Source organism: Spinacia oleracea, chromosome 2 (genome assembly GCF_020520425.1).
Source record: "Spinacia oleracea cultivar Varoflay chromosome 2, BTI_SOV_V1, whole genome shotgun sequence".
NCBI classification, from domain to species: Eukaryota; Viridiplantae; Streptophyta; class Magnoliopsida; order Caryophyllales; family Amaranthaceae; genus Spinacia; species Spinacia oleracea.
In genome coordinates this window covers 86961801-87033889 of record NC_079488.1, presented here as the reverse complement: position 1 = coordinate 87033889, position 72089 = coordinate 86961801, and the positions used below count along the sequence as shown (strand labels likewise).

Genomic DNA, 72089 nt, shown 5'->3' with positions numbered 1-72089 from the left:
GCCAAGTCATTCGCAGAGTAGGGGTTCTATGTTGCAAATTTTGTAAAGGATGGCATCTTTTAATGTAATGTTCTGTGTGTGTCTTTAAATTATCGAAGTTTCTTTTTTAAGTTATCCTAAAAAATTTAAACCCTCCCATTTCAAGAAACACTCTATCAGAACACTTTCTCTTACTTTCTTCTCTCTCTATCCACCACCAAATTTAGTTATTGATTTTTTATATCTATCCTTGATATTTGTCCAACGCCTAAATTTTATAAGTTTTTGGCAGAGAGAGCAGTATAGATTTCCCAAATTTCAGATTAGTAGATCCATTTTTCAAATCATTATTGCATTGTCTTTGAATATTTTACTTATACCCCCTTCTAAGTTTCTCTTCTTTGACTTTGCTCGTCATTATGCCTGGTGAATAAAGTCAATTATTACAAGATACTCTCATCCTTTTCATGCTGTCTGTCTTCTCTGGTCATTCAAACAATTTATCTAGCATCAGCGCCATAATCTAATTTCGCTCAGTTCTGAATTCCTACATAATGCCTAAAACGTATTATTGGTGATGTTGAGGACTAACTAGAAATTGGTCCTCATTCATCAAGGTTTATCATGGCAGACATTGTGGTGCTTGTTGAGTGGTGAAACGCACTATACAGCTTGTTACCACAGTACGCATCTACTTTTCCACGATTAGATCTTTAATGTGGACAGTTACGAACTCCATAGGAAGACAAAGGAGAGAGAGGAAGAGGAGAAAGAAGGATAGAGAGGTAGAGGAAAAGGAGGGATGGAATGATAGAGTAGCCCAAGGGAGGAGGGAGTTACTGGGAGGGAAGACGAGAGTTCCTGTTTCCGAATTTAGGGTAAGTTTGGTTTTACTTGTTTTAACTTGAGTTCATATAAATTAGATAATTTCAGACAAGTTAAAAAAAATACAAAATTAAGTTTAGCAAACATGGTTTATTTTGTGACAAAGTTCGGAAAGAATAAGTCCAAATAATATAATTTCAGATGAGTTCAAACAGAGCCTTAATGGTGCATTGTCATTGCTTCTTTTTTCCAAAATTATTTTAATGGTAATGTAATGATGCTTCATAGTTTTGACATTGTTGCCTTTTCTTCTTTCATATCAATTTGTTAGTCTTGTGCTACATGTAAAACTACTCAGACTGTTCATTATTCTACTTGCATATTTTTTATATTTGCTGACATTCTATTAGTAAGCAAAGAGATTGTCCCTTTTCTTTAGGTAAAAAGCATTGTTTTGACGGAAGTGATAAATTCTCTGAACCATAGGATAAACCATGTGTCTTACAGACTTACAGCTGTGGACTATATTATGCGTCTTTTACATTTCCTCAATTTTTTTCATTTGTTTATTAATATTAATTTTTTTGTGTGGATGTGGCCTTCATTCTTCTGTATGGTTTATTTCTTTCTTATACATATATGAATATATTGTTCTTACTTCTTACTCAAAGTAGGGATGACCTCTTTTTGGCTACATTGAAATTGTGTCCAAGTAATTTTGTCAATTAATAGAATACATTTGTCCCTGAGCTCTTCACTAGATGTTATAGTTAGCATTCCTTTAATTTTGATATCATGAAAGGGTATGCCGAGTGCTGGTCATTGTCAATACCAACAAGTAATTGCTTAGTGAAACATAAATGACTGCCGGTGATAAATGGCATCTAATTCTCTGCCATGCTACCGTTTTGAGCTTGTAGCCTTGTATTGTTCCTCGCAGGCTTGTTGGCTTCTTTTTTTCTCTTCTTTGTCTGAATGATTTCTGATAAATGTTTGCTTACCCTAATGCATTACTAACTCTAATAACACGTATCCTCATTTGAAGTGCAAATGTGGGGTTGGCTGAGATCAGCATACACTTTTCACTTTTTCAGTTACATATTTTAGTATCCACTACTCTGCCATTTCTTACAGTTCTCAAGGTACCTTGTAGTTTTTGACTTGATATAAATCTTTTATGCTAATTGTAATTGTTCTAGCTGATTACATGTGAACTGTAAAAGTAGTTCTAACTGTAATAATATCCGAAGCAAGGAAGTCATATAATGTAATAAAAGTTTAAACCAAAGTAGAAACAAAAACCTAATTTGCTGTTAATAGTTATTCTTACTGTTATGAACTATACTAATACCTGTTTCATTTTCTACTAGTAAATGTTTGTAGTATAGCTTGTTGAATATTTGTTGCTTCCCTCATCAGCTCACTAGCTTGATTTGCTTCAACTGGGAACAAAATCTTCTTACCTTATTTGCCTAAATGTCCTCTATTCAATGGAACATAAATACTAGCATGATAGGGAAGGTTTATTTGCCAAATACTACCATAAAGGCTATCTAAGCGAGGATATATCTTCCTTCAAGAAAATATTAAGACTCCTTTTTGTATTTGTTGATGAAGACTGAACGCGGAGTTGAATAGTGTTTCATTTATATTTTAGTATGTACAGTTAGTAGTGATTGCTAAATTGACGTCCCTATGATATCATTTGCTTAAATAGTTTCTTCAGACACTAGTTCCTAAAATCCACAGACCTTTTAAGATTAATATCAAAAAATTTAAATAATTTTTTCAGACACTAGTTCCTAAAATGTCTCTGTTTTTTCTCTTTATACACAATATGGTCATGGATATCTTAGTTGATCAAGGTTTATGGAGTCAATGAAATTATCCCTATTCAATTCCTTGCCTGAGGCTGAAGTTGTGCAACTTCTCTGGGTTACTTATTGGCTGTTATGGGTGGTTCATTAGTTAGTTAGTTATTCAACTATTGAGATTTGAGATTCATAAAGGATTCATTTTTTTGTGTCATTCAGTTCAATTCAGTTTTGTATTTTCCTTTTTGTTTCTTTTTCCTGATGTTAACCTTTTAGTAAAAGTGAAAAAAACAATGTTTGTCCCACATTTACATAGGTTGGTATGGGTTGTTCTCAATATGTAAACTTTATATTATCTAGCTTGATTTACATCTGATTATCCTAATTTTCGTGTTCTTCCTTCATGTGCAGGCTTTAGCTTTCTGATTTGTTATTTGGCTAAGGCGGTGGTGTAACGGATGTGATTATGGCACACCGACACATATACAATACATCGTCGCAGATATTTGAGGCTGAGGCCGACCAACACTGGAATCTTGTGCATAGCGAAGATCCTTACATGCACTTTGGTATTAATTTTTGTATATATATATGCAAATTATATTTGTAACAGTAATGTGATACGAAATTAAGAGTCTTATTTGCATTTTGTTTTGTTGGTTTGTAATTTACCAGTTAGAAATTTAGGATCGCTATTGTTGAGAATTTCTGGCTTGGTAATAGATCTCCTGTCTGTGCAACTTACATAGGCCTAAAGGCAAGTTGTTCCATTACTTGTCTAATGCATTTATTATGTTCACTGCCCATAGTTTGGAGATTGTTCTTACCTTTTGGTCTTACTTCAGAGTGATGATTGTGTCTTTGGATTCTTAATTATTATACACACTTATGCTGGGGTTAGTATGCTAATTACTTCACGATAAATGAAATTGGGGTGGCTGTAGGTGTCGTATGTTATTTGTGTCTGTTCATGTTTTCTGCCTTGTTCTCACCATGTGCAGAATTGCATGATTTATTGTACATCAACTAATAACAATCACATTGAATTGCAGCAAGAACTAGTTCTGCAGAAAATGCCCCAAATTTTCATCCTGTGGAGAACGGACCAGTAGATCGAGTTCATTATGGTTCTCCATGGAATGCTGCTACAAGATTAGGTGGATACTCTTCGTCAAGCCAGATGGTGAATGCACCCCATTATCAACCTGATTCTTCTGATCCTTCTCGTGATTCTATGCATCCATCTGCTGCTGGAAATGTTTTTATGGCCCCAGACAATCATGTTCACCATGCATCTTCCTCGAATTACGCAGTTGAAAACAACTTTTTTGATCTTTCAATGGGCAATGGAAGGGGTCCATACAAAAGGAAAAGCCCTGGGATCCCTGCTATTTCTGAAAGGGGCAGCACAAGTAGGTACTATTGTGCTGGAAGTTCATCAGATGTATCTTCGTCATCAGAATTGCGACAGGAAAAATCAACTGTGGATGCTCAACATAATCATTGGGAATCACTGTCTGTTCCTTCTAGTTACAGAACCAATCAACTTTCAATTGGAGGTGAAACTTCTTTGAGGAACGTGAGAAGCCGATCCACATTAGAACTGGAGTCAGATGTTTTTAGGACCCATCTCCCAGCTAATTATCCTCACCATCCTAGTTCGAGTAGGTTTCCAATTGATCATCCTGGTACAGTTGATCCTAGTCAAAACCCAAGTGTTCCTTTGCCGGAATGGACTCCTATTCATGTATCTGGTGCTCCTCATGGAAGGACTATAGTCTCAAGTAACTTGGGTCATGAGAGTAATCACTTCTTTGCTGGAAGCAGCATTGCGAATACTTCTGGGGAAATGGCTGGCTATCATCATGAGCACATTGCCAGCAGAAATTCTCTTTCCCAAAGTTTGCATCCTACTCCATCTCATACAAGGGGAGTTCGTAGTTATTCTCACAGATCCACTCCTAATAGGACTGTTTCAATGGGCAATATACGTATGAGCCATGTGGCTCCTTCTGATGAAAGTCTTCAGTTGCTGGGAGAGACTCATTCGACAAGACATCCAAGATCGTTTGGCCCTGTAGGATGGCGCAATGGGGACAGGAATGGTAGATCTAGGTTGTCTTCTGAGAGATACCGTTTGCTTTCTGAGGATGCTGGCATCCACGATCACCTTACACCTGAGGTAGATAAACTTTTGAGCTGTACTTCTGGTTTTACAAGTTGCCATTTCACCTTGCATTGTTATAAAAATAAGGGTGATTTTACTGGTGTATGGATGGGCGTGGGGTAATCTGATAGAGGTATTGTATTTATCGTGTACGTTTTAAGATTTATGTTATGTTCTATTCAACTTATTGTGACTTATTTTAAAGAAAATAAGTTCAGATAAACATTTTCACACACATTTAAGTTTATTTCAGATAAAATAAGATAAGTTAAGATAAGATCAGATAATGTAAGTCCAGACAAAATAAGTCGAATAGAACGACCCTTAGATGATGACCTTTAAGGTAGGAAAGTATATAGGATTTCTTTGAATTTATTGGCTTCGGATTAGTGTAGGAGATGGCATATTTCTTATTTGTGACCTAGATCTTGTTGGTCTATGTCTGGGATGAAATATTGCCATCTTTAGGGGCCGTTTGGTTCAAACACTCAAGGTAAGCTTAGAAAAGAAGACATTTTCACACACAATTAAGTTTATTTTAGACAACATAAGCTTTTCTCGGATAACACAAGATAAGTTCAAATATGAATAAGTCGAATAGAACGGAGCCTTAGATGATGACCTTTAAGGTAGGAAAGTAAATAGGATTTCATTGTATTTATTGGCTTCGGATTAGTGTAGGAGATAGCATTTTTCTTATTTGTGACCTAGACCTTTGTTGGTCTATGTCTGGGATGAAATATTGCCGTCTTTAGGGCCGTTTAGTTCAAGCACTTAAGGTAAGCTCAAAAAAGAACACATTTTCACACACAGTTAAGTTTATTTCAAACAAAATAAGTTTTCTCGGATAAAATAAGATAAGATCAGATAATATAAGTCCAATAAGTCAGCATTTTTTGTAAACCAAGCCTTCCTGAAAAGGATGAAGATATGTCTGAAATTAAATCTGATGTCAGTGGAATTTAGATTGATGTCGTTGCACTATTTGAGACGCGGTTTTTTGTTCTTAGCATTTTTTTTGTTGGTTATAATTTTTGGTCGTTCCTTAGGCCAGTTGAGATCATAACCTACTAATCCCATACCAAAATCCCAGTAGGATCAAGTGCCTCACATTAGCCAGCCTAAACTCAAGCCCAAACCTGTTGTACACCCCCTTACTTTATTGGCTAGCTGCTAGAAAGTGCCTCTGGGTCTCTTTTATGAACATTGTGCTTAACGTGTCACTTGATTTTGTATTTTGATGGTAGTTATTATAACGTATAAGGGGAAGCCAACTGCTGCTGCTCAGTTAAAGCATTATGTGCCTGGTTTTTAAACCTTCCTATATTTCTGAAGTAAATCTTTGACCATTCCTTAAGAACAAATCAAGTTGTAAAAAATGACCACAGCCTTTCCCCCCTTCCCCATCAGTGGTCAAGCAACGGTGCAACCTGCTTACAGCAACTGTCTCCGCAAAGAAGTGTCTGCTGAAGTTACCCATGACCTCTGCCAATGATTCCCCTAGGGTCCTTGGAGCATATTTCTTGGCCATTTTGTGCATGTCTGGATGAATTTGCTGTGCACCCTGTGTCTTATTCATCTTTTCCTGGTGTTCCCTTCTCCTTGATATTAGTAGAACATGCTCAATTTAGCATCCTCTTGAGGTGGTTCACTATGCTGAAAATTTAAGAGTGTCTCTACTGGGTGTGGGTGTGCAACCAAAATGATAGGCCATGATGTGAGAAATTAAAGGTAGGCCCACGAGTGTGATGAAGTTGGCAGGGGGGAAATGGGGAGTAGAATTTCAGTATGATGTACAGTTATTTGCTTAGGAATTAATCTTAGGAGATAGAGAAAACTCAATTGAATTTTGTTAGGCGGTTAGGCCTGTGAGACAATCATTTGCTCTATGGTATGGCAGGTAGTTAAGACTTCCAGTAGGCTGATAACTGTTGGAGTTGGCAAGGTGGTTCACTATGCTGAAAATTCAAGGGTGTCTTTACTGTTGAGCATCCTCTTGAGGTGGTTCACAGACTTTGTATGGAAAAATGCCCTGATTATCAAGCTATTTTATAAGAAACAGACTTGAGGTGCGACCATAATTTGTGTGCTCTGCGGGGAGGGGGGCTGAAGTGAAAATATTCGTTGTTGATTTATTGTGAATAAGCTGTGCGTGGGATATAGAGAACTTCTATCATGTAAACCAAGCGTTTAATTTCTCTGCACTCTGGAGCCTTTTTTTTTTCTTTCGGAGGGCGTGAGGGATTGAAAGAGGGGGTTGGGGTTTCCAAAGTCTGTGATTCTGTATCATAAGGTTATAGTAATGTTTTGAAGTGAATTTTTGTGTGTGCCTTAAGTTTCTTACTTACCCTGCTCTTTTGGATTTGATTTTTACTTGCAGGGTCTGATGGTTGTTGACCGTTCTTCCCTGTATGGTTCAAGAAATTTTATGGATCAACATCGTGACATGAGACTAGACGTAGACAGCATGAGCTATGAGGTTAGTGTATCTGAGTTTGACGTATGTATATCGCTGTGCTTTCAGATAATGTTTGAATCTAACTTTTTGCATGAGCAGGAATTACTTGCTCTTGGAGAGAGGATTGGAAGTGTCAACACTGGGTTGCGTGATGATCAATTGCACAAGTGTTTGACAGAGACCGTGTACTGTTCATCAGATCAGGTGCAGGAAGAAGGAAGATGTGTAATATGCCTGGTACTGTTCTATTCCACAAACCCTTAGCTTGTTGTAGAATTTTGACATTTTCCCATTGAGTACTATTACTGGGGGATGCAATGATAGTGATCACTAGACTGAAAAAATGATGTTTTTGTTCAGTTAAGCTAGATATAGATGGATGATTATTGCTTATAATCTAATGTTCTAATCTCGGTTCTTTCTTGTTCACTGTATTTACGCATCATGTACAGACCTTAGTCATTCACTGTCACAGTTTAGTGTGTGGGAACTTTTTGGTATGCTAGGTCGTTGGAAATTATTTTTTTTAAGGGAAACAAAAATATCCTGAAAGTGAACTTTTGTAAACTACCTATATGGCTATTTGAAAAACAGTTAGAAAGGTTGATGATCAGGCTTAACCACTTATCCCCGTAAGAAAATACTAGGGAACACGTTCTGTTGCTCTTTAGGAGAGAGATAGCAAAAGCAAACATGAGTAGATGCTTAGATATCAAAGTTTGGAGATATGAAACAAAGTTACAGATGGATTCATATTAGTTGTTATTGTTCAAACTGTTGGTTTTGTTACTGAAGCGGTTAACTTGTTTTGGCAGGAGGAGTACAAGCACATGGACGATGTTGGAAACCTTAAATCTTGCGGCCATGATTATCATGTCAGTTGTATCAAGAAATGGCTATCTATGAAGAACGCATGTCCGATCTGCAAGGGCCCAGCTTTACCTGAAAATACAAAGGATAAATAAGTTGCATGGATGCGTTTGGCGTTACTCCATTCTTTGTAAATATGTTACACATGTAACAGTGGTAACTTTCCTCAAATGAAGGAATTTCATGTAGGAGTTATTAAGCTTTATGCTTAGTGGATTGATCAAGGACAGCAGAAAGTTGGTTTATTCAAGTGTTTTTGTGTTCATCATTTATGTTGGGAATAATAATAGTCATTCTGTTCAAATCAGTGATAGCATTCTCGGGCTGCTTTTCCATTTTCCCTCCGCCATGCATATAATGAGAGGAATCGCTTTGGAGAAAGTATGTCCGATTTAAATTAAAGTCAGCTAGAAACCTGCCAGAATAATTTAGGACGTTGGTGGTGCTTTGGGTTCAAGATGGTATCTGCTTTGACGATGTTTAATACAAAATACCTTAATGGCCTGTTAGGATTGGAATTGGTCTAAATACCTTGTTTGGTAATTAAAAGGAATTTGGATTTGGCGCAAATTTAACCCTAGAAAAATTAAGTCCAATCTATGAAATTTGAAATCACCTCTCAAACGCGTCAATCTTGATTTGCTCCTTCCTCTAATACTCTATCAATCCTCTTTCCTCTTGATTGTCTACTCAACTACCCCTTTCCCTCGCAACTTCTTTGCCGCCTCACAGCTTCTTTATCACCATCGTTGCCATTGACTGTTCAAAGACATTCGGCTCCACATTTCTATCCAACTCAAGACGATTCACAGGCACCTTGATGAGATGATAATGAACACAATGAGATTCAAAGATTTAGGGTTTGATTTACCCCAAATTTCAATGTTGTTAACATGATGATTTTTATTTTATATAGTGTTTGTTGATTAATAAAATGATTCATGAATTAGCCTATTTTGTTTTTGGTTAATGAGCACATTTTTTCGATTTTAATTCAAGCCATTGAATTAGCTCTTTTTTACTGATTGAATTATCGTGTTTATTTGCTCTTTTTTCTTTCAAAAAACCATTAACACATTTTTTTTTCAATTTTAATTCGTACAAGTGCACTGATTACTCAATGATTAGAGTGATTAAATTGTTGAAAGTGAAAAAAAAAACAAAAATTAGCTGACATATTTTGCTTTGATTCAGAACTAAGGGCTTGTTCGGTACCGATCTCATTTTTTTTTTTGCTTTTCTAAAAACTAAAAACTGATTTTGAGATTTGTTTTTTTATTTTATCAAAACCATTAAAAACCACAACATTGAAGAAGTATCAACCAAACCACGTTGCATATTATGTATCTCAAAACCACCATTCGTCAGTTCATGGTCCATTGTTTTTGACAAGTGTGAAAAGAGATTAATCCATCAGCTTTCTTAAGCTTACTCTATCATCCTTTTCTTCCGAATAAGGTAGGTGAGAACAATGCTAGAGACACAATGGTTGCCCTGTATAGAGCAAAAAGGCCACTCACCGAAATCCTACAACCTGTATTTGGCTTGCAATCCTTACAGATTATCGTTCTCGGCGGAGATATCTATGTGTCTCCATCTCCTCTCTTTGAGAGCTTCAAGACATATATCCATGGCTTCCAAGGTCGGGTGCATCCTACTGGTACTACAAATTTTGTTTCCTCCCTTTGCAATTATTGCGCAATTGTCTTGAGCTTTCCAGGCTATACCACCGTATGAAATCTTTATCCCGAATTTCGACAGTCTTGAATTTGAAGATCCTAATTATTGTATATTTTTTGTTATCCCCAGTAGAGGTGATTTTATCCCCCTTCCCCCTTTTAAAAAAGGCCGATAAAGATCGATGCGAGAAATTGTAGGCCTTTGGGTTTCCGTTTCGGATGCGATAGTTCGCCGGAGATTTCTCGGGATTCATATTTTCCGAACACAAAAGGTGCAGGATTAATTGTAGGTTGTCTATATGTGGTATTTCATGAGGTTGAAGAATGGGATAAAAAATGGAGAAAGGATTTAATTTTCTAATCTTGTTATAAGGAGAAAAACGAAAAAGGAAAAACCACAAAAAGTGGTTTGGACTTTTTCAGTTTTGTTTTCGAGAAAATAGAGTAAAGTTAAAAGTAAACTTAAGTTTCTTGTTGCGAGGGTTCGAAGAGGAAACCTCTCTTTCCTCCTCCATCGCCATGGCGAACACGCGTAAGCAAGCAAAGAAGAACAACAATGGTGGAAATAAGACAAAGACTAAGACACCACAAGCGGCCTCGAAAGCGGCACCGAAAGTGCGAACTGATCTTAGGCACGATGCAGGTCTAGCAATGGAGGATTGCGACGATGTTTCTGAACATTCAACAAACCCAGAAAATCAATTGGATGATTTGAACCAGATTTTGACACCGAAAAAAATGGAAAAAAAGTAAAAAAAAACGGCCGCTGCTGCCCGTATATAAAAAATGCACACGCTGGAAAATTCAAATGCAACGAATGCACGGGCTAGAAAATTCTGGCGCGTAATTATTCTCATTCAGAAAACTGTCGGGCCACCTCACCCTTCGTATAATGCAAATAACCGCCAGCTTTAGTCTATTTTCCTCCCACAGAAAGAGTAACAGTTTTTTAAATTATTATTTCCTATAATAATGAGTTATTCCGTTGGCCCACCGACAGGCACGACACATCGGAAAATAGTTGTGACCCATTTTAGGTAATAGTTTTCTAAAACATACTCCTCATTTTCAAGTTCAAGTTAGAAGTCGTGATATTCTCCAAAAATTAAAGGTCCTGATCCTCAGAAATTAAAGGTCCCGATCCTCATAAATTAAAGGACCCGATCCTCAGAAATTAGAAATCCAGATTTTCTCCTCACTTAAGGATGACCAGAAGTCCCAGACCGAGGTACTAGACGCCTCATTTTCACTTAAGGGTGACCAGAAGTCCCAGACCGAGATACTAGACGCCTCATTTTCACTTAAGGACGACCAGAAGTTCCAGACTGAGGTACTAGACGCCTCATTTTCATTTAAGGATGACCAGAAGTCCCAGATCAAGGTTGCCAGACGCCTCACTTAAGGATGACCAGAAGTCCCAGACGCCTCATTTTCACTTAAGGATGACCAGAAGTCCCAGATCGAGGTTACCAAACCCCTCATTTTCACTTAAGGATGACCAGAAGTTCTAGACCGAGGTTACCAGACGCCTCATTTTCATTTAAGGATAACTAGAGTCCCAGTTAGAGGTCACCAGATTCCTCATTTCCAGTTTAAAAAGTTTACCCGTTACCCGTCTTCATTTCTGATCTTTTACTTTATATCCCGTCATCCCAAGTCAAAGTTAAGAATCTGTTTTCGAAAAGCTCCAATTACCAGTTAAACGTCTTCGATGACTCTGTGAGAAGTCGGATCAAGTCAGTAGATTCTCAATGATTCGTGAGGGAGCTATTGACATTCCCAGTGATGACCCTTCAGTCAAATGTTATTACTCGGGGGATCGCGAGACCCTCGTTCGGACATGGTTTTAACCAAGCTAGGTCCCAGACGCACTCCGTTTACCAATACTTTGATTGTCGTCTTGCTCAGACTCAATCAAAGTGGGGGCTAACTATAGACGCCTGCATTTGTCCCTAGGCCCGGCACGGTGTGTTCGATGATGAAACCAAACACCGCTTGACTAAGCTTTCCTAAATATGCTGCGAACGATCCATGACTGACTGATATCCCGTAAACCATATTTCCAATTTAGAAACTACTATTTATAGTAACTTCTATCCCTGAACGCTGTCCAGAGTAACAACCATATAAGATAAAATATCTAAGTGTTTATATCACATTACGATTTATCGTTGGATAAGGGCTAAGAGTTGCATCCCAACTCATATTCCTAAGGATAAACAACATGAGTAAGGTTCGGTAAAGAACCGATAAGACTGGAAAAGTGAACTAAAACACCAGCGCTAGAAAATTCTAGCGATGGCATTCTAAGCGTTATTATTTTCCAGTGCACAAATCCTAAGCGCTGTTATATTCCAGCGTTGCAGTTTGTTCCTTACACAAATCACGCAAAGATAGAATTGATCCAGCTGTCACCAGAATAATCCTGGCGCACAAATTTTAAGCGCTAGGAATAACCAGCGCTCTTGATCCAAGCGTTGGAATTTTCTAGCGCTGCACATATCTTAGTTGAAAAATTCTCATTTCAAAGATTTATCTTATTCTGGCCTATTTTATTATAAAAAAGGCCTCTGAAAATCGGAAAATAACACATTCCTAACCCTAAACCTTTAAGCTTGAGTATTGACCGAAGCTTTTCTATGTCCTGTATTCGTGTGTCTGCCGCATTTAACACATTGATAAGCAGACCCTGCCCGCACGACCGCCTGATAGCCTGAATACCGTCGAAGTGCTGCTGAAACCTAAACACAATCCCTAAGCCTAAAATACTCAAAACTCTGGAAGAATCTCGTCCCATAGTTAGTCAGTCATCGGAAAGTTATAAAGCCAAACGGAAAGCTAGCAAAGTCAAGTGGTAGGTGTTTCTGAGAACCGCAGTAAAGCCTACGCTTTGCTGTAACTTGAATCTATATTTATATTGCTTTCCATACCATATAAATCTGATATATTGCTCTCGCCTAAATCAGATAATACTTGGACAAACCAGTTTATTGTTAAGCACCTTAAATCAATCTAAATCAGCTTTTGACATCTGTTTAGTAATATATGTGCATTAAAATAAATCAAGAGTAGTAATGTAGCATAACGCATGTCCCATCATCGTCACAATTGAACTAGTAAGGACCGCGCCGCGTGGGCTAATGTTGGGCACTCCCTGTATTAGTTAACGTCCCCCGAACTCTCAATCTCTACTCCGCTGGATGTACGTTGAGCGATCTCCACATCAGGGATCACAAGGGGACCTATGGCCGTTGTGAGTTAAATATGTTTTCACTCCAGGCATATCACGATAACCGGGTTTTGTCAATTTTCTTAAACTGAATGGCGACTCCTATAGGCTAGTAAAAAGAGGCTAACGCCCACAGTTAGTTCCTATTTACTTAATATTCTTGCCACATCCAGAGGGGAAAAGTCGTGCGGGCCGTATACTCTTTTAGAGGCGCCCCGTCGTATTTTTCGATCCCCTCACAACACCGCAATCTCTTGGGAAAATAGACTCTAACATCCACCTCATCAAATCAAGCTGAACTAATTGCACCGTACGAAGTTGGAAGAGAATGTATATGGTTGAGATCATTATTGATCCATCATGTAATCAAGGAAAGTGGTATGAAATCAACCGAAGAAGACCCAACAGTTCATATATGAAGATAAAACTGCTTGTATTGCACAGATCGAAGAAGGCAATTCAAAGGTGATAGGACGAAACACACTGATCCTAAATTCTTCTCCACTCGTGACTTAGAGAAAGAAGGAAAGATCGATGTCAAACAAGTCCAGTCATGCGACAACCTAGCTGACCTATTCACGAAGGCTCTACCGCCCAAGAAATTTCAAGAGCTTGTGCGCATGACTGGCATGCGTCGTCTTCGATACATACACTAAATTGAGGGGGAGCCTTATTTCTTTGTACTCGTTTTCCTTCCTCTATGTTTTTTTTTATCCCAATGGGTTTTTCTTGGCAAGGTTTTAACGAGGCAGAAACATCAGGACAATAAACAAAATTGTACTTTTTCTTTTATGTTTGTAGTCCCTCATATTAAAATCCGTTCAAAGGGGAGTGTCGTAATACGCTTCACAAAGTGTAATGAACGGATTAAATACGCTAAAGTAAATTAATTAGGAGACACAACCGCCCAAACCCATTTGCTCGATTGGACATCACCCTGAACCACTGAATTACCCTCCTGGATTTGATAATAATTCACCCGGTATTATAAATTCATGTTTCCGGTGAAATGAAAATGCGCAACTGAGCTCCACTTGACGGTAAAATGCTCTAATATCTTCCTTAAATAATTATATACTCCGTACTCCGTAGTAGTGTAGTACAAGTGTACAACAACTCAACAACAATTAGCTAGAAATTCTCAAATTCCTAATTACTCCCATAAATCCCTGTTTTTCATTAAACCTCATTAATCAGAAGTGTTTTCCATTTCCTCCCCTTCGCAACTATAAATCCAAACTCTCTCCTTTCACTTCCACACGGCCACGCTCTCTCTCTCCTGGAAATCGTTCAAAATCCCATTCTTTTGATCAATTTCAATTGATTTTTGTAGTATTCTACAGTTTAATTTTGGCCGAGGAATTATGGCTAGAAGGGGAAGACCTAGCAGCAGCAGGGTACACTGTTTTCCTAAATTACTTCTATTTCAACCATTTCTTGTAAAATTCAACTGGCCGACTGGGTTTAACTCCGTTTTGGGTATTTTGATGTTTTTTGTATGAATTCTTGCCATTTTCTAGGTGGGTCTGAGACGTATTGACGCTGCCTTAGATGCTTTGACTGAAATGGGCTTCTCCCCTGAATTAATTCGCAGGAGTGTTAATGCATTGCTCAAAGTAAGTCTTCTTTCATGTGTATTTAAACTCAAATTCTGATGTTTTTTGCAGGAGTGCATTACAATTTTATGTCAGTTTTGATGAAATAATTTGTGGGGGGTTTGTTTTTTGTGTGATTGTAGGCGTATGGTGGTGAAGAAGGATGGAAATTTATTGAGGAAGGCTACTACAAGGAACTGATCGATTTCATACTGGGGGAGCAGGAAGTTCCCCGTGACCAAGAGGAACCAAGGGTACCCATTTTCTTGTATTTTATGCCCTTGATTTCTTTTAGAGTATGGTAGTTTTATTGTTTTTATAATCGTGTCAATTTGTCAATTACTCGATGTTACACCCTAACTACTACTGCTGCTGCTGCTGCTCCTGTTGTAATGACAATTTTATTGATTGTTTTTCGGGTTTGGGGTTCTGTAATGGAAATGGGTTACTAGGTTTCTTGAAGTGACCAAGTATGTAAAGCAAGCGTCTTTTCTTGGGTATTTAATTTATTTTTTATTTTTTATAATCGTTGAGAAGCTATTTCTGTTGAAACATTGTTTCGAGTTGGAGATAACTATTTTAGTAATATGGTTTATTCATATGAGTTGAAGGATTTTCCAGACGAAGATAATCATGGAGGTGGGGAGGATGAGCCATCAGAGGCTGGACCATCTAGTGAAGCTAGTGAGCCTTTATGCTCTAGCCAAATTACTCTGTCGGCAACTCCTGTAATTGATTCTCCTTTGGCAAACCCGTTACCTCTTGTTCCTTTGGCTAGCCCTGTACCTCTTCTAGGTAAGAGGATCTCTTGCTGTGTTGTCTTCAGACTATCTTACCTTTGCTTCTGAAAATGAGAACATTGTGATATTTCAATATATATATACTCTAGTTAACTCTTTATAGCTTTGATATATTTCAGTCCCTGCTAACACAAGTAGTAAGCTGCCCTTTTGATTATTTTATCTCTTCTGTAGAAATATTGAAATATGTTGCTCAGAACATGTAACAGTAGCATCTTAATGATTCTGCTAGACGTCCTAGAGTTCAACTGTAATGAATCAACAAATTCATTAAATATGTTCCAACATCTGTGTATGTAGTTACATTTCTTAATGTCAAGATCAAAACATGTGCAAATCACCTGTTAAGTGATGTGCAGATTGTGCACTGTAGTTTCCACTGGAAATGATAGTTAAACAAGCGGGGAGGTTGATTTATTGCAAACATATAGAAGGGCCATTTTTTCTCTTTACTGTCGTTGATCGGACACCCGGGTGGCTGTCCTATATATTCTTTTAGTATCCTGTAAAAATAGGCAAACATTCTTATACTATATATTATCCTGTTAAAAAGAAAACAAAATTATAGGATAAATCATTAAGGCCTCAACTTTGTGGAGTTGTGTTGTTAGGGAAGTTGGTAAAAGAATTGGTCGGCCATGATCTCAATGGAGCCTTACGAACCACAAACTGTTCTTTTTCTTAATCTCTTCATTGGGGTCTTTTACCTTTTTGTTATAAATGTGACTAAAAAGAGTCATAATCTGATACTTCACCTATTAGTAGCATATCCCAATTAGAAGGTGGTCAAGATTGTAAAATTATCCTTATCATACAATGATGATGTTGTATCTGAATCTGTAATCCTATTGGCCAATCAATGAATAAACCTTTAATGATGTGAAAGTGATGCAGTGCAGAAGCTTCTGGCATTATTAAATGAGACTTCTTGTTGTTTTTATCCTAGTATATACTTCCTCCGGTTCATTTTTACTCGCAACGTTTGTCACTTTTACACATGCCAATGCACAACTTTGATCATTAATATCTTTAATTATCTTTAAGCAAAAATTATATAAAGTTAAAATTTTGAAAATACACATTAAGACAAATCTAACAAGATCCCACATGACTATGTTTTATCTTACGTATAAATCACCAACAATGATCAAAGTTTAATATGTGAATAGTGTAGAAATCACAAACCTTTGCGAGTATTAAAAATCGGAGGAAGTATTTTGTTTGATTATTATTGTGAATAGTTAGGCAAGTTGACATTCAGAATTATTTGTGTCATCTCTCTGACTTTTGTACCACAGTTAATCATGCTCTTATATGACTGAAACACCTCGATGCAACAATGCATAAATAAACTGTATATATATCATCTTCTCTTACGCAAGCCTGGCACGTGAATATGTTTTGTGGTTAACCATTAATGAATTTACTTAATCTTTTCAGAGTATAAATGGACTCCTAAAGTTAGCTTGTCCTTGTGGTAAGTATAGTCTAAGCCTTAGGGTTGGTCAAGTTGTGTATTAAACGGAGCCTAAGTCATCCCTGTGTTCTTGCACATTGTTGATTCTCTGCTACATGTATGTTGCTGCATAAAGTACCTTTTTGTTCTCTCTCCTTCACTTTATCACTAGAGAGTCGAGACTGGATCTTATTTTTAAGTGATATGGGGGAAATAGGGATGTTAGTAACAACAGAAATTTGGACATGGTTCCTTGAACAAGCTTAAATCCAATATCTTCTATTGCTAAATTGTTAGTCCAAGGGGATCTGTGTGTATATACAACATACTCTTGTAGTGGAAATAAGTTGTTAGTCTTGTTACTCCATATAAGTGTAAGCATTGATTTTCTCTTTCCTTAATTCAGACTGTTATTTAGTTTGAGTTTATCAAGGTTTTTAGGAGTGGTGAAGAATCAGATGAACATTTGATTAGTTGGGGTTTCGGCAATATCATAGTTGCGTCTAGTGAGAGGCCACTGTGGGAGTCTTGCGGTTTAAGAGTTTAGCATCATGGAACAATTCCTTGGTGATAAGTTGCTTCGAAGTTTTGTACTTGGGATGCCTTTGAAGTGCTTTGAGGAACTAAGTATGTATCTGATCCCTTGAAGATTCATTAGCCAGATTCTTTCTCATCTTTCTCTAGTATGTGCAAGTTGGTAATATACTAAAAGTAATCTTTTGGGAGAACTCTTGGGAGGGGACCTTCTACTTTCCAGTTTCTTACCTTGCTTTACTTATTTACATTGTTTTTATGTGGGAAAATAAGATCTTTTTAGTTGATTTTTTCTTCTGTAGAAATCTCGTTGATCAGTGATTGGACAAATTTATTGGGATTTATGGAACCCATTAATTACTTATGGACCAGATTTAAGACTTGTTGACTATTGTTTCTTCTTGCGCACCTGAAGCCAAGCACCATCCAAGTCATATGGGGGACCTTCCACTTTTTTGCCTTGCCTTTTAGCCTTCACATAACTTATTACACTGTTTTTACGTTGGAGAGTATGAATTTTCTATTTTTTATTCTGCAGTGGAAATTCTCTTTATCGAGAGTCCAATGATTGGACAAACTCATTGGAACATTTGACACCCCCACCCCCCGGCCCCGGTTATTTATGGGCAATAGACCTAATTTTAGACTTTTTGACGACTGTTTCTTCTTGTGTGTTCTGTCCTAATTAATTTATGAGCACCTTGAAATTAAGCACCATATCCAAGTCTCTCTTCAGTATCCCATGTGATTTGGAAACCCATGTGGCTTTTGTTTGATTCACTGCCTTGAATAAATTTAACACAAATTGCTCATTTAGCTGCTATAAAAGACAATATCTCCTAATATTTGCAGTTTGCTCAGATTCCATAGGGGAAAAGCTTGAATAAACTATTTTCTTTGTTTAGTGGTTCTATTTGTTGGGCAGAGCTTTTGTTGTCAACAAAAAATATTTTGGGAGTGTCAGTATGTGGTTCTGCGGGCCAGAAACGGATAAAGAAGTATTGGGGTCCATAACATTTCCTGCAAAATTCTAGTTTACAACTTCCCACCTAGTGTGATAGTGCCATAGTGTTTGAATTACTTGAATTAATGTTTCTCCATGACCTGTCTAGTGGGAAGTGTTCTTATAAAAAGAGTCTAAGTGGTGGAATCTAGAGTGGCTTCCCTACTGAGTTCTGTTTTACTTATATTCATTCAAAATGGTGTCTTTCTTGTACCCAAAAAACAAATGGTATCTTTTCTGCCTCCGTGCCTTCGCCAACCAAGCTTTTGACTCTATTCTTTGATAGAATTGTTTAAGGTAACTGAAATCCCAGCTTGCATTTGTATGTTTCGGAGTATCAGGTAGAATTTTAATAGATAAGAATAGAGAATTCTTTGGCTCATTGCTGCCCTTACCATTCTGTGCCACCATACATTGAGTAAAATTTCTCTTTTTTTTTTGTTGCTGCCCATAGTAGATGGATGGTGCTGCTGAACTATACCTTGTTATGCTTTTATTTATTCCGATGTCAGTGGTTAAGGACCTAAGTATATTAATGTAATCATAGTTGTACCTGTGGTGATTGGATAGTATGGCCTTTCCATTTTGAATAACACCTCAACATATTGAAGTACACATCTGCCATGATTTGTTTAAAGAAATATTGTTGTTTCATACAGATTTGCCAGCAATCTTTCTGCTTACATGTCTGCTTCAGTTTCATGCTACTTTGTCAATAGTGTGCTTGAAGTTAATGTGCTTTACAGTCTATAATCTCACTTCTAAATGCAAAGATTTCGCACTAAAATCTTACTTTGTCAATAGATAGCTCTTTATAAAATAAAGTTCACTGTAAAAAACAGTTCATCTTTTGCGCTAGGAGTGAACTACTTTGTTGGGTTCCCGCTTAGCCTTTTTAACTTGTGTTTACTGCAGACAATGTACAAAGCATGATCCCTATGTCAAATGAAATTAATCGGCCTAATGATATACTCATAGGCCAGGAGGAAAAGATTGCTGGTTTCAGCTCAATTTATACGTTTCCGAGTCCACCAGGATTTGAACATATTGTTAAGGAAAGGATTACAGCCCGTAAACGCAAACCTTGCTTTGGTTGGATGGGTCCTGAGGATGATGAAGATTTTGTGTTTTTGACGCCTTCACCTGTTTGGGGTAGGACGACTGGAGAGAAGCAGAGGAAGCGGAAATCTAGGTGGGATGTTGGGCCTGTTGTCCCTTATGATGTTGTATGAGATGTCTTTCCTGTGCTACTTGTACATAACTGATCATTCTTCTGTAAACTTGTTGCATTGATAGTTTGAGATATTGTAGTTGTCAGCACGAAAATAACGCTGTACGGGTTGTTCTGCACCGAATCTTTTGATAGTCGAAACAATCTCTTATGAGTTATGGCTCGACTCAGGTTTGAATGGAATGATTTTGTACTGTTTACTTTAGGCTTACCTTGGGAACATTATGAAGTGGGAATTGTTAAGCAATATCCTCGGTTGCTCCTGCATGGAAATAACAGTAGCAGCACAAAACACAAGCTACCAAGATTCATCTTTTACTTGAGTATTGTGCCTCGCGTGTATTGTGGTCTGCAACTGTCTACTACGGATATTCAGCATCCATACCCAGAAAGATTGCAGACATTAGGTTCTTTCACCAGTTCTTAGATATTAGGGATTTATTTCTTTTCATTATATACTTTGTTAGATAATAATTCCTCCGTTCTTATTTACATGACATAATTGGGTATTGGACGTTATTGGAGTCAACTAATCCTTCAGTAGAGTCATCAGTGACAATTTGTTTTCAGTTGTGGCTCTTGCACCTAGATTTCATTGTAAATTGTCAACCTGGGTTATGTAGCATCTCGGACTAGATTATTAAAATGTTTCCTTTGTACCAAAATTTTCTTCTGACAATTGGCTTGCTGCATCTTCTGACCATAGTGTGCAATTTAGTGGCTGGTAAATTTGATGTATAATATGTTTATATACCTTGTCGTTCATCGCCATTGAATAGAGAATGAGGCTCATGCTAACCATCATTGATCACAATTCACAAGGACTCAAGGTTAGTTCCCGAAGCCTTGCAATGCCGGGACCAAATACTAGTTTATTCACAAAATACAAGTAGCTGTAGTTTGATTCAAACAAAATTTGTACATGTATAAATTTGTTGATACCAGTGAGCCTTCTATTTATACAAGGCTATCACTTTTCTATGACATGCGACTCTAAAATGACATCACCAAAACTACCATCTTGAAGACAATCTGCAATGATATCCTTCTGTCCATGTCTAGACCCTGGACCTTGACGTCTGACTCCTTGTGTAAGATGATGATGGCAACTGTAACAATAGAATTTATCAGAATGTTGTTAATCACAAGAGGTTACCGACCAGATAGTGTCTTAATCAATCAAGACTAGGTCAATGGCAACCAGTAACATGTCAGACATAAGGTAGAGAAGATGATCAACTAACTCAAACCACTAACATTCCAGTGATTGCAAGATAGTCACCATATTAAGGCAGTGGTAAGCAACAGATCAAAGATTGTGTATCATCAAAATATATTCAACACACAACTGGGGGAACATTGTGATTCACTCATTTGTGGAATATTGAATAATTCTTGCCTATAGGCTTAGTAATGATGATCTTGAAAAGAATGAATTAATTTGAGAATCACAAGCATATATATGCAGGCACCATTCAAGTAATGTATATGTACCTGATATGTTCTGGGTCCCTTTTTAATTAGAAAACCAACACTATTCAAATTATCAACAAATACATCGATATCTGGAACTCTGAGACCAATCTTATCTGCCAAACCATATATTTCCTGAAAACATATAAAAATACGCATAGCACCTGGATCAGTTCGCCACAAAACAAGCAAAGGAAGGAAGAACTAGAAACAAATATGCATACAGATATTGAAAAACAATCTTTCTGGTTCAACTCTGATTGCTTATTGAGAGCACTTAACAATCGCTTTGCCTCCTTCTGTTGACTCATGCCTCCACTACGCGCAAAATCAATAACTCCATGCTCATCAACATACTTATCATACAGGGATTCTTTCATGATTTCAACAGCATCCTGCAATTAATTATTTTGATAAGGGTTAAGCATCTTTCTTTTCAGAAAAGTGTAAAATATTTTGGGAAAACAGAGAATACAAGGTCGTAGATGCACACACGCACACACATTTGACAGTGTCGTTGACCAGAGTTGGAATACAAGTCAAGTCATGAATTGCTAACTATAGTCGGGCTTTTAATCTTAAAATAATTAAGGTCACTGAAGACTGAAGTAAATCTTACAAAATAAAAATAACACAATCTGTCAGCAACAAAATCTGCAAATTCAAGAGGTGCCTCTAATATGATTCATTTTAGCATTCCATACCTTAAATACTTTTACATTTATACTACAGAAAACTAATACAAGGAGTCCAGATCCAAGCAAGAACACAGAGAGAGAATTCCTGGAAAGCATTTTATTAAATTAAGACCTAAGATCTATTTACATGGTTTTATACTCAGTTTCTTTTTACTTGCAACACTTTCACTTTCATGCTTGCCAATGCATAATTTTAACAATTAATATCTATAATTATCAATAAGTACAAATTATAAAAAGTTGATATTCGGCAAATATACATTAAGACGAATCTAACAAGATCCCACGTGAATATGTGTTTCCTTAAGCATATATCATCAAAAATAAACAAAGTAGAAGATGTGAATAGCGCAACAAACAAAGTGTTGCAAGTAAAAAGAAAAGGAGGAAGTATACGTTAACTATCAAATTGTCTCCAAATTTACCCAGTAGTGTTTCGCTACTTCAATGTTTTTTCTTGATAGTTTAAGGGAAAATAAGCCATATTTTATCATAAATTTTGTCTTCCCGATCTCTACTTACCAAAGCATCTTGATCAGTTATTTCATCCCTTAAGTCTACCCTAGCACGAGCCTCTGCCAGCCTTACTAGACTTTCTAGCTGCCTTGCAGTTATGGGGGTACCATCAGCTGAAGTGTTACGATCTCTCAACCGCAAATAGAAATTCTGCAGGATATCTGCTGCGGACCTGGACATCCTGATCAAAACAGGTTCACGCACAGAATTAGAAATAAAGCTGTTGAAACCTTATGTTGTCCACATGTGAGTTGTCCCATTGGAGAAAGAGGAGAGAAATACCAACTTATAAGCTTATGGAGTTGCTCCCACTATGCCAATTGGTTTTAGTGTAATAGTGTGGAACCTCCATTGGGCATATAAGTGGACTGAACTCTTCTCCTCCTTATTGGGTTGCTCGGGCCCATATTTCTCTGGAATTTAACATGGTATCAAACCCAGTTTGTTGGGCCTTTCATAACTGGGCATTTCTAAGCCACTGGTTAAGGGACCTCTATTGGATGTTCATTCCCAATGAGGGCTATAATACCTTCTGGTGTACTCTAAATTCTAAGGACACTCATATGTGAGGGGGAGAGTTGAAACCCTGTGTTGTCCACATGTGAGTTGTCCTATTGGAGAAAGAGGAGAGCTATACCAACTTATAAGCTTGTGGAGTTACTCTTTGAATTGGTTTTAGCGTGGAACTCCCATTGGACTTATAAGTGGAGCGAATTCTCCTCCTCCTTATTGGGTTACCCAGGCCCATTTCTTATTTCTCTGAAATTTAACAAAAGCTCATGAGTAGAAGTAACCAGTCGGGCCAATTGACTCACTTTGGAAAGACAAAAGCTCTTGCATAAGCAATATATTTTCGTATAAGAGGAGCAGGTAGTGGGACAAATTCACTATCCTTCCTAGCATCGAGTCTCAGCCTTGATACCAAGGACTCACTTGTTGCACTAACATCAGTTCGTCCAATATTCTGTGGTGCTGCAGTGGAGGAACAGTTGTTAGTAACAAATTTTGAGTCCAGAACAATCAAGTATTAAACTATTAACTAATAATGGGAGCATCACCTCTACAAAGTTTCTTGACTGTGGAGGAACTATCTCCATACCCAGAATGAAGCTGCAAGAGACAACTGCATTTTATTACGCTCTTGTATTTGAAAAGCTGTTATACACTATTTAAAGACAAAACTGATGGAAATATCCTTTTTTAGAAAGGGGGATTCAGACTAATTTCTGGCGAATAGCTTCGTCATTAGTAATTAAGTGATTATTCTATACCATATATGAACCAGCATATCACTTCAATGTAGCATGAAAATTGTACATACAGCCATACAGTACATAAAAGTACCTACCTTCTTCGTTAATGCACCTGCAATCTGATGCGTACTCAAGCATGGACTTTCTCCTAGATTTTATCTAAACTATTAGATCTGGCTCATAAGATTTTGGTCTCACTTGGGAGTTTTTCTCATTTTAGGTGCTTATGTTAATTTTCTGCATTATACATTTGAAGTTTTAAGCTTCCCTAGTTTGAATAGAATTTAGTTTCCTAGTTTAAATTGGATTCCCTTGTAAGGGGTCAAATCTGATTTATGTTAGGCGTGTGGTTTTAGGGTTTCCTAATCTCTTTAGGATTCCTACTTTTGGTGAGTTTGTACATTCATCAATAAAATTCAGAATAGTTGTGTCAGATTCGCTTTAGGCGAGTTTGCTTTCGAGCACATGAATTGTTTAATTCAAAACCATTAACCCTAGAATTTGTGTTGAATCTTAACAGTGCGGGGGTTACAATGACGTCATGACTATGGGGCCCTGTGCAGGTTTTCTCAATGACGCCCAGGAATTGAACTTAGGACCTTGGGTATTATGGTAAGGCCTTAACCACTACTCCAACTTTTGTTTTTGTTTACATTAAGGAAACTAATTATATTATACTAGATTTTAGCCCGTGCGATGCACGAATTCTATTAAATTCTTAAGTTAAAATCAAACTCTTATATATACCAATTTTATTTATTAGATTAGAATAATTTTTTATTTTGGATTGTTTTTCATTTTATATTTATTTTTTAATTATGAGAATGTTTGATTTTGGATGAAATTGTATATGCGTAATATTAATAATTAATTAATAAAAATATCTACGTGGCACACTCGAATTTTTTTAATTCAAAATTAATTTTGAAATCTTATTTTTCATTGACTGAAACCATTGTATTTCCTACGTGGCGCTCTAATGTTAGATTAATGTTTGATTTTGGATTGAAATTTATTTTATTTTATTTTAGATTAGTGTTTGATTTTGGATGAATTTTATTTTAGATTTAGTTTTTTATTAGAGTGTTTGATTTTAGATGGAGTTGTATGTATTAGTAATTACTTAATTAAAATATCTACGTGGCACCTATTTAATTATCTACGTGGCACTCGATTTTTTTAATTCAAAAATAAATTAGAAATCTTATTTTTCATTGGCCGAAACCATTAGTAATCCTAGGTGGCGCTCTAATATTTCAGCAAATATGCCTCCTTTATATATATATATATATATATATATATATATATATATATATATATATATATATATATATATATATATATTTAGGTTCACATGAGAACCATCTTAAGGTGAGAACCTCTCTTATGGTGAGAACTATCATCCTCACCATTCATTATTTTGATCTCAAATCGTTAATTATTTTTTTGATCTCCCTGACAATAAACAATCACAAGATTAACAATATATACTACCCAACCGTGGTCCGTGACAACCCTAATCCCTTGACCAAATGACTGCAACGAATTGAACAAACTGGAACTCCGCGGGAATAGTAACTCAAAATCAAATTGAAATTGCAGGTGGCTACATTGGAACGAAAAGCATATAGGCATACATCCCAATATCCCATGTCCAGAACATTGAAAACTTAAATCTCCATGAACACAGTGTTTCAGATTACCCCAAATTTTGTTATAAATATAACTTCCAAATTTTGGTATTATGCCACACTAGTAAGTCAATCGAACACAAACACCATCAAAACTCATCCGCCGTTTAATCAACCCGATTTCTATCTCCTCTCTCCACCATCTCCAAAGTCCTCGAAGAACTCAGTTTTTCATGGCGTGATGCTCGCTATCACTCTCCTCCCGCAGCTAGGACTATCTTATGAATGAGTTTTATTAACAAGCTAGCTATCCAATTATTTTGAATACAATCAGATACTTAAAAAGAGAACAAAAAAACACTCGCGATATGTGCATTATTTTTTAACCGAATACGCATATTTTTTGAACTATATGTGCATATTATTTTACTCAAATATAATGGGGTGTTTCAGGGATCAAAATTATATTCACATTAAAAAAATGTAAATTTAGCTTAAAAATATACACATATAGTTCAAAAAAAAAATGCACATACAGTTCAAAACATATGCATATATAGTTCAAAAAATACGCATAAAGGTTCTCACGGTAAACAAAGTTCTCACCTTAAGGTGGTTCTCACAGGAACTTCACCCTATATATATATATATATGTATATATATATATATATATATATATTAGATTTTTAACATTTGGGGGTCTTGTTCCGTCGCTCACCTCGCACACCCTCAAAACTGCCCCTGAATCTTAAGCCTTAGACCTTAAGAGATCCTCTTTGAACCTAAATTCAAGAGCCTACCTGGTTACTTTTCACGAAATCCCTATCACCTTCAAACTCTATTCCATAAAAATCAGATAACACTCTTTAAATTCACATCACTATCTCAGGAACATAAATATACAGAAAAAGGTTATATCCTTTGGTATCAGTTAAGTTGATTAATTCCTTCCTCCTTATTGCTTGCAGCATTTGATCAAAGATGCATAGCAAGAACAGAGTCTAAATGAGGCAGGAAAACCCTCGTCCCTTAGGAAACGAAATTAAATTGACGATTTTACCTTTGTTAATTTTATAGTTATGTTAACTAATACTTAAACATAATTGATTGTTTAATCTAGACCAACCTACTATCACTTTAGATTAAAAGTTTTAATCCCACAGTAGAAGAGTTGTAAGAGAAATTACTTGATGGTATGAATGTTAAAAGCATGCAAACAGTATGGGTTAAAATGGGAAAAACTAACAAACCTATCTGGTATGGGCAAAGGGGGTACATACAAGAGCATTACTCCGTACATGATAACAAAATTTTCAAGTGCTTGCAAATCTATTGATAATCTTTTGATGAATATAGTTTTAAGGATAAAATTCAGTTTTGGGGCATAAAATAAGCAACAGTAACTCTCAGTTACAACATGGCCCTTCTAGCCTATAAAAAGCTATTGAACTCAACGCAGTCAAAAAAATATTGAATAAATAGACTACGGATCTAGCCTTTTCAGGTAGCAGGAGGTCACATAACATATACCAATTCTCTTTTATGTATTGATGAATGCAACTGATGTTCTTTTCTTGAAGGAGAATGCAACTGATGTCTAAGTATATTAAGCCTGAATTAAGATAGCAAGATCATTTAGAAAAAGCAAGGATTTGAATGTTTTGGCGTGATGATTGACACACAAATGCAAATTTGAGTTACCCTTACTGCCTGTGACTCAATAATTTGAAATTATTACCTGTGACAGAAAATATTATCTTTTAACTAGTATTGTGTGGTTTTTGGAGACACTCAAGAGTCATGACACCAAGAAAATGACGTCCGACATCAACATGAATCACTCAGAAAACCTTAGCATATTAATCAGGCAAATGGTGTTACTGAAGGGAAATGCTTTGAAGACATTGGTGTGTTTGTGTAGGAAGCAAGGTTTCTAAATCGGTAACCTGCAAGTACATCTCTTCGGATATTATGATAAAGGTTATGGGGCTTAGGATTTAGCATGAAAAACATTGTATTAGTTGACATTTTCAGCCTCCCTATATGTCCCTGGAGGGGTCCAAAGGGACCCCCATTATTTGGAAAAAAAATCTGTTAAATTAATATTGAGGTAATTAATTGCACTTGAATATTTAATGCAGTACATTATTAATTAACTTGTAATGTAGACCAGTGAAATGTACTTGTAGCTTAGTGGTTCCTTGATTTTTATGCTTCTTGGATCACCTGGGTTCGAATCCTAGTAAGAGTGAACATATTTTTTTTTTCGCTTTTTGCCTTTACTTGTCCTTCTATTAATCTTCTAAATTTTTCATCTTTTTTTTCACCATTTTGTTGGTCGTTTTTTCTTTATTCATTTTTTTATATGATTCATGATTTTTCTTTTACAAAAATACAAAATATTAGTAGTGTTACTTTTTTCTTCAAAATAATTTTGTAATTGGCATAGTATATATAAGTAATTTATTTTATACTCTATTTTTATATACTTATAGTTGCATGTTTTTTGAACTTGTAAGAGGCCTAATTATATAATAGTGTAATTCCCCCATACCTTGAAAATGATATTCCTATTTTTTTGTTGGTGTCGTTTTGTGCAATTTTCAACGACAATTGTAATAAAAAAAATATACTTCAAAGTATGAAAATTTGTCGTATACACTCTTTTTTTCCCATTTTATTTGAAATCGCGTCAAGTTAACCCTGTAATTTGGATTAGGTGTTGATTTATATTATTATGAAACCCCAAAATTAAACTTCCTAAATCATCCACATATTTTATTATAGCGCTTATAATATTTTAACTACAAACTTTCAACTTTAAGTGCCTAAATGAGCATATACGAGAATTATAAAGCAAATTATAAATTTTTTTGGACCCCCATTTGTAAATTCCTGCATCCGCCCCTGCTCCCTAAGTCAAAGTGACTCTATCTTCAGATAAATGACCTTCCAAAAGAGAATCAAGAATGTCAGGAGAGCCAAGGATGAAAACACCTTGACCATCAGGCTGTTTACGCTTTACATAAACCACAAGTCTGATAAATATAACATTAATAGTGCATAAGTAAAAAAGGACTGCTCAGGTGTAAAGTTACTCACAGCCATAATGTGCTCAGAAAGCCGTTTATCCATATGTTCATCGGGTCTATCCAGCAATATGAAAACCAAATCAAACCGTGAAAGCAGGGGGGAACTCATCTTCAAGTTTTCGTTCACTGTTTTAGCGCGGCTGGGAAAACCACATTTCAGATAGGTGTTAGAAAAACAAACATTTTGCGATGACTTATAAATTATATCTAAACATGTAGCTTGCATAAACTCTACTTCTATTTTGTTGTACAAGTACCAAGAGACTCAGTAACCCAGATATTTTCTTTATATTGAAATTGACTTAGGCATTTAGGCTAATGCAAAAATAAGATGCGGAAAATAAAATATGTAGTAGTCATTATCACAGCTGCAGAAACATATTCATGCCTTCCCATAATATATTTTGATTTCCCAATCGTTTACAATCCTAAATTTCAAAGAGGCCATATGACTTGAAAGGCTCGTGATTAGGTTGCATCATCCATATGCTTCAAAGTAAGTAATGACTAATGAACAAACATAATTAAAGATATACTTGTAATGGCCACCAACAGGGTTTGCTGCAGCTAAAATAGAAGTGCGTGCTGACAGACTCGCCACAAGTCCCGCTTTCGCAACAGAGACACACTGTTGCTCCATTGCTTCTAAGAGAGCCTAGTACACAGACCATAGAACAGTCACATAAAGCTAACATGGATCACCATACAATCTGAAATGGGAAAAAAGTGACTGGGGGACCAAAGATTCAACTGTAGAGCTAACACTCAGGGAACCTGATGTTCTGCAGACATCTTGTCAAATTCATCAATGCAACACAGGCCGCGGTCTGCCAGGACAACAGCGCCTACAACAATTAGACAGTCACTTTCAGTTTCAGCACAAGCATACTTCATATACACAATGCAAATGAAACAATTTAAAACATATAATGAGAGTCAAGTAGGTACAGTAAAATTATTCATCCCCTGTATACGGAATTGTATGTAAAACTTGCAGTAATTTTTTATACACATTTTTGCGGGGAAGTCTCTAAAAGTCCTGCTTAAGGACGGGCAGGCAGCGAAGCTGGTCTTGGGTTGGAGAGGAGAAGTATCCAATCCCATATACTAACTGAATGATGACTGATTGAGAAACTTGCCGACAATCATTCAAAAGGTAACAGGTCGGCAAATGATTACATTGTAGATTGTGTCAATTTTGGTGGCTAGAATGGAGCACATTTAGACTTTGTGAAATAAACAAGTCGAACTTGAGCAAAACTCCTTTCAAGCAGCTATCAGGGAATTTATTCTCTAGAGGGAGAGTATTGGTCAATTATTTTGAATTGTTTTTTCTTTATTCTGTTTCTTAAGACAGGAAATTTTGCAAGTCAAATAATCAAGATCAAATCAGAGCATTATTAATGACAGTCTGACAAGATGAGGATGTCGTACAGAATATGCTACAATAATAGGAGAAAGCTAACAACATGGTGATCTGCAATAAGAAGTGTTGCTGTATTGAAAATAAGAAGAAATTGAGGGCTAGATATCTTAAACACCTAGACAGAACACAGAAGGGACCCATATATGGATATGTTAAAAAAATCAAATAAAGGGGCGGCAAGGGAAGGTGCAAAACTAAGAAGAATAGGAGAGAAGTGGGCATCCTGATACATCCTTATAGAGGTCATGGTCCAGATAGGAGGTGTGCCTCCCCTTTTCCCCTTTCCCACACCCACTTATCTACAGCTAACCCTCCAACGCTACATGTTTACTATCGATTTTACTATTGTAGAATATCCTCCACTAATTTCAAGAACGTTTTTTCTAGGGACTGGTTCTTTTGAAAACAGCCTCCCACTAGTATTGGCTGCTTAACTATATGAAAAACTAGGCATTAGGAAGTCTGTCGCTTGACCTCCCAAAAGCTTCCATTGTCGTTTAATAAACAATTGTTGGATCAGAGAAAACTGAGTTCAACAGTAAGTTTTCATCACCATGAAAATCACTGTTTACACCCATTCAGATTTGTTCTTTCACAACCTTCTGTAATTTGCAGATCACCACAATTCACAAACATTAGTATTGGACTTATACAAGTATCCGTCCATCCAATGTTAATTGGCATCAAGAAAACTGACATTCAAAATGCATCTCAAGCTGAAGTTCTCCTTTAACCCTTCTAGGGTAAGACACAGCATGTTGACTTCTAACGGATGAAGAAGAATGTTACGACAATTTCATCGCACACCTTATTTTGGTATTTCTTAGGGTTCTATAATGAGAACTATGAGTTTCCAGTGTCTCCCACCAAAAAACATAAATTCGTCAAGTCCAGCATTCCATTGCACGTAAAGGGATGAGATACCAATGGAATAAAGGATATATACCACTCATAAGAAAAAGGCTAAAGAGTTAGTACCAGCCTCAAAAGCATAGTCACTTGTCATGCGGTCCTTTACAACAGCTACAGTAAGGCCAGCATTAGTGGTAGCATTTCCACACACATAAATACCACGTGGAGAAACAGCAGCTGCAGCTTGAAGTAATTGGCTCTTTCCCAATCCAGGATCACCTGAGTATACAAAATTTAGTTTAACTCCTACATAGTAATCTAAAGTTTCAAATTCAAGGTTAAAATAAAAAATGCATTAAGAGATTATACTCAACTATCATTTCAGAAATATGGATAAGAGACTGTGCATACCAACTATAATCACATGAATATCTCCTCTGACAGGTACCTTATTCTGATCCATGGAATGTTTGCGCACCCCACCAAAGAGAGCCAAAGTTATTCCCGCTGTACATAGAACAGCCAAGGATTGTAACTTAAAACCTTCAGAGCAATTAAAGATTGATGCAAGTACTTTATGCAGGACTATCTTTCCGTTGAGGGATGATACATCATGCACAGAAAGTGACTTTGGAGTCAATACCCAGGGGCTTTTTCTAATGTTAATGTCATGTGTAGGGGTAAACTGGAGAAAATGCTACTAAAGAGTCAATATGGCAGATACAAGATAAAACAAGCACATAATAGGCCAATACAGATTTACAACCGATTTGACAAATACGAAATCAAAACACATCAATCACGACTCTTAATGCGACATCACAATAAAGTACGATTTTGGTCTTAATTGATGCAATTATAATAGATCTATATGCACGCGATGCGTGCTTTAAATTTCAAAACACATGTACAAAAACCATTTTAAAAGAGTACATAAAAAGTAAGGGCGTTTTAGGTATTTTAGATGGACACAAATAACCACCAATTTCAAAGATAGGGGTGGGGTGGGTGGGGTGGGGGAGGGTTAGTTTGGCATATGCCACCTTCATACTATTAAGGGTTAACAGACTCTTCACTCGACTTTGAGATCACAGTTTTCCAACTTAGGCCATTGTTTTTTCTCACTACTTATTGTGAGTAATACATAAATTTTATCTTGCCAAGTTACCTACCTGAGGTAGAGCTAGCAAGAAAACATTCACAATGAAAACTATTAGATATATAACAAACTAATGGTTAAAGCTAACAAAGATTGACCTTAAAGCCAAATACGAAACGTTGTTCTGGAGATAGGGTGTATGATTCTTATGGAGCATCATACAATATCATGTCATCTATTTTACAAAAGGCATTTTCTTAATATGACTCTAACATGCAACATCTCCCTTAGGGGAAATATGTGTTGAAATAAAAATATAAGAGAAGAGAGGGGAGAAAGAATAGCAAAAATCAGAAATTAATTGCTCTATTCAACTCACATATGAAAAGAAAACAAATCTATTTCAATAACCTAAGCAACAATTAAACGTCCTAATATGTTGCAACTAATTCCCATCATCGTGGGATAACTCCCCACTAACTTATTTGACTATTTAACAACCCACTACTTTGAAGGAATCTCAAGAATATGGCACTACATCATATAATTGTATGGATATACTCCCTAAAACTCAAGCACATAATAATTATAAGTTTAGTGATAAATAAATTAAAAAGTGCGAGAGGTTATTGGAGCTTTGATGAAGCTCCTAAAAGTTGATTTTGCTTCTTCAAATGTTTGGGAGCAAGAATTAATGCATTGGCAAGCACATCGTTCTCGACAAGATCCAAATAAAAAATATGATGAAGCTAATAGAAGCAACTGACGGTGGAATTTGGCTTCATGAAAAGTCAAACAAGTGGTGGACCTAGATGCTTTGGCGATAAAAATACCGTGTCCAAAAGGTACTTAGTAAGGAGACAACTTTTTGTATATTTCCCTCATCCACTTAAATAATCTTCTTGTATTCCTTTTTGAGATGTCTACAAAAAAAAATCTTATTACCTCCGTTGTATAATGTTCTTTACATTGTGCTTTATACTCTTTTTTGACATGAAACTTTATTATTCTACCCTTCTTACCCCACAACATTTACAAATTTCCACTCGATTTCTCTTACTTTATTCATTTTTTGTCTTACACCCACCCACCTTTTTACAAATATATCTTACTTTATCCATATTTCATTATATTTACCCACCTTTTTACACACTTCCTCTTTTATCTTAATATTTGTGCAAATAGTAACTATAAAGATCATTTTGAAACGGAGTAGTATTACTTTAAATAGAATTTTCACCCACTCAACCCATGTGATGTGGTCCCATGGAATTAAAACTCGGTCGTTCCGTTACATCGGCCGTTTTGTAACGTGTGTTGGATTTTTAATTCCGTGGAACCCCGTTACGTAATGATGCACAAAAAACATGTTTTTCTCCCCGCGGTCGTCCGTTACGTTATGGTGACTCGGCGCGTACGACGATTTTTGCCCGTTAGGCCGCTACACCGTTCTTTTACACAAATTGGCCAAAAATATTTTAGTACTCCATCAGTTTCTAAATAAGTGTCCTATTTGGAATAATGCGCCGGGATTAAGAAAATTGAGAAGTGTGTAAGACAAATGATTGGGAGTATTTTTTTGGCGAAAGGATAAGTAGATAATTGTTTATTGATAAAGTACAAATAAAAGTGGATGTGGGGATGGAAATGGGAAAAGTGTTGAATATGTAAGAAAAAACAATCATGATTTATGGAAAAGTGGGAAAAATATATATCCAAAAATGGAAAGTGAACACTTATTAGGGAACGCCATAAATATAAATAGGACACTTATTTAGGAACAGAGGGAGTAATTAGTTATGTACTTTATGAAACATGATATTTCGAGTGGTTATTTGTTCATAAAATATAATACACACTCATATTACCATAGATTTGGTTATACTGGGTTGATATAATACTTTTTAAACTTAAAATGTAAAATAAGGCTTAGACATGCTAATGTGAATTTGTCGCGATCCGTTCTATTCATCCGTTACAAGCAGTTTCCGCGACAATGTGACCGTTACCGCGAACACGACCACATCCACGGTTTTTTTCTATGTGTGGTCCCCTCCACTAACATTCTTTCTCTCACAATCTCACTCCATATTATATGTCTTATGAGTCCTCTTACCCCAAACTACTTTTTGACCAATTCATTTATTTTTATTTCACATTATCTACCAAAAAATTCCACCCACCCTACTAAATTCCTTAATTTGCATGTCCAAACCTAACATGAAGATGGTTTATAAACGGAGGGAATATATATGTGGATGATAGGTGTATTATGGGCAAGTTCATCAAGATGTGAAGCGAAGTGTGCATTTGTGTAGAGTGTACAAAACAGATAAGTGTGAGGGAGCAAGTGTAAGTGAGGTGAACAAAATATAAGTTGTGACGGTTTTTTTGATTAGCGAAGTAGCATTGTTAACGCCAGAAACATGTGTAGTCTATCCTAAAAAAACTTTGTTGTAAAGATGTATTTTGATGGTTTCCATTGTACTCCCTTAATATTTATGTTGAAGTTCCATGACTTCCATCCATGCAGATCTGGACCTTGGTTTTGTCTTGTTGGTAATGGGGGGTTTTTCTTGTAAAACATTGTGCGTTGTTTTTATTATTATATCTTTTCGTTTTCTTCCCGTTATTGAGTGTCGTTGTTTCACCAACAACAATGTACATGATTTACTTACCTTTTGAAAAAATAAATGGAAAAGAAGTTAACAGTCCCTAAATCCTAAAATTTTCTCTCATAAGTCACGCTTCAGCCATAAATACAATGAAGCATTGAAGCCAGTGATAGTTCTCGAAATAAATAAATATTTATAAATCCAAGGCATATATAATTCTTTGTTTATGTGTAATAAGATTGATTTCTCTAATTCATTCCCACTAAAAAGCACATTTGAAACAAATGCTTAGTGTAATTTCAAGACAAAGAAATCATTAGTGGTCCTTAAAAAGGTACAAAATTGAGGGCTGACCAAGACAAGAACAAACTTTTAAAGTTGAAACTGAAAGTCTATTAAAAGTATTTTTTTCTGCTTTTCATCATAAAATTAAAAATAAAAAACAACTCATTATGTTGTATTTTAATTTACGTTTGTTATTGCACGATCAGTGACTTGATTGCCTCCTAATCAAAGGTCTTGTTGATATAACCTCTCTGCAATAGCAAGGTGAGGTTGAAGTGTTGGCCACAGTCTGATTCTCTCAAACCTCCCCCCACCCCGCTCCCTCTTAAACTGTCAAAACCTTAATGATTCATGAATCATGAGAGGCACTTTGATAATGAAATGTACACTGCAAAGCAGCTCCTTAAACTTCCATAGCATTCAGTAGAATCTCTATAAGCTACTCCCTCCTACCAGAAATTACAGCCACATATTGTCCGTAGAAAAAGTAGTTTTAACTAGTAATTAGTTTGCTCCCCAAAATACCCAGAGTTGCCAAGATTGAATAATGAGGTAAGGATGTAAATGATCCAACTATTACAGAAGGTAATTTTGTACATTTATTCCATATTTCTAACAATGTAATTTCATATGGAGGGAATATTGTGTATCTATAATTTTTGTGATCACTCCTTACTTAACAGTTTCTTTTAAACTTGGTAAGCGAATGGGAGCGCATTTGTTTCAAATCTTAAGGTTTGGGGGGTTTGGTTTCCTTGAAGCACCTCATGATTGCAGTAATATGTGGTTGGGATAGGAGATCCCTCCAGCTCCCCCCCCACCCCCCCCCCCACCCCAAATACAAGGCCATCCAAGTACAGCCCCTAGCCTACCCTAGATTGGAACATGTAAAGGGACTCGTCTTTCCCTCATCAAAATATTTAATTGCCTAAGAAGTCTCCAGTTGGTCCCTTTCCAGCAATGCAGCAACCTTAACATACTTATAAGGCCTCAGCAAGAGAGCTCATGTTTCAGAAGGCGGCCCTTACATTTGAAAAGAAAATGCTAGTAAACATGAGAGCATAAAAATGGATATGTAGTCTTTACATTAAGAAAGCAGTTTATTATATATATCCAATAAAAGATAGGCAGTTGATAGACAAAAACTCTGAAACTATATGCGGTTGCAGATGCTAAAGTACAATGTTAGAATACAGATCTCTTTTTGCAATAAGCAAAAACTTTCATATATCAACTTTACAGTGCTATAATTAAATTTGAAGAACATGTGAAAGATGCACTACAGTTCTTCAACACAGAAAATAGGAGTGGAAGCTTACCCTTAACAAGTTCGTGACCATATATAGATGGACAGATAGACTGAATCATTTGACGGAAGACGTCTGGACCATGTTCCTCATTAAACTTCACAATGAATTCCAAATCCCTTGGCGAAAATGAAAATAAGTCAGACATCTCAGTTGCTCTAGCATCAGCAGTAGTGTACTCAGAATCTTCTGGAATAGACAGTGATTTGGAATTTGTTACAGAGACTGCTTCCAGATATAAATAGTATAATCCTTGATGCTTGCTTTTTGATTTACCTGGAAAAGTTATGTGTCCACGGTTGATTTGTGTACTACTTGTAATATGCAAGGAACATGAAACGGTTAAATTTGTTCAACTAATACAGAAAGTCATTTGCCAAGTGCTACTGAGCATGTAACTACAAGATCAAATAGGGCGATAATGCAAGCTGAACTGTAACTGAATCTCAGATTGAAACTGAAAAAGTGAAGAGTTGAAATAAGATTGAAAAGTTGATATTCATTAGGTGTTATTGATTTAATCAAGCCAAACCCTAACTAAAGAAAGTTGAGCTGAGAAAGAAGAACTTTAGAGAAGACATGATATAAGAATGTAATATCTATGAAATATCTCATTAGCTGGTAGGATCAGTGAGAAGGACAACCATAAAAGTGCACACACAGGCCAATATTAAACACTTATTTCTCTAAGTTTCCTGCATTACTTTGCTGTACCTCCTCCAAGGTCCATGTAATTGTTAATTTGCCTTATAATTCCAGTAACTGTCACCACATCACCAGGGATACAAACATCAACAAGATCTTCAGTAAGTTCACATTCTACTGTGCGAGGGACCCGGCCTTCTTCGTGATTTTCGGGTTTCAGAAGCTCCTGCAATCTAGAGAACATACTATGTCAGATTGTAGCTCTTACTACTGTGTACAGAAAACAATATCTTCCCTGTGTTCTTAAATGATATCAAATCTTTTTGTTCTAGGAAGTCCAGGTTCTCCAGAAAAAATGCCAACTTGCAAACAGTTACTTTAATTTCTTAACATCCAATACTTTCCTTAAGTTTAGAAAAAGCAATTGACATGACAGATGATTCAACCACTACCACACAGGTCAAAATAGAGTTAGTCAGTTAGATTACTTCTCCTAAACAGTATAATGAAATCCCACGTGAATATTCATTTTTAACTGATCATTTAAATTTAAACACCTCTATGGTTATAAAGAAATACTTGTTTGCAATGAAAGGAATGTTAATTATCTACACACATACGTTATAGAGGAACATAGTTCGCAAACAGGAGAAGGCTTGCCTTATTTTCTGAAAATCAATGGACTGTGCAGTAGGCCTAATTGGCACAAACGTTTTTCCTTTGCAGCAACGCATAATACAAGTTGCCGGGGGAGAATATTTCCCATCAGGGAAAAAACGTATTATGTCAGCTCCACACTGTATGCATTTGAAGGTCATCTGCATCACCAGTGGTCTAACGGTGCTGACCTTTACAGCAGTACCACGCACAGATACCAGCCTGTCTACCATCACATACCCAGATACAAGTAATCAATTTCTTTCGTCTTGAACTAGAATACTAGACTTCCAATTTAGGAATAATTTAAAATTTCATTAAACACTAAGCAACCAAAAAATTTGACTTTACCAATATAAGCTGCTTTTAGGTTCCTCAAAGCAATCAGTGATTCAGGGTAGTTATGAAGCCGGATATTTATTTTCCCATGAGATTCTAACTTGCTTTTCTCTTGGAAAGATGTAACCTGCACTAGTAGAAGAGTGTACCAATAATACAGAAAGATATTAGAAAAGCATCAGAAATGTTTTCAAAAGTGAAACAAGAATAGGCTACTTGAAGAACTTACTGCATTCTGAGATTCCATACCTTATGAATGGCAGCACCCATGCATAGAAGAGCTTCTTTGGGATAGTCTTCCAAATTAACATAGAAACACTCGAGATCACATATCTTTCTGAACTCTTGAAAGTTGAGTTGTAAAGAAAACGTGTCATCTTCATGCTTTACCTAACCATTGCATTTCTACATCAAATCTTTTTGATAATTAAGAAAAAAAAGATTTTAAAAAAAAAAACCAGCAAGTCAACATTTAAAAGATTCAAAATCAGCAAACTATTGGCGACAAGGTCAAGCAGTAAGTCTCTGAATAATCTGAATTTGCATTACTAAGAGAGTAAGAGAGATAAACTGAGTAATAAGGATGCCATTAGGCCCATTAAAAATGTGCTCCTATTTGAGTCTTCCACTTTTCAACCAATAGCTGGCTGAAGCAGACTGAGATACTGCTATGAGCATAACATACAGTTCGTATGACGTAGCCAGTGCCCACTGTCAATTCATACAAGAAATGTACGCATCACCAAATCTCATCAAAAGTTCAATGCACCCTACTGATAAGTAAAACAAATTGCTCCAGACCCCTTATCAAGAACTACCAGAGTAGCACGTTCAGAATTTCAGATGGAATTCAAGAATATCAAATTGGGAAGAGAGGCTATCAAATCCTAGCAATGAGGTTGTAAACAACCTATAAGCTTAAGATTTGACTTTTAGATATCCGAGATATCAACGTCAAGACTGTAGACTAAAATGTGTAGGACGATGGATGATACAGATGTTAACTTAAAAAACACAGAAAAGATGGAGAAAGAAAGATGTTTTATGTAAATGGTTCCGATGGAGCCAAAGATTCCTTTGTTCTTTTGGATGTGGGATGTAATGGACTAAATCAAAATGGCTCATAATACCTCTTCGGTTCATTTCCATGAAGTAGAAGATAGTCGTCCTGTTGTCGTTCCGTTATCGCTTTTGGGTCAATTGGAAACAACCTCTCTGCAATTGCAGGGGTAAGGTTGCGTACGTCCGACCCCCCCTTACCCTGCTTCTTGCGGGAGCCTCTTTGAGGCAATGGGGTAATGATAATGATAATGATAATCATAATGATGAATGATTAGAAGTTAGTTATCAATTTCCACATCACATAGCTGTTATATGTTTTCAGATGTTTAATCATTATATGCTCTCATAAGGCAGTTAATCCTAATAGACTAGGCCCACGGCTTAAGTTCTCTATCTAGATTGGATAAGAGATAATGACAAGAACTTGAACTTACATCTTTAACGCAAAATATCTTTTCTACATGCTGCTAAAATAGTTTATGCTTCTCAACTCTGATTGAATTGCAGCAAGGACATCATCTAAAAAGTTCCCATTTAAACGAAATTGTTATAACTCAATCAACATGTATTTGTTACAAACAATCAGTCCACCTCTCTCACCACCACGAAAATACGAGAGGGGCAAAATGGGATAAATATTAGTAAACGAAAGGAAGAGGAAGGAAGGGAAAGGAAAAGAAATGAAGAGAAGCGAAAGGAATTTAATTTAATTTAATTTTCCAATGTTTGGTTTAATGAAAGGAAATGAAGGGGAGAAAAACGAAATTTGATTGACAACTTTTATTTTGGAGGAATGGAAAGTGAAAATTTTGTAAAAGGGCTTTACTCTCACTTCCCTTCCTTTCCTATCAAATCTCATACTCCCTCCGAATCTAAATGTTATTCCCGTTTCCTTTTTTAGTGTCCCAAAATAATCTTCCCATTTCTTTTATTTCCTTTTTAATCTCTTCCTTGTAATTTTAACTTTGTAATTCTATTGGTTTATCAATAAAAAAACCTTGTAGTCTCAATGGTTGGTTTAAGTTTGGATGGATTAATGAGTTGTCATTTTTATTCCTTAAATTCTATTGGTTCAACTATTTTGTTTTCTTGTGAAAATGGAATCAAAAAGCAACAATTCCCCATAAAACTACATTAATAATAGTTAATCCTATAATGTTTCTTTTTCCTTAATATCCGCGTAAAATGACAAACGGGAATAACATTTAGGTTCGGAGGGAGTACCATTTATTAAACAAAACATGGGAACATAATTAAAAAACAAAAGGTCTTGCGCGCACAAGGTGCACAATAAATTTATTGTACACCAAGATAACTTTTACCCCTTTTCTCGTAACTTTAACCTAGTTTTGATTAACTTTTATATTAGTAAAAAAAAGTTGATAGAAATGATTAAATGATTAATTTTATACATTATAAGTGATTTTGAAGAAATAAGTTTTACTAAAATGAAAAAATTAATCACTTAAAAATAGACAACTTTTACATATATAAGCTTAACTTTTAAGCATTTTGAGTTAACTTTTACTTCGGTGTACAATATTTATTGTACACCCATTGTAAATAAGAATTTGTGATTAAAAAAAATACCATTTTCTTTCTTTTCTTTCCTGTCAAATCCCTTCAACCAAAAAGGGCCTAAACTGAATTTATATTACTCCGTACTAAGAAAGAGATATTTAAATGTGTGCTTGTGGAGCTCGGTTGCACAGCAAACCGAAGGCATAAATGTTTCGACATATCACCATCATACCTATTATTCAACCAATCCTTGCCTCATTGAGATTTCAATATCTCATTATACTTTAGCAGAACAACTTTACAATGAACTTTACTGGACCTTCAAACAGTTCAAAGTTTACAGTATAAAGAGGCATTGTTCACATCTAATACAATTGAAAGTCTGAAAAAAAAAATACCCGAACCAATATCTAAAACATATTTCACCTGTAAAGTGTTCAAATGAACAAATTGATAAATACATTTCCATAATTTCAAGCAATAGCATCCCGAAATATATATAATTGGCCGCAAAAGTCGAAAAAAGTAACACTAAATCATTGATTAAGCAATAAATTAGGGCATAATTGTAAAGATGAGTAACCTAACCATTAAAATGCAACATCGGCATGATTAAACAAATAGGATGGAATTAAATGGAAAATTATAGAGAATAGACGAAACCCTACCTGAGAAACAAGATGGTTGCCGCGAGGAGTAGCGAAGAAGCACACAAGCTTAGAGATGAGTATGTATCTCCAATCTTGAAAGGAGAGCTCAATTTGGGGGAAATATATAGGCCATATGTGCAAGAGATCGCAACATGGCTCTGCTGCGGAAGGCCTTTGCATCATTGTCATTACTATGCTTTCGCCGCCACCGCCGTCCATGCGAGTATGCAACTCTGTCTCTCCAACCTCCGTAGGTATCAGTATTGAGTAGCGTAACTGCTTAACTGACTGACTACAGAGCGAGCTCCCCTCTCATTTCCGGCAATCTGGCGGGAAATGCTAAAGACTGGAGGATTTTGTAGGACTTTTGGCGGAAAACCAATATGGCCATATGGGTGTTTGGGCAGGAGTGGTGGGTGGGGTTGCGGAAGAGTTTTTTTTTAATAAATTAGAGGTTTGACTTTTACAAAAAGCTAATTGAGAGTATTTGGTTAGGAGAGGATTGGAAGAGAGGTATGAGGGATAGGAAGTTTTTGTAATTAGAGATTTGAGAGGATAAACGTCAAATTAGTACCTAGTCTTAATATTGCCTAAAATTACAACTCTTACCAACCATTAACATTTCCCACTAAAAACATTATTCACACATTAGCCTTCCTCGTCTGGCCTTTATTTTTCTCTTTCTATTCACAACTTTCACAACTTTGTATCCATGTAAATTTTTATTTTTTTTTGTACTTTTTGATTCTAATTGAGTATAGAATTTTAGTGTCTTTACAAGTTAAATTCAGAATTTTGGTTTTACATTAGCCTCTTTCATCTGATCTTCATTTTCGTCTTACTTGATGTTCGAATGTTCAATGTATTTGTTATACTAGACTTGTGTATTGTATTAAACTTTATATTATAACTTTTAAACGCTTATAAACTATTGCAATCATGCTTGTAATATTATTGGTAATATTTCTCTATTTGCAAATCAAGAATTTATATATTTAAAATTTTAATTTAAAAATATATATATATTTAAATATACTTGTTTTATTTATTCAATGCTTATTCAAGAAATAAAAAGAAAATGATCATCACAATAAACCATTTGTCTAATATTAATAAGAAACAAAGTATTAAATAACAAATTGTGACAATATCCTTAATAGTCATTTACCATATTAAACAGCTAACAACTATTTTACCAAATATTTTTACATAAACAACTAATTCAAATATCTAGTTAACCCAGTTAATACAAACAGCTAACGATTAGTCAAACTAGGCAGCTATCTAATAGCTAACAACTTCTAACCAAACTAGCTAAAAAGTTAATTAACTTAAAATTTTAGGTGACATTATAGCTAATTTGACTTGCCATTTTGGGAAGAAAAGGGTCTTCCTCTCCCTTCCCCGTTTCCCTCATTACCCCTTACTCATTTTCCCAAATCTCGAAGGGAACCGAGACAAAATCCTTTTCGGTGTTCTTGAGAAGCGAAAATACAATCATCCATTTCACAAGGTAATCTCTCTTCACTCCACCTTCATCTCTAATGGAAGACACCATTTTTACATTTTAGCCTTCTTATTTTAGTTATTAGTTACTTTTTTTTTTTTTTTGGTATACTTCATTTACCATCTCAAGATTGAAACGTTGCTTTTTTTTTTTGTTTCTTAATCTTACTGATTAGGCTGTAGAAATGCAACTCAACGTTGTTTCTGACGACCCTTGTTCGGAAAATGTCGTCAGTACAGAATTGAATGGTGTGCCTGATGTTCCTGTGGATGAAACCCTAGTTCAAGAAGAGGGTTTGAGGGGGAAGAGAGAGTCTGAGGGTATGAAGGTTGATTATGTTTATGTCGGGGACGGGAATTGGAAGGCGGTTTCGGAGCATTTGAGTGATAGAGGAGAGGCTAGCGGTTTAAAGGGTGAAATAGGTTATGTGAATGATGCTTGTGTTAAGAAGGAAGGAAAAGATTTAGGAAAGAATTTCGTAGCTGTTGAGGGTGTAATTAATCAGGATAATCCCATTAAGGCGAATATCAATTCGTTTGCACAACAGTTTTTTCTTAGTCCTGTTAATGTGGATAGAAGTGGTAAAGAAGTGGAGGCAAAGAAAACTGTGGAGAACCGATCAGTTGAGGTTAAAAGTCAGGCTGCCACGAGTGAGAAAGAGGACTGTGGGGTTGATGATGATGGAGGAGGGTTTTCCAATCATAAGGGAGTGAGTCTTGTTGTTGATTTAGACAAGTGTATCAGAAATGATAAGAAAAAGGGGAAAAAGAAAGGTGGGTTTTGTGCATCAGATTTGGTTTGGGGCAAAGTGAAGAGCCATCCTTGGTGGCCGGCACAGATATTTGAATCTGGGGATGCTTCGGAGAAGTCTAGAAAATATTTCAATTCAAAGGGTTATTTTGTGGGTTACTTTGGGGATCAAACTTTTGCTTGGAATGACGAGACAAAGTTGAAGCCTTTTGCCCCGAATTTCTCCCAGATGGTGAAACAGACTCGTATGGATGCTTTTCGACATGCTGTGGATTGTATTTTGGTTGAAACCTCTAGGCGGGTAGAGTTCGGTCTCTCTTGTCATTGTATTGTTGACGAAGTTTACAACCAATTAAAAACTCAGGTTGTTGAGAATGCTGGAATCCTTGAACAATCAAGAGTTCGAGAAGGAGGTGACAGATTTTTTACTGCATCATCTTTTCAGCCGGTGAAGTTTCTTGATTATGTAAATGATTTGGCACAAGGGCCACATGCTGATGTTGACCGACTTGAACACGTGATAGCCCGAGCTCAAATGGCAGCCTTCTATAGATGGAAGGGTATTTATCATCTAGCCGAATTTGGATCCCTGATAGGGTATGTGAATAATGAGGCTGATGCTCCGGTCACTGCTGACAAAGAGAAGTGTGAAGTGATTGCTGATGGCAATCTTCCACCAATAACCATTGAAGAAGATGATATCAGGCCTCAGAAAAGGAAGAAAACTTCCAGTGATGGTGGACAATCGACTAAAAAAGCCAGGTGCTTCTCTGACTTGATAGGTAAGAAGGGCTTACAAAAGAAAGATGACAAGGAAACTAAAGGAAAATCTGGCAGTAAACCCATCTCACCTTCTGCCAGGAGACGAAAGGAGATCAAAACAACTAAAGAATGCAGTCCCTTGGAAACAAGTATCCAATTTAAAGACACAAAACCGTCTTATAAAGTCGGAGAAAGCATTCTAAGAGTTGCTGGTCAATTGAGTCAGCCATCGCCTTTACTTAAACTTGATTTGGCATCTCATGGGAAGAAAGATAAAGGTAACAGCAAGCAATGCAGCAAAATCACTTCTAAGTATGCTTCTCTTGATGTAATTCTTTCCGAGCTACACTTGGCTGCTATTGAACCTCTCAAAGAACTCAGTTTGTTGAGTAAGATGGTCACTTTCATTTCCGATTTTAGAAATTCAATTGTCCCTGACAGTGAGCTCTTGCAGAAGCACGAGGAGTCCGGAAAGGAAGGTACAAGTAGCAGTGATAAGGAAGGACTTTACGAGTCAGGACCTGCTGAAATTTGCAAAGAAGAGTATTCTTCTGCTACCAAGTCTAAATCAAAGGCACCCGAGTCTGAAATTACGACACTATCAGACGTCGAAGCTGGAGAAGATGTCAAGTTGAGCAACAAAACCATCAAAGTCCTTGAGCAACAAACTTCCTTGAGTGATGTCAAGTTGCCTGTAGTTGAGCCTGATCATTCCGAGGTAGATGGAATATCTGTCTGTTCACAGGAGATAGGCTCTACAGTTTCATCTTCTCAGCAGCATTGTGGATCTGAAAATGGTACATCAGAAGGGGGTCAAGTGGATGAGAAAATGCAGCAGGAAGATTCACCAACAGCTTTAACTCTGAAATTCACTGACATGGATTCTATGCCTACAGAAACCAAGTTAATTAATGTTTTCAGCCACTTTGGTTCCTTGAAGGAATCGGAGACTGAAGTAGTGGCCAAAAAACTATGTGCCAGGGTGGTGTTCAAGAGACGTTCTGATGCTGAAACAGCCTTCAGTAGTTCTGGGAAGTTTAAGATATTTGGACCTTCACTTGTTTGTTATCGGCTTAACTATGCGCCATCTCCACGCAAATCTCCATGCAAATCTCCATCTGTTGATGCTAAGCGTAGAAAGAAAGATTGAACATTTGTACAAGGAAATGCAGCTGGATGCTTAAGTGATATCGCTGTCTGTACCAGGGTGGTGTTCAACAGAAGTTCTGATGCTGAAATATCCTTCAGTAGTGCAGGAAAGTTTAAGATATTAGGTAATTCAGTAGTGCAGGGAAGTTCTGATGCTGAAACAGTCTTCAGTACCTTTACATGTTTGTTGTCGGCTTAACTATGCGCCATCTTCACGCAAATCTCCATCTGTTGAAGCTAAGTGTAGAAAGAAAGATTGAATATTTGTAGAAGGAAATGTAACGGGATGCTCAAGTGATATTGCTGTCAACTTGTAATTAGGTAATTTTACACAGTATGCCCATTTCTGTACTTATTTCTAGGCTGCTAAGCTAGGAAGAAAACATCTCGATTGAAATCTTTTTAAGGATGTTGACTACAATGACATCTTGTAGTCATGACTTTCAGGTAGTTATGCGTTCTGTAACTGCATAGTTTAATGGAACATTAAGATTCCCAGTTTAAAGGTGCACATTTGTGACACCCTCAAAAAATCAGGGGGGTAATTTGCTCTTCTATGCCATTGTTATTTGAATTTGTTATTTCTTCCCTTCTTTTTTAAGTTGATACAGTTTGACTTTTGACATCTATCTATTACTCCCTCCGTCTCTTTTTGTTCTTTACGTTTTCCTGTTTGGATGTTTCAAAATGTTCTTTACATTTCCTTTTATATTATCACATAAATGATTTAATATTTTATCTAAATTTGCGTTCAATTATTATTTTAACCAATTAAATTCATTGGGTCATTTAATCTCTCACACTTTTCCATTGGGACATTAAATTTTTTTCTCATTTTCCCAATATCAGAATTTTGATAAGAGTGAAAACATTATAAATAAAAATAGAGGAATCTCAATGCACATTAATTAGTCGTTAAAACTCGTGCAAAATACCAAATGTAAAAAACAAAAGAGACGGAGGGAGTACTATATACTAAAAGAGACACTAGGAATGACACGTGTCATTTACTGGTGCGATTTTTTCCCGTCAAAATATTTTATTTATTTGTTTACTTTAAAATAAATAAATTACATTACACTTTTTAGGAAACTAAGACAAAAATATATTTTAATTACCATAGATGTGTACTGCATAATATATTATTGGAGGAAAGCTAAATCAATATTATTTTTTCCTTTATGATATAATTTTATTTATGTATTATTATAACTTTTTTATCTGATAAGAAATATGAAAAATATTGATAAATGAACTTCTAATGTTAGTCTACTATTAATAATATAATACATGGTAACTGGTAAGTAAGAATGTTAATTAAAATAATAATACATGGTAGTAGACTAACATATACTACCTCCGTTCCTTAATGTTCTTTACGATTACTATTTGCACGAACTCCAATGCAATATTTAACCGCTTATATATCAATTTTCGTATGTGAAAAAAATATAAAATTTTGATATTTTAAAAATACATAACAAGACCAATATAATAAGATCTTACATGAAATATTTTGATGTACTCCGTATATAACAGTGAGAATTCACGCTACAAGTTTTCATACTTTGGACACATATTTCAAAACGTAAAGAACATTAAGGAACGGAGGTAATAAGTTTATTTATCAAGATTTTACTCAATTCAAAATATGTTGTATTTGACTAACTCGGTTATGCTCGTGTCTTTTCGAAAATTAGTCTTGAGTCATTCGGGTTTGGTTAACGTTGTTAGATCGTTCTACGTACAAATAAACGACTATACTTTTTAACTTTGCATAGTAATATCCAAATTTAGTTCATTTGAATATTTTTTTTACAAAACTTTGAATTTATACTTTTTCATATATCTTTTTTACTCTCACGTTTTCCTAATATCACAAGTCTTTTAGTTACTATTAAAATAATAAATTGTTTTAGTAGTAGCCGTGCGTTGCACGGGCCCTAAAGTAGTTATTCATATAATCTACTTTGATTATCAATTGTAATTTATGTTTAAGAAAAAAAATATCATATGAGATGTTGTTATATTCGTCTCATTGTATAGATTTATAATATCAATATTTTTTTTTTTATATATTCATTGATAATTAAAGATATTAATGCTTAAAATATTGCATTGCCAAATGTGATAAAATGAACGTGTCAGCTAAAAAAGAACGACTGAAAGAAGTATTTCTTAAGAACTTATATTTTGTATGGTGTTCATGTAAACTCGTTGAAGTTCTTCAATCTTAGAAGGACATCTAGGATTAGTTTTCATGTAATGTTATTAATGTTTTGTCATGAGCATCAAAACACTTGGTGTATAGGCTTTGTAGAAGCCTAACTGTCACACACACTCATAAAGCCTAGTTGTGTCGAAGACCATGTGCTGATGGAACCAACCTATGGATTTATTTCTTTACGGAATTATTATATATGGTGCATTCCTAGCCCTTTAAAAATCAAGAAAATCCTGCTAGCATTTCCTTAACAATTGTGGAATGACAACCACGCCCTTACACTACACTTGAAGAAATGTTGATTTCTCTTAGGAGCTGTTAATTGACTGGTTTGCCCTTAAGTAAAATTTTATTCCTCTGCCATTCTCATTTTGGCCTTCACGACTCTTCATCTTCTTTCCCCAATAAATTCCTTCACTCACTAGTAGAAAAATATTGATTTGCTGCCACGACTTAGCTGCGTTAATTACAAAACGTCTCTGATTAAATGACAAAATGGAAAAATTACGTGAAAGAATATTATTTGACGGTGTTATTGGGAAGCTGACGCCTCAAAAATCATTATTTTGCGGCGTCTGAATGATTAACGCCGCAAAGTTGCTGGCTGTCTCAAACAAGGAAACCTAAAACAATAATTTCCCCCGCGCACATAATTCTTTCTTTTGTTTATTTTCCTTGTCGTCCTTTCACAAAACTTCTTCTTCCTTCCTTCAAACTACTGGGACTGACCCTGACCTCCATAGTTTCTTCACCATCGAATTTCGCTGGGAAAGTGAAGCCCCACCGCCGCCGTCACTGTCTTTCCTTCGAACTGATCTCCACCGCCGCCGTTCGTATTTAAGGTAATTATGCGCCACCGACTCCTCCTCATCATTTCCGTATTTTCGTTCAATTACTCTATTCTCCTAGTTTTAGTCTCTCAAATTACTTTAATTGGGTTTGAATTGTCGAATTATTTCTCTCTTGCTCCTCTCCTTTGTTCTCTCCCGCTGTACTGTAAACCCTAATTAAAATGGCTCAGAATTTGGCATAATTTCGAATGTTCTTTGACACCATTTTCATGGCATCCTAGAAATTCCAGCATTTCCAGATCTATTTCTTCTATTTCCTCACTGTTCAATTGAAGTTCTAAATTGCGGTTTTTGTGTGTTGTTGAATTGTTTGTTCCACTTGAAGTTGCGTGTTTCTTTCTATTTTGGTTAAAATACTGCATAATTGGCAGCATATTGGGTGTGACAATGCCGAGGAATCATTCTTAATTACTGTGTTTTGGTGTATGCAACCCTATTATACCCCGTGCTTCCTAAAATAGTAAAATTGTACTTATTTTTGTAGGAGTTTACAAGTTGGTTCCGCTGGTGGCGGTGAAAAAATCATGGAAGCAACGAGAATAGCTGTTGGGTCTACTAATAGGAGAGCAGAAGCAAGGAATGGTTTAACTTCGAAAACAGCTGTGGCTAAATCAGGCGTAAGCATGAGTCCACAGAGTCAAAATGTGGTTCCTGTAAGTGCAAGAAGGATTAGCATTGGTGGGTTGGGTGAAAAACAGTCAATTCCTGTAAAAAAAACAGCGGACTGGTCCTGGTATGGCGGAGAAAAAACCCACTGGTCCTTCTGTTTCACAGCCATTAAGGCGATCAATGCCAGATCTGGGAACGTCCAAGCTTCCTGATGGTGGTAAAAATTTAAGCACTGTGGGTGTCAGAGACACAAAAAGGTTAGGGCCAGTTTCACCTGGGGCTAGAACTTTGAAGACGCCTACAAGCTCGAGTTTAAATAAGAATGATTCTGCTAATAAGAATGGTTCCTCAACAAGGAAGGTTAATTCTTCTTCATCAGTAGATAGTACATCAAGCAGCATTACTGAAAAGTTTGTATCAAAGAGCTCCATGCCTTCAGTTCAATCCCCTCCGATTTCAAGTGGAAAAGCAACAAGCTTTCTTCGCCTTTAGCTCGGTCTTCATCTGTAAGTAGTGGTATCAGAAAGGGTACTGTGTCTGCATCACGGAACCAAAGTTCAAGTTTATCTGGTCGGAAGTCGGCAGCTACCCCTGAATGCCAGGATTCTCGCTTCATATTTCTGCCACAAGTGAAGACCAAAGCTGGGGATGATGTGGTAAGTTACTAAAGCGCATATTTTCAGTCTACTCACTAGTCAGCTTGCGTTACTTAGCTCTATTTGTAGAAGATAGAAACATGATCATAGTCTGGTCCTGTGATTGTTACTCTTTATTTATATTACAAGGTTGCTTCTGTTGGGGTTGGACAGTTCTCCTCTCAATCTTACCATATTACAGCTGATATTATAAATATGGGGTATAGTGCCAAAATCATCATTTAGCATATGTAAAGGTTCATATCGCTAATTGTGCTACAAAGAAATGAACATTAAATTGACCCTGTACGAAAAATGGGCATTATATGACACTGTATAGAAAATTACCTCATCCTACCACCACTACCACCAACAATGCAACAGTTCGCGCCATCTTACTTAGTCACCTACTTACCCGCTTTATACTTATACAATTAGTCATCTTACTTAGTTTTGTTGAAAATGTGTTCCTTACTCATCTCCTCGACTTTAAGGTTTATATTTGCACCAAATGACTCAAGTAGATGTTGTCTGATCGTTATGCTGCTGCTGCTATCTGATGTATGTTGTATTATTGCTTCTGATTTTCTTGTTATTATGCTGCTGTTGTTATGCTAAGTTGTTGTTGCTGCTAAGTTTGGATTACCTGTCATTAGGATTACCTGCTGCTGCTGCTAAACTCGTTCGCAATACTCTTCTGGTTTAGCCAAATCACCAGTCTAACCTAACACAAAAATATTAAACCAGAAAATTGTAACCATATAAAATGTTCATTTTCAGTGTTGCTACCTCCTCTAAAAATCTGGCATAGTTTACCAGAAGCAGGGCATTTCCAGGAGTATGTTTGAACATGTTCTTGTAATGTTGATCTTATAATGTTCTTTTCTTGCATAGTCTTGACTTGGGTAGCTCAACAGTACCAGTCAAAGAATTAAAACACTTCCTTTCTTACCTGAAGACATTTGGTTTTGGTTTTGGTTTTAGTTTTGGTTTTTTGTAAGGTATGAGTCCTGAACTAGCACACTGTTATCTCCAAACAATTCAAAACCCTTGTTCTTTATACCCTTGTTCTAAGTTGTTGCGTCTGCTGCGTTGCTCATATTCTTTACTTATATTATTAAAATGGTAATGGAATTGTTATTGGATCCAGCGACTGTTAAAAATTGCACCATCTATCACTTCGATTCAGTTCACTTGAGTTTAGGTCGAAAAGTGAAGATGAAGACAATAGTGAGACAGTAAGTATGTTTAGTTTTTTCGTTATGTAATTATGTTTTTATCAAGTATGCTTTTAAGGATATAACCAAGCACTATAACTTAAGATTAATTGGGAATTTCTAGTTTTTTTACAAGGTATAAGATGTGTGGCAACCGTGTCAACAGGAAAGAGCCTTTATGGAAATATGTGGAGGTAAATTCCCACGTAAAAATGATTTGATATTTATAATTTGTATGGATTCCGTTTTTACTTAATCTAAATCTTACCCTTGTCTCTAGTGCGCTCAACAAAAGGGAGGCCTTGAGTGTGGATTTTACGTAATGAGGTACATGTTTGATTTAGTCTCCTGCGACAATGATGTTTCAGATTTAGAGAAGGTAAGGGTGTTATCCTTGTTATATAGTTTAATTTATTTCTGGAATTCAGTTCCGTCTAGAATCCTAGATGATTGTATGAAGTTTGGTCCTCTGAGAACCTAACTAATGGATCCATACAAAGGGAAATGAGAAACCCGTAGTTATCTTTTGTTATTTTGAGCAGGGGTGACTTTTCTCATCTCCATTTCTTCATTCCTAACTAAATCCAATTAATCATCCAAGGCCAAAGGGTTTAGAATACCAATTTAAGTTCACGAGTTAGAGTTGGGAGCAAAAACGACTATAGCAGTCAAAATATGACCTTTATTGATCAATAAAGCCTTAAACGCGCATAACTTGACCAAAGTAGATGAGAATGAGTCTACGTAACCTAATAATAAGTATGTTAAACATTTAAAGGGTTTAGAATACCAATCTAAGTCCACGGGTTAGAGTTGGGAGCAAAAACGACTATAACAGTCAAAATATGACCTTTATTGATCAATAAAGCCTTAAACGCGCATAACTTGACCAACGTAGATGAGAATGAGTCTAAGTAACCTAATACTAAGTATATTAAAAATTTAAAGGGTTTAGAATACCAATCTAAGTTCACGGGTTAGAGTTGGGAGCAAAAACGACTATAACAGTCAAAATATGACCTATAATGATCATTAAAGCCTTAAACGCGCATAACTTGACCAAAGTATATGGGAATGAGTCTAAGTAACCTAATACTAAGTATATTAAACATTTAAAGGGTTTAGAATACCAATCTAAGTTCACGGGTTAGAGTTGGGAGCAAAAACGACTATAACAGTCAAAATATGACCTATAATGATCATTAAAGCCTTAAACGCGCATAACTTGACCAAAGTAGATAAGAATGAGTCTAAGTAACCTAATCATAAGTATATTAAACATTTAAAGGGTTTAGAATACCAATCTAAGTTCACGGGTTAGAGTTGGGAGCAAAACCGACTATAACAGTCAAAATATGACCTTTATTGATCAATAAAGCCTTAAACGAGCATAACTTGACCAAAGTAGATGGGAATGAGTCTAAGTAACCTAATACTAAGTATATTAAACATTTAAAGGGTTTAGAATACCAATCTAAGTTCACGGGTTAGAGTTGGGAGCAAAAACGACTATAACAGTCAAAATATAACCTATAATGATCATTAAAGCCTTAAACGCGCATAACTTGACCAAAGTAGATGAGAATGAGTCTACGTAACCTAATAATAAGTATATTAAACATTTAAAGGGTTTAGAATACCAATCTAAGTCCACAGGTTAGGGTAGGAAGCAAAAACGACTATAACAGTCAAAATATGACCTTTATTGATCAATAAAGCCTTAAACGCGCATAACTTGACCAACGTAGATGAGAATGAGTCTAAGTAACCTAATACTAAGTATATTAAACATTTAAAGGTTTTAGAATACCAATCTAAGTTCACGGGTTAGAGTTGGAAGCAAAAACGACTATAACAGTCAAAATATGACCTATAATGATCATTAAAGCCTTAAACGCGCATAACTTTACCAAAGTAGATGAGAATGAGTCTAAGTAACCTAATAATAAGTATATTAAACATTGAAAGGGTTTAGAATACCAATCTAAGTTCACGGGTTAGAGTTGGGAGCAAAAACGACTATAACAGTCAAAATATGACCTTTATTGATCAATAAAGCCTTAAACGAGCATAACTTGACCAAAGTATATGGGAATGAGTCTAAGTAACCTAATACTAAGTATATTAAACATTTAAAGGGTTTAGAATACCAATCTAAGTTCACGGGTTAGAGTTGGGAGCAAAAACGACTATAACAGTCAAAATATGACCTATAATGATCATTAAAGCCTTAAACGCGCATAACTTGACCAAAGTAGATAAGAATGAGTCTAAGTAACCTAATCATAAGTATATTAAACATTTAAAGGGTTTAGAATACCAATCTAAGTTCACGGGTTAGAGTTGGGAGCAAAACCGACTATAACAGTCAAAATATGACCTTTATTGATCAATAAAGCCTTAAACGAGCATAACTTGACCAAAGTAGATGGGAATGAGTCTAAGTAACCTAATACTAAGTATATTAAACATTTAAAGGGTTTAGAATACCAATCTAAGTTCACGGGTTAGAGTTGGGAGCAAAAACGACTATAACAGTCAAAATATAACCTATAATGATCATTAAAGCCTTAAACGCGCATAACTTGACCAAAGTAGATGAGAATGAGTCTACGTAACCTAATAATAAGTATATTAAACATTTAAAGGGTTTAGAATACCAATCTAAGTCCACAGGTTAGGGTTGGAAGCAAAAACGACTATAACAGTCAAAATATGACCTTTATTGATCAATAAAGCCTTAAACGCGCATAACTTGACCAACGTAGATGAGAATGAGTCTAAGTAACCAAATACTAAGTATATTAAACATTTAAAGGTTTTAGAATACCAATCTAAGTTCACGGGTTAGAGTTGGAAGCAAAAACGACTATAACAGTCAAAATATGACCTATAATGATCATTAAAGCCTTAAACGCGCATAACTTTACCAAAGTAGATGAGAATGAGTCTAAGTAACCTAATAATAAGTATATTAAACATTGAAAGGGTTTAGAATACCAATCTAAGTTCACGGGTTAGAGTTGGGAGCAAAAACGACTATAACAGTCAAAATATGACCTATAATGATCATTAAAGCCTTAAACGCGCATAACTTGACCAAAGTAGATAAGAATGAGTCTAAGTAACCTAATCATAAGTATATTAAACATTTAAAGGGTTTAGAATACTAATCTAAGTTCACGGGTTAGAGTTGGGAGCAAAACCGACTATAACAGTCAAAATATGACCTTTATTGATCAATAAAGCCTTAAACGAGCATAACTTGACCAAAGTAGATGGGAATGAGTCTAAGTAACCTAATACTAAGTATATTAAACATTTAAAGGGTTTAGAATACCAATCTAAGTTCACGGGTTAGAGTTGGGAGCAAAAACGACTATAACAGTCAAAATATAACCTATAATGATCATTAAAGCCTTAAACGCGCATAACTTGACCAAAGTAGATGAGAATGAGTCTACGTAACCTAATAATAAGTATATTAAACATTTAAAGGGTTTAGAATACCAATCTAAGTCCACAGGTTAGGGTTGGAAGCAAAAACGACTATAACAGTCAAAATATGACCTTTATTGATCAATAAAGCCTTAAACGCGCATAACTTGACCAACGTAGATGAGAATGAGTCTAAGTAACCTAATACTAAGTATATTAAACATTTAAAGGTTTTAGAATACCAATCTAAGTTCACGGGTTACAGTTGGAAGCAAAAACGACTATAACAGTCAAAATATGACCTATAATGATCATTAAAGCCTTAAACGCGCATAACTTTACCAAAGTAGATGAGAATGAGTCTAAGTAACCTAATAATAAGTATATTAAACATTGAAAGGGTTTAGAATACCAATCTAAGTTCACGGGTTAGAGTTGGGAGCAAAAACGACTATAACAGTCAAAATATGACCTTTATTGATCAATAAAGCCTTAAACGAGCATAACTTGACCAAAGTAGATGGGAATGAGTCTAAGTAACCTAATACTAAGTATATTAAACATTTAAATGGTTTAGAATACCAATCTATGTTCACGGATTAGAGTTGGGAGCAAAAACGACTATAACAGTCAAAATATGACCTATAATGATCATTAAAGCCTTAAACCCGCATAACTTGACCAAAGTAGATGAGAATGAGTCTATGTAACCTAATAATAAGTATATTAAACATTTAAAGGGTTTAGAATACCAATCTAAGTCCACGGGTTAGAGTTGTGAGCAAAAACGGCTATAGCAGTCAAAATATGACCTTTATTGATCAATAAAGCCTTAAACGCGCATAACTTGACCAAAGTAGATGGGAATGATTCTAAGTAACCTAATACTGAGTATATTAAACATTTAAAGGGTTTAGAATACCAATCTAAGAACACGGGTTAGAGTTGGGAGCAAAAACGACTATAACAGTCAAAATACGACCTATAATGATCATTAAAGCCTTAAACGCGCATAACTTGACCAAAATAGATGAGAATGAGTCTACGTAACCTAATAATAAGTATGTTAAACATTTAAAGGGTTTAGAATACCAATCTAAGTCCACGGGTTAGAGTTGGGAGCAAAAACGACTATAACAGTCAAAATATGACCTTTATTGATCAATAAAGCCTTAAACGCGCATAACTTGACCAACGTAGATGAGAATGAGTCTAAGTAACCTAATACTAAGTATATTAAAAATTTAAAGGGTTTAGAATACCAATCTAAGTTCACGGGTTAGAGTTGGGAGCAAAAACGACTATAACAGTCAAAATATGACCTATAATGATCATTAAAGCCTTAAACGCGCATAACTTTACCAAAGTAGATGAGAATGAGTCTTGGTAACCTAATCTTAAGTATATTACACATTTAAAGGGTTTAGAATACCAATATAACTTCACGGGTTAGAGTTGGGAGCAAAAACGACTTTAACAGTCAAAATATGACCTTTATTGATCAATAAAGCCTTAAACGCGCATAACTTGACCAAAGTAGATGGGAATGAGTCTAAGTAACCTAATACTAAGTATATTAAACATTTATAGGGTTTAGAATACCAATCTAAGTTCACGGGTTAGAGTTGGGAGCAAAAACGACTATAACAGTCAAAATACGACCTATAATGATCATTAAAGCCTTAAACGCGCATAACTTGACCAAAGTAGATGAGAATGAGTCTACGTAACCTAATAATAAGTATGTTAAACATTTAAAGGGTTTAGAATACCAATCTAAGTCCACGGGTTAGAGTTGGGAGCAAAAACGACTATAACAGTCAAAATATGACCTTTATTGATCAATAAAGCCTTAAACGCGCATAACTTGACCAACGTAGATGAGAATGAGTCTAATTAACCTAATAATAAGTATATTAAAAATTTAAAGGGTTTAGAATACCAATCTAAGTTCACGGGTTAGAGTTGGGAGCAAAAACGACTATAACAGTCAAAATATGACCTATAATGATCATTAAAGCCTTAAACGCGCATAACTTTACCAAAGTAGATGAGAATGAGTCTAGGTAACCTAATCTTAAGTATATTAAACATTTAAAGGGTTTAGAATACCAATCTAACTTCACGGGTTAGAGTTGGGAGCAAAAACGACTTTAACAGTCAAAATATAACCTTTATTGATCAATAAAGTCTTAAATGAGCATAACTTGACCAAAGTAGATGGGAATGAGTCTAAGTAACCTAATACTAAGTATATTAAACGTTTAAAGGGTTTAGAATACCAATCTAAGTTCACGGGTTAGAGTTGGGAGCAAAAACGACTATAACAGTCAAAATATGACCTATAATGATCATTAAAGCCTTAAACGCGCATAACTTGACCAAAATAGATGAGAATGTGTCTACGTAACCTAATAATAAGTATATTAAACATTTAAAGGGTTTAGAATACCAATCTAAGTCCACGGGTTAGAGTTGGGAGCAAAAACGACTATAACAGTCAAAATATGACCTTTATTGATCATTAAAGCCTTAAACGCGCATAACTTTACCAAAGTAGATGAGAATGAGTCTAAGTAACCTAATAATAAGTATATTAAACATTGAAAGGGTTTAGAATACCAATCTAAGTTCACGGGTTAGAGTTGGGAGCAAAAACGACTATAACAGTCAAAATATGACCTTTATTGATCAATAAAGCCTTAAACGAGCATAACTTGACCAAAGTAGATGGGAATGAGTCTAAGTAACCTAATACTAAGTATATTAAACATTTAAATGGTTTAGAATACCAATCTATGTTCACGGATTAGAGTTGGGAGCAAAAACGACTATAACAGTCAAAATATGACCTATAATGATCATTAAAGCCTTAAACCCGCATAACTTGACCAAAGTAGATGAGAATGAGTCTATGTAACCTAATAATAAGTATATTAAACATTTAAAGGGTTTAGAATACCAATCTAAGTCCACGGGTTAGAGTTGTGAGCAAAAACGGCTATAGCAGTCAAAATATGACCTTTATTGATCAATAAAGCCTTAAACGCGCATAACTTGACCAAAGTAGATGGGAATGAGTCTAAGTAACCTAATACTAAGTATATTAAACATTTAAAGGGTTTAGAATACCAATCTAAGTTCACGGGTTAGAGTTGGGAGCAAAAACGACTATAACAGTCAAAATACGACCTATAATGATCATTAAAGCCTTAAACGCGCATAACTTGACCAAAGTAGATGAGAATGAGTCTACGTAACCTAATAATAAGTATGTTAAACATTTAAAGGGTTTAGAAAACCAATCTAAGTCCACGGGTTAGAGTTGGGAGCAAAAACGACTATAACAGTCAAAATATGACCTTTATTGATCAATAAAGCCTTAAACGCGCATAACTTGACCAACGTAGATGAGAATGAGTCTAAGTAAACTAATACTAAGTATATTAAAAATTTAAAGGGTTTAGAATACCAATCTAAGTTCACGGGTTAGAGTTGGGAGCAAAAACGACTATAACAGTCAAAATATGACCTATAATGATCATTAAAGCCTTAAACGCGCATAACTTTACCAAAGTAGATGAGAATGAGTCTAGGTAACCTAATCTTAAGTATATTAAACATTTAAAGGGTTTAGAATACCAATCTAACTTCACGGGTTAGAGTTGGGAGCAAAAACGACTTTAACAGTCAAAATATGACCTTTATTGATCAATAAAGCCTTAAACGCGCATAACTTGACCAAAGTAGATGGGAATGAGTCTAAGTAACCTAATAATAAGTATATTAAACATTTAAAGGGTTTAGAATACCAATCTAAGTTCACGGGTTAGAGTTGGGAGCAAAAACGACTATAACAGTCAAAATACGACCTATAATGATCATTAAAGCCTTAAACGCGCATAACTTGACCAAAGTAGATGAGAATGAGTCTACGTAACCTAATAATAAGTATGTTAAACATTTAAAGGGTTTAGAATACCAATCTAAGTCCACGGGTTAGAGTTGGGAGCAAAAACGACTATAACAGTCAAAATATGACCTTTATTGATCAATAAAGCCTTAAACGCGCATAACTTGACCAACGTAGATGAGAATGAGTCTAAGTAACCTAATACTAAGTATATTAAAAATTTAAAGGGTTTAGAATACCAATCTAAGTTCACGGGTTAGAGTTGGGAGCAAAAACGACTATAACAGTCAAAATATGACCTATAATGATCATTAAAGCCTTAAACGCGCATAACTTTACCAAAGTAGATGAGAATGAGTCTAGGTAACCTAATCTTAAGTATATTAAACATTTAAAGGGTTTAGAATACCAATCTAACTTCACGGGTTAGAGTTGGGAGCAAAAACGACTTTAACAGTCAAAATATAACCTTTATTGATCAATAAAGCCTTAAACGAGCATAACTTGACCAAAGTAGATGGGAATGAGTCTAAGTAACCTAATACTAAGTATATTAAACGTTTAAAGGGTTTAGAATACCAATCTAAGTTCACGGGTTAGAGTTGGGAGCAAAAACGACTATAACAGTCAAAATATGACCTATAATGATCATTAAAGCCTTAAACGCGCATAACTTGACCAAAATAGATGAGAATGTGTCTACGTAACCTAAAAGTATATTAAACATTAAAAGGGTTTAGAATACCAATCTAAGTCCACGGGTTAGAGTTGGGAGCAAAAACGACTATAACAGTCAAAATATGACCTTTATTGATCAATAAAGCCTTAAACGCGCATAACTTGACCAACGTAGATGAGAATGAGTCTAAGTAACCTAATACTAAGTATATTAAACATTTAAAGCGTTTAGAATACCAATCTAAGTTCACGGGTTAGAGTTGGGAGCAAAAACGACTATAACAGTCAAAATATGACCTATAATGATCATTAAAGCCTTAAACGCGCATAACTTGACCAAAGTAGATGAGAATGATTCTAAGTAACCTAATAATAAGTATATTAAACATTTAAAGGTTTTAGAATACCAATCTAAGTCCACGGGTTAGAGTTGGGAGCAAAAACGACTATAACAGTCAAAATATGACCTTTATTGATTAATAAAGCCTTAAACGCGCATAACTTGACCAACGTAGATGAGAATGAGTCTAAGTAACCTAATACTAAGTATATTAAACATTTAAAGGGTTTAGAATACCAATCTAAGTTCACGGGTTAGAGTTGGGAGCAAAAACGACTATAACAGTCAAAATATGACCTATAATGATCATTAAAGCCTTAAACGCGCATAACTTTACCAAAGTAGATGAGAATGAGTCTAATTAACCTAATCATAAGTATATTAAACACTTAAAGGGTTTAGAATACCAATCTAAGTTCACGGGTTAGAGTTGGGAGCAAAAACGACTATAACAGTCAAAATATGACCTTTATTGATCAATAAAGCCTTAAACGAGCATAACTTGACCAAAGTAGATGGGAATGAGTCTAAGTAACCTAATACTAAGTATATTAAACATTTAAATGGTTTAGAATACCAATCTAAGTTCACGGGTTAGAGTTGGGAGCAAAAACGACTATAATAGTCAAAATATGACCTATAATGATCATTAAAGCCTTAAACGCGCATAACTTGACCAAAGTAGATGAGAATGAGTCTATGTAACCTAATAATAAGTATATTAAACATTTAAAGGGTTTAGAATACCAATCTAAGTCCACGGGTTAGAGTTGTGAGCAAAAACGGCTATAGCAGTCAAAATATGACCTTTATTGATCAATAAAGCCTTAAACGCGCATATCTTGACCAAAGTAGATGGGAATGAGTCTAAGTAACCTAATACTAAGTATATTAAACATTTAAATGGTTTAGAATACCAATCTAAGTTCACGGGTTAGAGTTGGGAGCAAAAACGACTATAATAGTCAAAATATGACCTATAATGATCATTAAAGCCTTAAACGCGCATAAATTGACCAAAGTATATGAGAATGAGTCTAGGTAACCTAATAATAAGTATATTAAACATTTAAAGGGTTTAGAATACCAATCTAAGTTCACGGGTTAGAGTTGGGAGCAAAAACGACTATAACAGTCAAAATATGACCTTTATTGATCAATAAAGCCTTAAACGAGCATAACTTGACCAAAATAGATGGGAATGAGTCTAAGTAACCTAATACTAAGTATATTAAACATTTAAATTGTTTATAATACCAATCTAAGTTCACGGGTTAGAGTTGGGAGCAAAAACGACTATAACAGTCAAAATATGATCTATAATGATCATTAAAGCCTTAAACGCGCATAACTTGACCAAAGTAGATGAGAATGAGTCTACGTAACCTAATAATAAGTATGTTAAACATTTAAAGGGTTTAGAATACCAATCTAAGTCCACGGGTTAGAGTTGGGAGCAAAAACGACTATAATAGTCTAAATATGACCTTTATTGATCAATTAAGCCTTAAACGCGCATAACTTGACCAACGTAGATGAGAATGAGTCTAAGTAACCTAATACTAAGTATATTAAAAATTTAAAGGGTTTAGAATACCAATCTAAGTTCACGGGTTAGAGTTGGGAGCAAAAACGACTATAACAGTCAAAATATGACCTATAATGATCATTAAAGCCTTAAACGCGCATAACTTTACCAAAGTAGATGAGAATGAGTCTAAGTAACCTAATCATAAGTATATTAAACATTTAAAGGGTTTAGAATACCAATCTAAGTTCACGGGTTAGAGTTGGGAGCAAAAACGACTATAACAGTCAAAATATGACCTTTATTGATCAATAAAGCCTTAAACGCGCATAACTTGACCAAAGTAGATTGGAATGAGTCTAAGTAACCTAATACTAAGTATATTAAACATTAAAAGGGTTTAGAATACCAATCTAAGTTCACGGGTTGGATTGGGAGCAAAAACGACTATAACAGTCAAAATATGACCTATAATGATCATTAAAGTCTTAAACGCGCATAACTTGACCAAAGTAGATGAGAATGAGTCTAAGTAACCTAATAGTAAGTATGTTAAAAATTTAAAGGGTTTATAATACCAATCTAAGTTCACGGGTTAGAGTTGGGAGCAAAAACGACTATAACAGTCAACATATGACCTTTATTGTCATGAATATGACTATAACAGTCAAAATATGACCTTTATTATTTCATTGGACTAAGTTTTATTGATGGAAAGACACACGATTTTTGGTTCCTTTATTGTCATGAATAATATTGTTGTCATGTTGTCAAGGTTCTTGATTCCTAGGGCTTCGCCCTTCCATGCTTAGCCATGGTTCGAGGACCTAGGAGACAACAACTTTTTAGATCATCTAACCGAAGATAACTAATTTTATGATATATATATTATTTTGTTAGGTTTGCACATAAATGAGTGGAGATCCTTTCACCGATGAGCAAATTGATGAAATACGAGACAAATGGGCATCATACTTCACCGAACATTGTGTGTAATTAACGCTTAAATGATCTCTTTTTGTGGATGTTTCATGCTATTAAAATCATATATAATTTCCTTATTATATTTTTGGTGCAATTTTGTAACGTATGAAGTGTAAAAGATTTATAGACTTGAAACTATTTAGGTGGTTTATTTTTGTAAACATGTGATGGTTAACTTATATGTAAAAATCAAAGTTTTTTGGAAGTTATTGGTGGTTGATGACACTTTTGAACGTTGTATAAATGTGGCGTGAGTACAGGTTCTATATTTTTGGGATTGTTTAGTTTACACAAAATATATTATTTATTAAAAAAAATTACAAATTATTCGCGGCGTATAAACTCCTGCAATTTTACCAAAGTTGGAGGCATTCAGGTAGAAACGCCACCATACAATTCAATTAATTTGAGGCGTTTTTGCTTAATAACGCCGCAAATGAATGATTGGTTTGAGGCGTTTTTTAACGCCGCAAATCAATACCATTCATTTGCTTCCACTCTATTTGCTACTACGCCTAAAACGCCGCAAAACAATATAAAAGTGACGCCTCAAATCAATATTTTTCTACTAGTGACTTCCTCGATCTCCCTCCCCACCTTCTCCTCCCAAATTTGTCTCTTCCTTTGATGTTCTTCTTTGTTGCACCAATTCTTTCGCGGATCATGTCTCTCACCACCTTCTCGGTTTTTTGATCGGCGAAACTCTCGTTAAGTTCTACTCCGACGGTATTCCTCACACTAACACTTGTTATGACGTTTTTTCGATAAGCTTGGATCTGTCTATGGCGATGTTCAAATTCCGAAGGTAACTTTCAAAGGTCCAAACCATTGCACTCTTTCTCGTCACTGGTGAGTACACGTGAGTTCTAGGGTTTCGGTGTTTTTTGTTTATCTCATATTTACTAGATCTCAGTTCACATGCGCGAGATTGTACGAAATGTTTGAATTTGGAGGTTGTTTTTTTTGAAGTTTTATGCTGATAAATTTGTGGCTCAACAATATGTAATGTTCGATTAGAATTAGAACTAATTTTCTCACGATATGATCTCATCTCATTAAGCCCTCAAACTTATAATAACCCGTTATGAAAATTATGAAGTTATTCCGATTGTGAGAGCTATGTCTTGATCAATGTTTGACTTGACATCATAAATTAAAATTAGTGTCTTGAATTTCATGCGGTCTTTGACTCGACACGGTATTAGAGTTCAACAAAATTATTTAAGCAAAAGCATAAAAGTTTACTGCAATGTTTAATTGGTAGGCTTCCTCAAGTAAATTAGTTGATCCACAACTCTCTCTCTCATATTGACTTGCAAATTCATTCACAATTGATGTCAACGATTGAACTTAGAATGAGATTATGTATGGTTATGTGTATGACCTAATTTTTATTGTAACTTGATTTAAATTGGATTTTTTGCAGTTTGTGAAATAATATGAGTAAATACATCTCGACTCTGGAACACCCGAGCATGATTGACCTCGTGTATCTACTTTGATATGTATATTCTACTCAAAAGAAGATGCGAGGAGCTTAAGCCCACTGGTGATGATTGTACGCAAATCCAACACATCCCTCGCTTTTATTTTTTGGTAAAATAGGATTTTATTAATCACCAAATAAACGTTTAGTACAAACTTCATACAACCACAAAAACTAAATATGAAACAAGCTTCAGAACAAACAAAACAAACCACCAAAACAAAACTAAGCTAATACACCATTAAGCTTAGGCTTTAGGAATCATTTCGCATGAACCATGAACTGAATTTCTTGCATTACAACAATAGGGTATCGGAAAACAATATGAGACTTCCTCATGTTTCTTTCTTTTCACAGTACATACACAGTAGTAGCAAGAGTCATTCTATAGAGTTGTTGACTGTAATACCTCGTATTTTTATAATATTTATAAATATATTTTATTATATTTATAAAGCATTTTACGATTTTTAGAATTTATTTCGCATTTAAATATTATTTAAATGTATTCTAATTAATTAGAATATTTACTATTTTAATTAATTACAAAACGAATTTAATTTTCGAGTCGGGAAATTTAATGGGTCGCAAGTAATTTTAAAAAGGTTTGGGTTTTAAATGAAAAGTCCAACTCGTTTTATTAAACGAGCCCAATCAAAAGAATTTAATTCAAAGCTCTAAGCTAACCCAATACTAATTTCCTAAGCCTAGCCCATTAGAAATTGGGAGCCTATAAATAGGACTCCCCTCATTAAATGATCCCCCTTATTTTTCATAAACCCTCTCTTGCTTTTCTTGCCCCACACTCCTTCTCTCCTCTCTCTCTTGCTCGGCTCACCCGCACACCCAGCACCACACTCGGCCTTCGAGTGCTGCGTGCCATCGTGCCTCGCCCGTCGTCCCACACTCTCGCCCACTCCCTCTTGCTCGCAGCCCGCAGTGTGCACTCGTCGTGCCCTGTGCTGCTGTTGTGTCCCTGTTGTTGCTGCGTCTCTCGCGCGCGCCATCCAGCCCTTGTCCTCACTCTCTCGCACGCCCTCGCGCCTAGCCTTTGTCGCCCAGCCTCGCGCCAGCGAGCGTTGTGCCTGCTGCCTTCGTTCCTTCGCCCGCGCACGCGCACACACCATTATGTGTGTGTGTGTGTGTGTTTCGTTGTTCATTCGTTCAATTCTTTCGCCCAATCACAATTAATTCGTGGTTGTTCCGTGCTATAGGCCGGATTGGTATAATTCTCTTCTTCCTTACCTATTCTATTTCAATTCCGTGTTTTAAATTATATTATTATTATTGTTTTGATTAATTAAAATGCTGGGAATCGGTTATGAACACCGTACTTTGAGGATTGATGTGTTGTGATTCACGAGGCTTGTTTTAATTATTAAAGCATGAATTTTCAGATTCGTTTATTTAATAAAGAATTGATTTTTATGATGTTAAATTGGTTTTATTGGGATTTTCAAGTTAGGTTTTTAACCTAGACCTAATGAGTCAATTGATTAGCATAATTAGGTGATGATTTTAATTATGATAATCAATTATATTTTCAGATTTATAAAAAGGTCTAGTGTTGATTTTTATTGATTTTAAGGGTGGAAAAAAAATATGTTTTCATACTAGGGATTAGTTTTGCAAATTGAGACGATTATTTTATTAAAGAACGATTGAATTCTAAAGTTTAAACAAGGTTTAATATTTTATAAAGTTGCTGGAAATTTAATGAACATGGAAAAAATTTAAGTTTCATTATTTTGATGATAGGAGGTGATTTCTAAGTGAGTGCTCGTTATTGCAAAGTGACCCCTACGCTTAGGTATTCAAGGTACGTACAAGTCTAGGGCGACCACACTATTTGTCAAGATAATTACATGATTGTTGTTGATGTGAATTATATTATGTGGATTCATAATTGTTTTGGTGAACGATCATGTGAATTATTATGTTGGATTATTGAATTATTGGTTGAACAAGCATGTTGGGATTATTATGAGTATGGATTTCATTATCAATCATGTTGTTCAATATTTATGCATGTATGGGTTGTTTTCACATGCAAGGGATGGATTATTTATTATTATGCTATTGTACGGGATGTCTAGCATACTCTTGAGCCAATTAATCGTACCACATCGTACTACTTATTCTTACCACATGTGAAGGGTTCGCTCACGTAAGCCACCGCACATGTAGGGTTCAGTTGGGAATATTATGTGAAATGAATTAGGATTTGTCGTGCAATGGCACAACCCTCATGTTAATAGGCATGATGTGGAATCTCACTTTTGTGAGAAGGAACCTGGTAGTAATTTCACAGTGTCTTGCTTTGTTGATCACAAGTCCTAAAGCATTAAAATAAGATTGTTTTGGTTGTTGTTTATTAATTGTTTGTGTGTATGTTTGTTGAGTCTTGAGTTCGCCTTTAATAAAATATTAATAAACGTAAAGTGCAACCAGAACAAGCTTCACAACTCTTGGAACGTATATACCTTGAGTATGAACAATGGGGGGAGACTTGCCGGAAAGCTTGATCTCCTACTAATGATACAAGACGTTGTTTCATTCATATTATGCGCAGGAATTCCGTCGGTATGGCCCGACACTCGGTATGGTCCGATATTATTATTTATTATTTGGTGTATGGTTGGCTCCCATCACCCTTCCTTTATGGAATATTCTTTCGGCCCGTTCGATTATTCTAATTAAATTGTGAGTCAAGAGTCGAGTCAAGCGTCGAGTCTTGTATTCATGATTTACTTGTTATTATTAGATGGCATTTGCATGTTGATTAGCACTTAGTGAGTGATGCATGTTTATAGTTTTGTTTCACTCTATTCTTGTAAGTACTCAGCTTTTGCTGACTACGTGCTTTGTGTCTTTTGGTCATGGCCTTTGCCTTAATGACCCTATGATGATCCATCATTTGCACTTGCATTGATGGGGAGTAGAATAATATAGCAGGTTGGTAGATCGAAGTACGATCGAAATCATGTGGCTTGGGATGATTGAGAGAGTTGCATGTTTTTCGTACTTTAAAACTATTTTATTTATACTTTAATTATGTTTGAATCCGTTGAACTTTTATTTCGTTGGATTTTGGGCCGTTATGGTTCCAATTTGTAGGAGGCCTCGATAATTTATTATTTATGTTTTTGAAAAGTTAGTTGACATTAAATTCCGCTGCGTAATTCTGGTAATAGCCTTAACCGTTATCACGGTGGCGGTAATACTTTAGTAATTCCTTTATTTTAAGTTGGAAAATGGTTTTATAAAAGCAAAGAATTAGTAGAGTGTTACATTGACGAGCTGCCATAGAACGAAACTGATTATCCCATCACATGCCTTCTACAAATACCCAACCATTGAAGAATGGTACTCCAAACAACTTTAGAATATTCGCAATCAAAGAATAGGTGGTTAACATAGTTGTTTTCTATCGAGCACGGGCTACATTGCAAACTACAATTCACACCAATCTTAATCAAATTATCACAAGTTACCATCTATCTATACCTAGTACTTAAAAACCCAAACCATAGTTACATCACTGACATGTGTCACCTTCTCCATTATCTTCCCTTTTTTTTATTTTTCCTTTTATTTTTTGTTTGTCTCATTTTAATGTTAATTCAATACTTCCCAAAACATAAACAACTCAAAAGACACTCATAATAAAAATTTAGGTATAATCACTAATCAATAAACTAAAGTAAATTGTGATTAATCAATTAATGTTTTATGCCAATAAAAATAATATTTTATATTAGTACTGATACGTTATTACTTAATAGTCTTTTTAAATTCTTAACTTACAAAGAAAATAAGAGTACAAGAAAACTAAACATCTTTTCCCAATTAACCATCAACTCCTCATCTTCCAAGCCCCTTATAAATAAATTTGACTACCAACCATTATTCGTGATATCATTCACACAACAAACTATATTACCCCGTACCAATTCATCGTACAATTTTCAAAGTTAATATGTTTTTACTTTATGTATGTTCCTCTTTTCGATTGTATAATCTCAAATTTTCTCATTTGTTTTTATTATGTTCATGGTTAAATGTTTTTCTTTGCTATTTTAGAGAAATTATATTGTACGTCACCTTATCCTTCAAAATTATACCATTGTCATTGATTGTTTCCCCAAAATTTGATTGAAGTAATTTTATAATAATCGTAGCTTAATGTAAAGAAGGATTAATAGACATAAAATGGTTCTATTTACGCTAATAAAATATTTGTCGTAGCATAAACAAAAATTATTTTTTGATACCTCATCTAAAGTTTGTATTACGAACTGTTTAAGTTTTTCAAACAATTCATATGATGCTCTTGTGCGTTGCACGGGCAAAATTGGTAGTTCTATTCTGAATAGTTAACCATGTTATAAGAACACACTTAAGAGCAACAAGCTTGTTACGAATAAGATTTATCCAACCCACATGTAATACCCCGAATTTTTAAAACTCGATTAATTATGCTTAATTATTTTTATTAGCTTACAATCGTTTTAAATCCTAATTTTTAACTTTATTTTTTATTAACGAAAATTTTATTTGACATGAGAATTTCAATATTTTTACACGATCTATTTTTTTTCCAGATTTTACAATGTAATTTCATATTACAAGCTTAGTTACATTTTAAATTATATTTCCTAATTTATAAAAGATTCTTACTTACGAATTACGATAAATTTTATTCGAAAACTAAATTTACTTCATTATCACTTTATAAAAGGAATTATTTTAAAAATTAACCTTACTCAAAGTCATTTTTCTATTTTCTTTTCCAAATCCAAAAATAGCAATAAAATTCTGAAAATTGTCCAATAATATATAATTACCAAAATGCACTTGTTCTATCCAAGAAACAAAGTCAGATTCTTCATCTCCCCTTCTTCTCCTTCACGACATTTCTTTCAACCATGAAGTCAAAACTCCACTTTCCATTTGTCACCACCATTTTCATTGTCAAAATGACTCATCAATTCATGGACGCTAATCTGAAATTTAAATGCCTTAGTCACATATTCTTGATCCCTCTTGACATTTGTCATCCCAAAACTTGCAAATGAGCTTACTGCATACATCAATGGACATTTCCCCATTGCTATAAATAGCTTCTCAATTAGACCGAAAATTCAAGCAAAAAAACAACCATCAATTTCGGATTTCACCATTAAAATTCATTAAATTTTCCTCACCTTCTTACTCTTGTGATTTCAGTACTGAATCACCACATACACCATTAAAACCGCCAACACCACCGCCACCATTGACCACCACCGACCTTTTCCCCTGCCGGAAACCACCACGAACAACCACCGTCAATTTCAGACCAATGACCACCATAATCGTTGCCCTTGCTCGCCCATCTTCCTCTCCTTTCTCTGCCGCCTCCCCTGCCTTCATTCTCCTCCGCGCCAAGCCTCTCCTCCGCGCCCATCCATCAGCGCCGCCGTATTAGCGTGTTGCTTCTGCTGCGTCGCTAAGCCGCGCAAACCACCGCCTGACCGTTGTCCCCTTGTTGTCCTTCCCCTCGTGCGCCCCTGCTTCCCCACTCTTCCTTGCCTCTGGTTGCCTTGCGTTTCAGGAAGCCAGGAATTAAGTTCCATTTTGGAACTTTGGGCTTCTTTCAACTCCTACATCCTGGCCCAATTCCTATTTCAGTTTGGTAAGTTATTCCATTTTCAAATTCTACATGTTTAGTTATTTTATTTATGTTAATGAAATATGTAAAATTCTACATTTATTTTGGGAACCAATATTCCTGTTTTATAAAAAAAAAAATTAATTAAAGTACTTTAACATTATTATTATACTATGAATTTTAATGATTACTCAATAATTACTAATTATCCTTTTTAAAAGAAAACATATTTAAATTATTGGTTTTACTAAAATAAAATTACTAATTGAAATCGTACTTATAAATATATTAAAAGATCTCGACCCTCGGAGCTCGGGAAGGAAAATAATCAAAGGCTAAAGAAAAGGTGTACCAAACTACTAATCGAGGTAACAAATATTGCTAGTACCCGCAATCCTTTCGAAATGAATTTATGCACGAATGATGTTACGATTGATATTTTATAATGTTGTTTTATGATTTTTGGGATACAAGTATGATTTGATTGAATTGTCTTATGATGATGCAACTTTATGAAAAGTATTGATTTGATGAATTACTATTACTGAAAGAAATAATTTTATGAAATAACGAGATTTAATGGTTTACTGAAATATCCTGAATGAATGAGATTTTCCTGATTAATGTTCCATTAAAAGAAATGTAAACATGATAAATGAAAGTGTAAGAACTGGTCAAGTTCCCCTAATATGGAGCCCAGGCTCCCCCTGATAAGAAGCACTGACTTCCCCTGATATGGAACTAAGGTTCCCCCTGATATGAAGCACTGGCTTCCCCTGATATGGAACCAAGGTTCCCCCTGATATGAAGCACTGGATTCCCCTGATATGGAACCAAGTCTCCCCCTGATAAGAAGCATTGACTTCCCCTGTTATGCAGCCCAGGCTCCCCCTGTTATGAAGCACTGGCTTCCCTTGTTCGTAGGAGACGTCCTACCATATTTTTCTGTAAAGTCCTGATGACCAGAAAAATACCGTTAAAAGGAAAAAGATTAAAGAGACGATGTTTCTAAATGATGTCTCTGAAATTATGTTTCTGATGTGATGTTTTATTAAATGTTTTACTATATTCTATTCTTCTTGTTTATTAAATTAAATGAATTGAAATGATGTTACGATGCTAGAATAGCTCGTTACTAAGTCTTCGGCTCACCGTTTTGTTTTCTGTTTTAGGTACTGCTGGGGTCAACGGAAACGAATAGTGGCGAGGATTTTCACTACAGCAATGTTTCGCCTAAGTTAATGTTTAATGTTATAATAGTTTAAGTAAATACTTTTAGTAAGTTATGAACTTTTATTATGGAATTAAAAGGATTTTTATGTTAATTTGGAGGTTTAATGGCTTATGTTATGATGTTGCCTTGTAATTCCCAAGAGGGAGTTACGGCAGTAATGTCCCGACCGAATTAGGATGTTTCCGCTGCTTAATTATGTGAATTAGAGGTCGGGGCGTTACACCACATTAGGAATATCACCCTTTAATTGATTATAGACATACCTGACAGAAAAATGCATTTGATGAAAAAGATCACAACCGCCATGAAAAAGCTATTTAAGTCTCTAATGAACTCATAGTCTTCCTTACCACCCAAAAAGCTTGAGATGGAACAGTAATGGTGGTAAGGCTTCTCCCCTTGATATAATATTCACTAACTCATTTGACCCAAACTTATCTTTTTTTTTTTGATAAAACAAATTAATTCATTGATAAAAAGTCATACGACATCTACATAAAGATTTAAATCTAACAAATACATAACAATCGAATCAAATAAAAACTTCCTTTCACCATAGCTACGATCGTAGTATATCAAACATTTTGTATACCCTCTTTTATATCGCTGCGATTTACATCCTTCAATGACGAGGGGGTCTATAGATCTGTTGTAGCCGTGACAAATATGATTTCCGTCTGATAATTGTAGTCGAAAGATTGACATTCTCTTCGATCCCGCATAAATCTTTACCAAAGAAACAACCTGAACTAAACTAAACACACAAAACTTAACTAAAAACAAACCCACCTTGGGGTACTTATTACACCGAAACAATCAAACCCATCATAGGGGTACTTACCACAATGAAACTATGTGGTTTTATTGAGATCTAACCAAAAACACAACGAATTGAAAGGGAAGGGGCGGAAATAACCAAATTTCCGAAGAAAATTGGCTATTTCCGCCCTAGAAAACCCTAATTTTTGTAAACCCTAAAAAGAGGGAGAGAGGGAGAGAGGGGCAACTTAGCTTCCCTCACTTCGGAATCTAACAAAATTTTATCTTAGTGATGATCGTTTACTTGTGCCTTCTGTAGACACCTACTTTTGTCCCCATTCCCGAAAGGGAAAGGTTCGATGATGAAAGCATAAATCTCCACTTGACGACGCATCTCCTATAAAATAAACGAATCTCGATTCCCCATTTCATTTTCACCCGAAACCTGCTATTTATGGAAACCTGCTAAAAATAGTAACTGCCGTAAAAGGTAGCTTCTAAAAGTGGCAAATCATAAAAGATAGAAACCTGTCAGAATTAGGTGTTGCATTCCAACATAAATCCTAAATGAGATAGAAAACTGCGAGAATCCTATTCCTAATATGATTCGGAAATAAGAGTTACGTATTAATTGAAATCCTAACGAGCCTAGAGTTCGTAACGGGCCCAGACGCATTCCGTCACAAAATTGATACGCGCTAAAAGACTCGAATTAATCTCAAACTCTACGGATTTCAGGAATCCGAATCTGACTAAAGAAAACAGCCCAGACTCTATTTTCAACGCCTGGCTCTGGGCGCCAAAATCTTCGGCGCCCAGGCCTGGGCGCTGAAAATACCTGGGTACGTGTTTTTTCCTAATTCTTTGTGGATTAGAACTCTGCAATTCTATCTTTCCACGAACTCTTCCCTATAAATAGGCCCCTAAATTCGACGTGAAAACAACACACAACAACACATAATTATATTCTGAGTATTGACTCCAACCCTTAGCCTAAGCCTCTCGCTGCGAAACTGTTCACGCGTTCTGTCGCAATCGATCCATAAATCGAACAGAACGTATCCTGTCCCATAATTGAGATTCTTTAAATAAAAAGGAGAAATAGCAAAGTCAAAGTGGTTAGTTTTCTGAGAACCGTGACGCACCTCTCAAGGGTGCGTCGTAACGTGTCCCTTTTCGATGATTTAACTGCTTTCCTCGCCCTTTTTATGAACTGTTAAACTAACCTAAATCTGATTGTTCTATCACGCCTAACAAATATAATATTTTTGGGAAATCGGATTATCATGCTAGGTCCCTTAATGCTATTTAAATCAGATAATCACGATCGAATTAGTATTATATGTTGCATATTGCTAAAATCAACTCAGATTAGTTTAATAGTTAACGCATGTCCCTTCAATTATTTATGCCGAGCTAGTAAGGATATCCTGCCTCTGGAGTTATCGACGAGCGAAGTACTCCTCTCGGTAGTTACAGTCCCCCGAACCCTCAATCTCTACCTTGCGGGTGTATGTTGAGAGATCCCCACACCAGGGATCACAAGGGAACCTACGGCCGTCGTGGTAAAACATAATTGCACTCCCTTTATGTCACGATAACCGGGTTTTG

The 72089-nt window shown here is 35.6% G+C and overlaps 4 protein-coding genes and 1 long non-coding RNA gene across 9 annotated transcripts in view; 4 read left to right on the top strand and 1 right to left on the bottom strand.

The window, feature by feature from the left end:
• Positions 1 to 8378, top strand: part of LOC110803914 (probable E3 ubiquitin-protein ligase ZFP1) — a 15248-nt gene extending 6870 nt beyond the window's left edge. For 2 of the 3 annotated variants that reach the window (XM_056837208.1, XM_022009452.2), the window contains 5 exons: positions 3030 to 3187; positions 3671 to 4800; positions 7166 to 7264; positions 7343 to 7480; positions 8059 to 8378. In XM_056837208.1, coding sequence (XP_056693186.1) covers positions 3085 to 3187; positions 3671 to 4800; positions 7166 to 7264; positions 7343 to 7480; positions 8059 to 8208 — 1620 coding nt within the window. In that variant the 5' untranslated portion in view covers positions 3030 to 3084 and the 3' untranslated portion in view covers positions 8209 to 8378. Of the gene's footprint in view, positions 858 to 3029; positions 3188 to 3670; positions 4801 to 7165; positions 7265 to 7342; positions 7481 to 8058 lie in introns of all 3 variants that reach the window. The other variant, XM_022009454.2, reaches the window with a different exon arrangement.
• Positions 8379 to 14172: 5794 nt separating this feature from the next.
• On the top strand, positions 14173 to 20154 carry LOC110803915 (uncharacterized). Its single transcript, XM_022009455.2, has 5 exons — positions 14173 to 14418; positions 14542 to 14637; positions 14760 to 14870; positions 15228 to 15411; positions 19325 to 20154. Exons 1-5 carry the CDS (start codon positions 14386 to 14388, stop codon positions 19639 to 19641), a joined length of 741 nt encoding a protein of 246 aa, XP_021865147.1. The 5' UTR covers positions 14173 to 14385; the 3' UTR covers positions 19642 to 20154.
• A 257-nt stretch (positions 20155 to 20411) lies between these two features.
• LOC110803912 (probable DNA helicase MCM8) lies at positions 20412 to 41290 on the bottom strand. Of its 2 annotated transcripts, none has more exons than XM_022009451.2 (17): positions 40780 to 41290; positions 37778 to 37918; positions 37541 to 37655; positions 37193 to 37415; positions 36602 to 36765; positions 35900 to 36163; positions 30993 to 31088; positions 30708 to 30860; positions 29078 to 29148; positions 28840 to 28958; positions 28314 to 28443; positions 23386 to 23437; positions 23143 to 23299; positions 22334 to 22508; positions 21396 to 21508; positions 21135 to 21248; positions 20412 to 20749 (listed from the first exon to the last, which is right to left on the bottom strand). In XM_022009451.2, exons 1-16 carry the CDS (start codon positions 40978 to 40980, stop codon positions 21179 to 21181), a joined length of 2244 nt encoding a protein of 747 aa, XP_021865143.1. In that variant the 5' UTR covers positions 40981 to 41290; the 3' UTR covers positions 20412 to 20749; positions 21135 to 21178. The 2 variants fall into 2 exon arrangements, with proteins under 2 accessions (XP_021865143.1, XP_021865142.1); XM_022009450.2 differs by having other exon boundaries at positions 21338 to 21508; positions 40780 to 41287.
• A 708-nt stretch (positions 41291 to 41998) lies between these two features.
• LOC110803906 (PWWP domain-containing protein 5) lies at positions 41999 to 45510 on the top strand. Its single transcript, XM_022009442.2, has 2 exons — positions 41999 to 42274; positions 42444 to 45510. Exon 2 carries the CDS (start codon positions 42453 to 42455, stop codon positions 44928 to 44930), a length of 2478 nt encoding a protein of 825 aa, XP_021865134.1. The 5' UTR covers positions 41999 to 42274; positions 42444 to 42452; the 3' UTR covers positions 44931 to 45510.
• Positions 45511 to 47718: 2208 nt separating this feature from the next.
• On the top strand, positions 47719 to 61571 carry LOC110803907 (uncharacterized). 2 transcript variants are annotated; one of them, XR_002537606.2, is made up of 6 exons: positions 47719 to 47995; positions 48489 to 49269; positions 50399 to 50486; positions 50590 to 50659; positions 50746 to 50844; positions 61263 to 61571. It is a non-coding gene; the product is annotated as an uncharacterized lncRNA (long non-coding RNA). The 2 variants fall into 2 exon arrangements; XR_008928180.1 differs by lacking the exon at positions 50399 to 50486 and having other exon boundaries at positions 47721 to 47995.
• The last annotated feature ends 10518 nt before the right edge of the window (positions 61572 to 72089 follow it).

Coding starts and splice junctions, on each gene's coding strand:
- LOC110803915 (XM_022009455.2), top strand. CDS start 14,386: ATGGCTAGAAGGGGAAGACCTAGCAGCAGCAGG. Junction 14,638..14,759: donor GTGTTAATGCATTGCTCAAA/GTAAGTCTTCTT, acceptor GTGTGATTGTAG/GCGTATGGTGGTGAAGAAGG. Junction 14,871..15,227: donor GTGACCAAGAGGAACCAAGG/GTACCCATTTTC, acceptor TATGAGTTGAAG/GATTTTCCAGACGAAGATAA.
- LOC110803912 (XM_022009450.2), bottom strand. CDS start 40,980: ATGGACGGCGGTGGCGGCGAAAGCATAGTAATGACAATGATGCAAAGG. Junction 37,416..37,540: donor CCTAAAAGCAGCTTATATTG/GTAAAGTCAAAT, acceptor ATGTGATGGTAG/ACAGGCTGGTATCTGTGCGT. Junction 36,164..36,601: donor TTACATGGACCTTGGAGGAG/GTACAGCAAAGT, acceptor TAACTTTTCCAG/GTAAATCAAAAAGCAAGCAT.
- LOC110803906 (XM_022009442.2), top strand. CDS start 42,453: ATGCAACTCAACGTTGTTTCTGACGACCCTTGTTCGGAAAATGTCGTC.